Genomic DNA, 72089 nt, shown 5'->3' with positions numbered 1-72089 from the left:
ACAATTGAATGGTTCAGTGCACACTGATAGGGGGAGCTTGTTCTATATCAAGTTATCTTATTACCTATATATATATATACATTTCTCATTTTCTTTGCTTTGGTCATACAGCCCTGTTTATAGGGAGAGTTTTCGATTCTTTTCAAAACCTTCATTTTCCAAAAACTCCTTACATACCGTCCTTTTGAAACATATAGTTTGAAAACTTTAAATATTTGTTATCATCAAAAAGGGGGAGATAGTTAGCCCCAAGGTTATTCAAATTTGAATTTCTATTGATTTTGATTAGTGACAAATATTCTATTCTTCTGATTATTTGAAGTGTTCAAATTAATATATGTGCTTCATGATTCTAAATGTTTTGTGACTCTAGAATATTATGTTTCAATAACTTTTGGGATATCAAAAATATGAGCATTAGCTCTTGGTTGCAAAACTCTATCTTTGTCTAACACAGGTTTAAGGGTCGACACCAGAAGAGCAAGGGTCAACACTAGAATAATTCTCAAGAGTGATAAGTGTTCCAGAACAAAGGATCGACACCAAAAAAACAAGGGTCGACACCAGTGAGAAGCTGGAAAAATAACTAAGTGTTCCAGATGCAAGTGTCAACACCAACAGCAGCAAGGGTTGACACCAAAAAGTAGTATACACCTCAGCCGCAAGGGTCGACATCAACAGCAGCTAGGGTTGACACCAAAAAGCATTATACACTTCAGCCGCAAGGGTCGACACCAAATGAGATAAGGGTCGACACCAGGAACACCTGTAAATCAACTCAGGAAAGAAAAGACAGAGCAAAGGGTCAACACCCAATCTGCAGGGGTCGACACCTTTATGTCTGGGTTACAAAAAACCTAGCTGCCATCTTCCAACTCAAAGAGGGTCTCTGTGACATCATCATCAAACAAATGTTATTCTAATCAAAAGGAACTTTGGGACAATAATCTCTGACTTAATGGAGGAAACATTCCACACTCACACCACTCCCAAGATCATAAAAAGGAAAAGCATGGAGACAACATTATATCCATCCACCATAGTTTTGAATCCAAAGCATGGGCATCACTTCCTTTGAGAAAGCTCCATCTCCAATGGTCAGATAACAGCCTGTACCATCCATGCTTCACTTACAACAGCTGGAAACTTTTTCCTTGCCCAGCTCCAACGGCTAGTAGACCCACGTGGGTGTGTTTTTACTTCAAGAGATAAGTCGGATGGAGGCTATAAATTTGGATATTTTCCAGATCTGAAAAAGACAGAAGATACTCACTGCAAATACGCTAAGTATACCGAGCATCATTTTCAATCTCTGTGATTTCACTTGTGTTCTCCTATTTTCATATCTAAGCAAGTCCTAAACTTACTTGTGAGCTTACACATTCATATCCATCTTTTGAGAGATAGTATTGGTCAAAGAGGACAGTTGGACCTCTCTTCCTAGTTCATTAGTTTCTGAGTGAAACGCTTGTAAAGTGAGGCTTTTCGTTGAGAGATCCTCAACAGATTGAAGCAAGTCAGTTGTAAAAATCCACAAGTTGGGAAAAGATTTGGTGGTGCATTAATTCATAGTGAAGAAATTCTCAAGGAGGACTCTTGAGGAGTGGACGTAGGCCGGTGAGCCAAACCACTATAAATCCTTGCATTAAGTTCTTCTTTCCTTTTCTTTTTACTTTCTGTGAAGCTATTGATTATTTACTGCATTTAATTTTGTAAGTCTTTTGAACTTTATTTTCGAACCAAATTTTCTTTATATAACCCAATTCGCCCCCCCCCTCTTGGGTTGCTTTCCTGGTTAACAATTTCAAATCAGAAAATCGAACAAGTATGTTAATCTAACTCTCATGTTGATCAAAATTTGTTTTAGTAGAAAGCCAAAAAACAAAAAAAAAATGGTCAAAATAAGTGGGATTGTCTGTCTTTTCGCTATTTTCAACGTACTTGCCAGAAAGGGCACAATTGAAGTTAGCAGCAAGGGGCCAAGCGCTTTCTCATCCTCCAAACAGTGAGGTATCAAGCCAAGTGCGAAGCACGAACTGGAATGGAGCAAGATATTCCACTCCCTCATCTGGACAGGTCTGATCACATCCAAGTTGGCCAAGGGCATTGTCAACCGATGTCAGTGTCAGATTTGTTGCACATCCAGTCGCATTGCAACGCCTCTGTGGGAAAGTTCACGAGTTGTGAGTGAAAGAAAGAGAATCTAGCAGAATACTAGGGGCAAGAGCCCACAACTTCCTGCTTATCCATCAATCACCCAGGGGAGGGATAAAAAATAAGAGAGATTGAAGAATAGAGAGATGTGCACTGAGAGAAAAAGTGAGGAAAAGGCTTTTCAGAGAAAAAGAGATTGAGTGCCAGAGTGATGGGAGAATCACAGATGAGAAAGGGTGGGAAACAATACCCGGAGAAACAGGCTTGCCGTGAATCGAGAGCTCTCTCGCCAATGGAAAGCAAATATCCAGTGTTGTGTTTGTCATTTTGTTTGTTTTGTTTCTTGTTTTGAGTCGTTTTGATTTTGGTGAGTGTAAATAGCTGTGTTTAGGTTGTTTTACCTTCATTTTCTCTTTGTTGAGTCGTTTTGACTGTGTTCAGTCGTAGGCTCAATATTCGGTTAAGAACTCATTTCTCAATTTCAATTTCAAGAAAAAAATATCGTTTGGTGCTCAGAGTGCTCTGCCATTCCTAACATGGTGTACATAACAAGATTCTTTCATAAACTGCGGGGTTCAACCCCAATCAAGAGGAAGCAATTGAACCAGGACCTATCTGAAGCTACATAGGTTCCGGACTTCAAAGCAAGAGAGAAGAGGGAAAATCGAAGCATCTGAGTGTGTTTCAACTTCAGCAAATTTCAAGACTGCATTCCAGGTGCACCTTCTCAGGCCTCGCTATTTCTCTGGAGTATGAGCATACCTCGACCCCAAGTTTAAGCCTGCTTCAAGTCAGAATGGCAATTAAAGCAGCACATAGATGTTACTCCTCGCCAATATGAACAGGATGTATTCCTTTTGAGTTGAGCATGTTGTAAAGGCCTCCGAGAGGTAAATCGGAGGCACCAAAGTATATATTTGATTCCCTTCTATTGCATAGAATGTACACTTTCATATACATTTCTGTTGCATGCGTTGCGTATCGTTTATGATTCATGCATAGAATATGCTTTCAATGTTGCATAGAATATGCGTATCTTTTGCATAGAAAATGCTCCCATTCTTGCATAGAAAATGCTCTAATTTTGCATAGAACATGCATTACGCTATTTTGCGCACCTTACTTGCACTTGTTTGTGCATTTTATCGCGCTATTTTGTGCACCTTACTTGCACTTTGTTTGTGCATTTCATCGCACTATTTTGTGCATCTTACTTGCACTTTGTGCATTTCATCGCACTATTTTGTGCATCTTACTTGCACTTTGTTTGTGCATCTATATCGGACTATCTTGTGTACCCCGCATCGCACTATCTTGTGCACCCGCATTGCACTATCTTGTGCACCTCGCAGCGCACTATCTTGTACACCCGCATCGCACTGTCTTGTGTATCGCATTATCTTGTGCACCTGCATCGCGCTATCCTACGCATTCACCCATATCGCACTGTCTTGTGCACCTTGCATCGCACTGTCTTGTGCATTTCACTTTGTATCGTACTATCTTGTGCATTTCATCGCACTATTTTGTGCACTTACACTCGCACTATCTTGTGCACCTACATCGCACTCTCTTGTGCATTTCACTTTACAGAGCACTGTCTTGTGCATTATATAGCACTGTCTTGTGCATTTCATCGCATTATTTTGTGCATTCATTCACCCTCACTCGCACTGTCTCGTGCACCTTGTATTTCTGTATCACTCACACTCTCTTGTGCACTCTCGGTCTAGGAGACCTTAAATCCTGCATCTTGACTTGCACTCTCTTGTGGATCGCACTCTCTTGTGTACTCTCGGTCTAGGAGACCTTAAATCCTGCATCTTGATTCGCACTCTCTTGTGCATCGCACTCTCTTGTGCATTCTCGGTCTGGGAGACCTTAAATCCTCCAGTCTAGGAGACCTTAAATCCTCTAGAGGTGCAATTCCTTTGGTGTTTTTCGTGTCCGAACGAATTTCGGTGGTTTGGTATAGCCACCTGCCTATGTTTGCAATGAGTTCCTAGGAGATCAACTGAGTGGAAACTAGAGTTCGAATGGCTGATGCCTAGAATGCAAAGGTTCGGAATTTCCGAGACTAAAGTCTGGTTTAAATACCCAGAGGTGTATCATCGGCTTGAAATCTGTATGGCAGCCCCATAGGTTGAGGTAGCTTGTATGCGCCTCAATTCTGGATACTGACCCAACCTAGTCTGTCACCCTGTTAGAGAATGGGAAAAGTTGCGACCATAGCCAGGGAGAAAAGTAGTACCTGTAGAGCGGAAAATCCCCATTAGTATAAGGTGAGTCATCACCAATTGTCTCTGTAAGGTACTTTCACTTCCTAGCTGCTACATTATATTTAGTATCTATTGCATCACATCTATCACTTCTATTGCATATAGAATTTATTGCATGCATTTACTACATTGTCCATTTTATCGTCTGCATCCTTTCCATGTTAAGCTTAGTTTGGCATGTGCCCATACTTTTCACATTGAAGCATAGCTTTGCATGTGTATGCGCCTATTCCACTAAGAGAATTGTGGTCTGAGGGTTTTGGCACGTATTCTGTGTTAGACGTGGTCTGTTTTGTGTCCACACCTTTTCTAGGCAAGACATAGTTCGGCCTACGCCCTTTATTCACTTCATTCATTGCATCAATCGCATTGTACTTTGTCTTGTTATATTCAGCATTTAGGATCACGATCTTTCCACAGCAGATCATTCCTTACTTATATCATCCCACCCAATTACTTGTATTCTTTCTGCGAAATACATAGTTCTACATGTGCACACGCCTATTCCGTAGGAATTGTGGTTTGAGGGTTCCGGCACCTTTTCTGTGTTAAACATAGGTTGATTTGCATCTCCATCCCTTCATGTTATTTGTGTGGTTTTGCACTACTTGTGGTTTGATTATTTCGTTATATTGTATACTCGAGGATACGTATCCCTTTTTTGATTTGGGCCGTTCCGGCACTGTAGTCTTACGGCCTTGTCAAAATGGGTCGTTCCGGCACCTTTTCTGTGTTAAACGTAGTTTTATTATTTCGTAGTTTGATTTGCATCTCCATCCCTTCACTCACGTCATTTCATGACTCTGAGCTCTGTCAAAGAAGGGCAACTATAGACACCCCATTTTTGACCGCCCTTAAGACTTGGGGGTCATTGATTGATTACTCAAGGATGAAGGTTATGTTATGCAAAGGTTCAATTTCTTTGGCAAGAGGAGCTTCAAATCCTAACCTTACACCCTATTTTTGGACCAAAACCATTTTGATCAAAATGATTTTAGACCTTAAAACCCTTTCTTTCAAAATATTTTTGAAAATGTTTCTACAATTCCGAGGCTCGCATTTCGTTAAATATTGCACTTTTCGGTAAACCGAGCAAGGGCAAAGTGAAAATAAATGAAAGAGAGGTGGAATCTTTGAAAAATCTTTCAAAACATCTTATTTAGGGGTTTGGAGTTGAAGAAAATTAGATGAGAGAGAAGAAAACTAGTTTAGGAGAAGTTAGGCATGAATCCGATTAAGCCAAAACTGAGCAATCTTCACTAAAATAGGCATATCTTTTTTCACACTTGGAATTTTGATGTGAGGCTACCACCATTGGAAATAAGACTTCTGGGGCTTCAATTTAGACTCAAGAATGACCTGCAAAAGAGTCCGGGTGAAGGAGATATGCCCGTTTGAAATCGGATATGAAAATAAATTTTTGTGGTCGGCCACAAGTGGTGGCCTGCCAGCCAGGGGTGAGGTTTGTTGGCCATCATTGGTGGCTAATGACCGGTCATCCACTGGTGCAAAAAAGTCAATTTTTGTGCAGATATTTTCCTCTAGCTGTTTGCACAAAGTTCCAGCTGTCCATTTTGAGATATTTTCGACCAATGCTCATATATTTCTATATATAGAGGACCTTCTCTATTGTTTTCAAGGTTGGAAAAATTTTGGGAGCCTCTCTCTCTACAATTCTCTCTCTCTAGATTTCTCTCTCTCTTGAACTTTTGTCCATACAAGTAGAGATATACTTCTAGTTTGCCTATCAACCCTTAACCAAAGTCGTTTATCTTTGGGCTGAGATTACTTGAGACCCTCTTTGAGCTCTAAAATGTGGTTTTAGCTTGGATTTGTGCCAAGAATTGTCTTTTGCTTCAAGAGGTATAACACTTGTCCTTGGGCTTGTTTTGTACACTTGTTTTGCCATCTTTTCAAACTGTTTTTGGGCTGGTTTTGGCCTGTAAAAAACTCTATTTTTGTGGCCTAAAACTGGTGGTTTGAGGCCATTTTTAGTTAAGAGGTGGTTCACCCTTTTTGCTCCTTTGCTTGTTAAGCTTTTGTGCTATTATTCATCACTTTAAAACTAACTTTTTTGGGTCTTTTAACCATTGAATTTCAGTGGTTTTTCAGTGGCAAAAACTTTATTTTGAAGTCCAAAATTTGTGGGGTTAGCCTCTACTTTTTGTGTCTTGTTTGCATGCCTAGTTAGCCTTATTTATTAGCTTATTGTTTTAGCTTTTTGTGGCTCAAGTCCAGCATGTTTTAGACTATATTTAGGGCTGTTTTGCGTCTATTTTTGGTTGGTTAATTCATTTGAGCCTGGTGTGGCACGGTTGTAGTGTTAATTCCTTCACTAACTTAGTGTTTTAAGGCTTTAACCATCATTGGTGTGAGTTGGTTGCATGTTTTTAGTCCTTTTATCACTCATTTTCAGCACATATAATCTTTGCAACCTTCCTCATTTCTTCACTTTTTCATTTGTTTTGAGGGTTGTTTGAACCTTAGGGTTGTTTAAGCGTGAGGTTGAAGCTCATGCATAATGGTTTAATCCTCCTTTGAAGGTTCATTACCAACGGCATGAAGTTTCTCTCATGCCTTAAACAACTCCTTGGTTGACACTTCTTTCACTTTAGAAGACACTCGCCAATGGACTAATTGACTAAAGAATGGTTTGGTAACTAAAATGAGTAAACAAAAAATGACAAGTAAAAGAGGCAAGATAAGCATCTTTCGTGTTTTATTGCATGTGTTCGAATCGGACGTTAATTCGAACACAAGGAAAATGGGATATTTCATACTCTAAAGTGATTAAATGTGCTATTTTCCTTGGTCACCATTGCCCTTGATCATGCATGATAGGGTGGTGGTCATTTTGGTCTTATTTGTGCATTTATTGAACTTCTACAAACTTGGTTCCTTAGCCATCATGCATGAAAATTGCTTGATTCATGGTTTGAGGGCCAAGAGTTTCTCTCGTTTGAGCTTGTGTGATGATAAGGGGGGTAAACAGTACAGACAACCTGTGAGAATACAATGTTTTGCTCTGTCTTTCTCTCTGTTGCAACATGGAGGTGTGAACCAGCAGTGACCGACAGCCACCATCAGTGGCCGACCGGCCACCATTGGTAGCCGACTGGCCCCTTGTCCCTCTTGTCGGCCATTAATGATTTTTGTACAGTGTGTTCCTGAGGTGGAGCAGAGGTGTTCTGGAAGTTGGCACAATTTTCAGTGATAATATGTGCAAACAAAGGCTTGTAATAGCAAAGCAGTGGCTTTTTCGGGTGAAGGATCTAGCATGCATGCATTCCCCGTTTCTCGGGATTAGCTAGTTGGTTTAATTAGCGTTAGATGCATGTTGTAATTAATTAATTGTAGCTAATTAAGTATCGTAAATAATTACTTAGTTTAACTAGTTATTCGATTTCGTTTTGTAATAATTAATTAGCTAAAATAGTTAATTAGTTTTGGTTTGTAATAGTTAGCTTAATTAGCGTAACTAGTTGGTTAACTTATCCATTCGGACCCTCCTTCGCGAGGGCATAATGTTGTAATAAGCGTGCATGTGTGTGTGTATGTCTTCCAACCCCATGTCTTTCTCCCTTTTATTTAATCGCTTTCGATGGTTAGATTAGGGACATGTTTTAATTAGCATACCTTATGCTTGCATGTTTGCATCCATTCATTCGTATTACATGCACCGAAGCTTGGCGCATCATCCAAACTGCATTGCAATTTCAAATATCTTATCTGAATACGTGTTTAACTGCATGTTATCAAATTGTTTCATATGCCATATTAGTAGCCGAGCCTATTAATTGCATTATTGCATGTGTTGCATTAGGCATTTTATATAGTTAGGATCATGCATTTTTCTAACTAATTTTTGTTTTGGCTTGGAGTACTCAGTGAGTTTTTATGCTTTAGCATACTTGCATGAGTGTGATTGCCATGTTGCCATGTTTCGCATGCTTGCCATGAGGCTATGTGCTTAAATGCTAAATTGCATGAATGCCTATGGAAGAGGGCTTGTGGTTTGAATTGGAACGATTCAACAAATGCGCATTTTTAAGCCCACTTTGTTGAGTGGCAAATCATGTTTTTAAGCCCACTATATTTGGTGGCAAATCCGCAAACTTTAAGCCCACTTGAGGTGGCAAATTCAAACCATTTTCACAAACAAACATGAGTTAAATTGTTCCAAATTAAGCAAACTAGTCTATACTTGCATGTGCGCATCACATAGTAAAGCTAGTTTAATAATTAGAACAAGAACACATAATGTTTATAAAAGATCATATCATGATTAGTAGAGACCGATCTTTGATCAGGCGAGCGGAGGTGCTCATTTCAGGACCTTCCCCTTTCGTACCCAAGTTCTCGAGCTAAGGCAACTGTGGTGATGACGGACACATGGCATTTGGCACGAGTCAGAGTTTCCTAATTTTCTCCAAAAATAAAATATTTAGGTGGCGACTCTGTATCTGGCAAAGTAGTCCAATTTTGGCATTATTTGATTTAAAATCGATTTTTCAAAAAGGTTTGCCGGGTTTGGACTCTTTGGTGTTTATCAGTTTCACATTGCACTTATAAGACTAGATTCAAAACCGTGGGAGTCCAAACTGTGAGGCCTTCTTTTCAAACTCTTTCCGAAAGGTGGGGCGCGAAAAAAGGCGAGTCCACACTGCCTCTGTCATACTATAATGAGCCATTCAATTCTAAACTTACATGTTAAGCTTGGCAAGTGCAAAAGCTGGTTTTAGTTTTTCAAAATCTTTCAAAATGTTGCTTATTGACAATAAAATGTGCAAGGGAAATCCAGAGAAAGTCCAAAGAAATTTATGGAGAATTTCTCTAAAAAGTTGAAAGTCCAGAGAAATTTGGAAAGAATTTCTTTGGGAAGTTCAGAGAATTTCTCTAGATTGAAATTTCTTTAGAACAATGTGTGAGGGACCTTAGACATTATGAAAATATTAGATGTTCTTTATGTTATAAAATCCTAATACCAGGGACCTTAAAAAAAATCCCCTTTTTCATAATTTTGTTTAGGGTAAATTATACTAACTTCCCCTAAGATGGGGAAGGGGGGAAATAGTAAGTTTCACAGTTTTGACATAATAAAACTAATCTCTCTTTTAATAAGGCAAAATGTATTAAAACTAATTCACATGGTGCAAAAACACAAAAATAAACAACGTAAAGTATACATTTTGGTGTAATAAAAATGACAACGTCATTTTTTCATCTATATAGCTAACAAACTATTGATAAAAAATGGACTAAATATTATATGAATTAAAATTTTAATAGAGCTCAATGTAATTATATCAAAACTGTGAAATTTATTGTATTTTCTATAAATCTCAAAGGAGATCAGTGTAATTTATCTTTTTATTTTTGTATGTATGTATGTATGTATGTGTATATATATATAACTTCGGGTTTTGGATTGATTCAATTAAGCATGTTATAAACCAAAAACCAAACTATTCTTATCAGTTCATGATTTTCAAACACAAAACCAAACCTTAGTAGCAGGAATCGTTCAACTTGCTCACGATTCTTCCTCAAAAGCGCGATTCTACACTTCTGACTTAGATTCGTAGAAGAATCACGAGTTTGATGCTAGAGGAATGTGAATCAGATCGTGGATCTGTCTTCTTCTCTTCCTCTCGATCTGTCTATCCCTCTTCTCTCGATCAATCGATCTCATCTCCTATCTCCCTCGATCGATCTCATCTCCTCTCTCGATCTACTCTTCTTCTCTCTCGATCAATCGCCTCCTCCTCTTCTCTCTGTCTCCTCTCTTGCCTCTCGCTTCGTTGTTCTCTCTCGCCTCTGACTGAGCCTCTCTTCTCCCTTTCTTTTGTTTTTTTTTTATTTTTTTTTTTTGATTCTGTCTAAGTCTTTCTTTCTTTTTTTATTTGTTTGGATTATAATATAAATATTAAATGTATTTATAATTATTCTCATATATTTTCTATTTATTTATTTTACCTTTATAAATATAAATAAATGTAATGGGTTATATATATATGTTAATTTTTATATCCACAAAATAAATAGATTTTAATTCTAAGTAAAATCTAACAACACAAAATAAAATATAATTTATAAAAATTTATGATAGTTATAATATATTTCAAATATTAATTGGAGAAAAAAATATATATATCTCACAATATATTTATATATATTATTTAATATATATATATATATAAATTAAAAATATTATCAATAAAAATAATATATAAGATAAAAAAATAAAAAATATATATTTAAATAAAACATAAATGTTGTTTTATTAAATAAAATATAATAAATTTTATTCAAAGATAATGACTAGTGTTCTAAAAAATATCACTTTACTACTTTTATTTGTTATTTATTTTTAAAAAATATTTTTTATGTTGTATTTAATTAATTAAATATTACATAAAAATAAAAAATTTCTAACATATATATATGTTAATTTTTTTTTAATTGGTTATATAGATAAATTAAAAATATTTTAATAAAAATAATATATAAACGCTCCAAAATTATAACTCCTTTACATGGCCACGCTTCCCCGCTCCCGCTCTCGCTCTCGTTCCTGTTCCCGTTTCCACTTTGTGCAACTAAGAACCAAACCATTGTATTGAAAGAACCAAACCAACGCAATCCACAAAAGTTGAATTGGTTCGGTTATCAGATTTTCTGAATCTATTATACACCCTTAGGCTAGAACTGTGGCACCACCTCAATAAGTGTAAGGAAATCAAACTATGAACGCTTGAATGTGAAAAATAAATAAATAAAATTCTATGTTGCGTATGTTACCTATCCCAAGCAGCAAAGAGCTTTGATGAAGTAAGGAATTCAAACTTTCTATAAATACACATATAAAATTTTGGAGTGCTTTCTTTTAGGTTAAACTGCCTCACCCATCTTATGAAGCTGAAGCAACAATTTTTCAATTTTTTAGTTATCCAATACACGTACGAAAATAGAAAATAAGAGATTTTTTTTTTATAAAAAAAAAAACGAAAAAGAAAATGAAAAAAGAACATGAAGAAGAGAATTAAACGATTTCGCAATTCTTTGTCCTGAGCCTGTTTTACAGAGCCGAACCACGTTTACTCGTAAGCCTAGAAATGCTTGCTAATTTGGAGAAGAATATAGTTTCCAAGAAGATATTTTTCACCAGCAACTAGAATCCTTCCCACCCTCTACCACCAAATGATAAGCATAAAATAAAAAATGTATAATGGAATAAATAAATAAAGATGGTGGAGAAAATTAGGCTTAAGATCTATTAGTGATTGTGACACTAGAAAAAGTATGATCAAGCACCATGTCATTTCCCAACCAACTAAAAAAAACATGGACACGTGATACGTGACTTTGAAAAAATTAAAATATGAATACGAATATGGTAAGAATTGGAAAAAATATATATTCTTTTATATATTTATATTTGCTACATATATGAATATAAATTTAAGACACAAAGATATAATTTTAATTTTTTCTCCCACTTTCCCCTCTTTGTTTCCATATATTTTACTTTGATCGCAAATCAATTTTATAAAACAAAAATGATCAAAAAATGTCTTGAGGCATGTTTGAACATAGGACACGTACACTACAAGAAAATGCACCTACGGCGACCAAATTGGCGACTAAAAAAATTTGTGGTCATTGAAAGTATAGGTTTTGGCGACTAAAACAACATTAGTAGCCAAAAGTAAAATTTTTTGGCGACTAAAAAAATTTAGTAGCCAAAAGTATAGGTTTTGGAGACAAAAAAACAGTTTAGTCGCCAATTATCGACTTTTGGCTACTAAAATATTTAGTAGCTGAATAGAAAATAAAAAATAATTTTTTTCTCTTTGGCGACTAAACTTTGGTCGCCAAAAATGTACTTTCAGCGACAAAAAAAAAATTTAGTCGCCGAATATTGACTTTTCGCTACAAAAATATTTAGTAGCTGAATGGAAAATAAACAAATAATTTTTCTCTTTGACAACCAAACTTTTAGTCGCCAAAAACGTACTTTCAACGACAAAAAGAAAGTTTAGTCGCCAAAACTAAAAAATTTGGAGGGATTAATTTCAAAATTTGGAGAGATTTTATAAAACTAATCGGCGACTAATTGACATTTAGTCGCTACTGGTCTTTTGGCTAAATTACACTTTTGGCTACAAAAAGTTTAGTCGGTATTGATTATTATTTGGCGACCAAATATAAGTTTAGTCGCTAAAGGTAGAAACAATATTTTTGTTTTAGAGGGAACTGAATATTGGCGCCCGCGCCCCTCTTTCACACAGACACAAGATCTCTGTTCTCTCTCATACACACACACACAGCTCTCTCACATACAGAACAGTCACCACCAAACCTCACCCCCGGCTCACCACCCCACCACGGCACGTCACACCGCCACCGCCGCAAATCACCACCGACACCGCCGCAAATCACCAATGTGTACTTTCAGCGACGAATTATTTAGTAGCTAAAAGTGATACCTTCCCCGACCACAACAAGTTAGTAGCCAAAAAGCCTCATTTGGCGACAAATACTTTAGTGGCGGAAACATACCTTTTGCCGACTAAATTAAATTTAGTAGCGAAATGTAGTCACTTTCGGCGACCAAACAAATTTTAGTCGCCAGTACTATCGCCGACAGGGTAAAGGCGACGAGCTTAGCGACAAAATATTTTGGTCGCTAAAGCATTTCGGCGACTAAATTTTTGACTTTTGGCGACCAATATTTTGGTAGCCAAAAGTGACATTTCTTGTAGTGGTATGTTTGTGAAGTGTCCCCAACTTGTCTTGCAAAAAAAATTATAATTAAAAAATTGACATGCCACGTGGTATATTTGACACGTGAAAACGCGCCTGCCGCGTACCATTGCCCAGTACACCCCATTTTGAAGTGTGCTTCCTAGATCCAGAATCATTCAACAATTACAGGAATCTTATCAGCAATAATATGTCACACTTATCTTAAGATAAGAACATCGCATAGCCACCAAGTTCGTAACACCAATTTAACATTTTCATGGTTTCATCCAACATCATTAAGTTAACTTTCCTTCATCTCCTATCATAGGGAATGAACATGTTGGCAGAAGAAACATTCAAGAACATAATTGATGAGTAACTTTGCTACACAAACATGGTTCATTGAATGAAAAAATCAAAATCAAAATCAAGCATGCATGCATGATTAGCTTGGCCGTTTAAAGTGCATGAATGACCTATTTCATGGAGAGCCAATATAGGCAAAATAAATACCCAAGGATTTGTTTGCTTGTTTGTTTGTTTTTGATGGGAACCCAAGGATAAATTATAGGCAATCTAGTAATCATTTAACTTGTAAGATAAAATGAGTCACAATTTCAGAGTTCTTGAAAGAAAGCTTTCGCTTCACAGTAAATACTCCTTTGCTAGTAAGTTTTTACCTAATATGTAGTGTAGTCAATCCTGCACAAATGAACTTTTCTGTACTATAAACAACAAATTTTCTCTTTACCGGCTGTACTTGGGATCCTAAAAGTAGTTCAGCCCATACCTCTAACTGAAAAAATGTAAGCGAGAAAATTACGTTACTGACTGAGTCTTCAAGAGAGGATAGTTCAGGGATGATAATACAATCTTCTCATCACAGAATTATTTTATATACTAATATAAAATATTCTGCTAGAGGGGTGATGGTTCAATAGTTACATGCATACAGGCCATAAAAGACCTAAGCTGATTCACTAAGCACATAGCCATAGTTTTTAATTTTATAACCTGCTTCTCTGCTCTGCTCTAGGTTAGCAAGATGAATACTAACTTCGAAAAATTAAATTCAATTACGATGTAACTTGAACCAACTTAGATTGAGTAGCATTGCTAAAATTTCAAGTGTTGACAATTTTTCCACTTTCACCTTTCATATGACAAACAAACTGCTGGTCATAGTGTATCATGTCAGCCCTTCTTCTCCATGACAATGGTTCAATGCTTAAGACTTTGTTTGGTTAGAACTAAAAAATATATTTATGAGAATGTGAAAGAAAATGAAGTATAGTCAATGAAAGGAAAAATAACTTTTGAACATGCATTTTGGCTACTAGAAAGTTTTTCCAAAAAATCACAAGAAAATAAGATTTAATTATTTACATTTAAATTGAAGGGGAGTTAAAAGAAGGGCAAACTACCTTTCAGTGGTGACTTTTAAAAATTATTATAATTTCATGAAAAAGTTTATAATTTTAATGGGAAAAGTTGGGATCATGAAAATTTTGTCATGAAAATAATCATGAAAAATTTATGATCCTTGGATTACCTTGATTAGTGTGTGGTGCTTTATTTTAAGTGTAATCTAAGGGTCATAAAGCTTTCATGATTATTTTCATGAAAGATTTTTCATGATACCTAGCATTGCTGAATTTTAATTATTAATATTTTTAATATTTGTCATTTATTTGAAAATATTTTTACTAAATGCCACTGTGCTATTAATCGCCCTTAAGAGAAAATTCTTTTATTTTTTGAGAAGTTGCATTTAGATTGTGGATAAAGTGGGAATCCAATTCATAAACAATAACGTTCATCAACTCTTGATGGTGTGCTAGCAAGTGATTGGGCGGGCATATCGGTGTCAACCTGGTTGGGATTGGTATGTTTTGCTATGATGTTTTTTGTGCCCATCTCTTTTCCTTTCTTGATGCAATGCTTTGGTGTTTGCTGAAGGTGTGGGTATGCTATACCCAACTGCACTTTTGGTGGCTTCTTCAACACACTCTGGCAGCTACTCTCTATTGCTGCTATTCCAAGTCAGTTTTGGTGTTGCTTTCAGGTGTTTAAAGCTGCATGATTTGCTTGAGGTTGGGAGCTGCTCTATATGGATGGTAATTATGCTAGTAATAGGAGCTCAAGGCTCTCAAAATGACGTTGAGTCTGGGCTATGTTTCAATTCTGTTTTTTGGTCTGTTTTGGTGCTCTATGGTGTGTCCGCGTTGGTCCCTCACCAACTTTGGGGTGCTAGCAAATGATAGGATGAACTTTGTGGTGCCAACCTAGTTGTGATCATTTAGCTCATTGTGATGCTTTTGCACTACCATTTCTTTATTGATGTAATCTGTCTTATACTTTGTACTTGTTTTATTCCATCAATAAAGTATCTTTTTTGACGATCAAAAAAAATAAAGGTTTTTCTTTTGCCGATCAAGAAATAATAATAATAGTAACCTTCACAGAAAAGTTAAAAAAAAAAAAAACTTTCGTTTTTTTCCAGGAAGTAACAAGCCATATTTTCAAGAAATTTAAGTCATTATATGATTCCTACTTTCTACGACATTTTTCCATTTCTTGCACGCAAAAACTAGATTTTTTCACTTTCTTTTACGTTCCATGACTCCATCTAACCAAATGGGGCCTAAATAATCCAAGTCCTCAACCTGAAAGCTCAAACATATAATGTACCAATTGGTTGCACATTAACACTTCTAACGCAGCAACTAAATATCAGTTCCACCTCTAAACAAACATGACCAAATAAGAGATAAGAAAATCTGCACATCAAAATCATGACTTCATTTTAACGATAATTGACTCATGTATTTCCTCTTAGCATAGAGGAAATAATGCAATATGCAGAAGTCCCAGATCAATTGCTTGGCACTAAATAATCTTGAGACTAAAAGCAAAATTTCATTAATTATTCTTGTTTTGATGAAAGGTTGATTTCTCTAGGATGGATTTGGGTATTAACTTACTTTTATTCACAAAGAGATGATATAGGTTCTCATATATTTCTTAAGCTTGAATTTGATCTTGCTTTAATCTATTTAATTTGGTGATTTATTGCAAAATGTCTATTGTACATATATGTTGCATACTATTGTTGAGGATTGAGGCCCATCTACTTCCTCCTAAAGTGTTAATATGAGAGGAAGAGGTAGAAGGGATGAGCACCCCTTGGAAAATGTTCTTTATCTCTGTTTTGGACCTCCTGCATTATCTCGGAAGAAGTGTTTGGCTAATAGTCGGCCGATCCATTTTATGTCTGGTAGAATGATTTTCCCAAGAACAAAATAGACAGTTTCTGGGAAGCGCTCCACTAGGTGGTTCTGGAGCTGCTGATCAGATTTCTTTATTTATTTAATATGATTTGTTAGATTTAACAGTAATTTGGCTAAATCTATTCATTGTTGTAATAATTTCTATAACCCCACGTCTTTTCTTTCTTTATCTATTCAATTGTTGTAATAATCTCTTCTTCTCCCTCTCTTTTCATTTGAATTGTTGTAATAATCCTCCAACCACATGTCTTTCTATCCCTTTTATTTACGTGCTTTCGTATATACATAGCATGATATTTATTTATCATATTCATGACTTGCATCCATTTTACATGCATTCGGGTTTGGCTCATTTGCATTTGTGGGTATAGACACCCTATTTTTAACTGCCCTTAAGATTTGGGCACTTCATTCCAGACTCGATAATGAAATGTTATACTGTGTAATCTTTCAAATCTTCAGCAAAGAAATTCATATTCGAGCTCTAATCCCAACCTTACACCCATGTTGACCAAAATGTTTTAGACCCTTAAAAATCCTCTTTTCAAAGTTTAGGACCCGACCGTGTGTATTTTGGCCTGGCCGGATCTTAGTGGTAGCAAGACCAAAAAATGACCAGCAGGCCACTTTTTTGGGCCGGCCGTACAATTGATTGGTTGGCTGACCATGTTCAGCGAAGCAGATACTTTGCAGCAGCAGGCTGTTCCCATGCACGGGCTTTGGCTAGATGTTCTCTTTTGAAGATATTTTCGACCAAAATGTTTCAAAATCTATAAATGCAGCCCCTCCCCTTAGGTTTTAGAGGTTGAACAAAATTCCCTAAGAGCTTAGAAGGCAATTCAAAGCACCTCTCTACTATCTTGAATATAGATACACTATAGACACACCATTGAAGCTCAAACTTGAAGCTTTTTCCTGAAGCTTTGAGCCTGATTTCAGATACTTGATAGTGTTTAGATTGAAATTTGTGAATCAAGAAGCTCTTCCTCTTTTCAAGAGGTTGATCTTTGAACTCTCTTTCATCACTTTTTCTCTCTCTTTTTCTTGTCTTTACATACTGTTTTTCAGAGTATTTTGAGCCTGAAATATGTGATTTAAAGTTACAAAAAGTGAAGGTGTTAGCCACCCTTCCTTAGGCTTGTTTGCTAGATGAAACCTCTTGGCTTTCTTCCATTTTTGCTCACTTTTTCCACCTCCTAAAATTGATTTTCAGCACTGTTTTTGTGTTGTTTGTGTGCTATTTAATGTGTTAATTTATGCTTTGAATATCATATTTGTATTGTTGTAGAACCTCATGGATTTCACGTATTTAGGATATAGCGGCCAATTCGTTTAAGTTGATCGCTTTACTTTGGTTTATAGCTTTCCTTATGTATCTTGGAACCTTATGGTCATAGGAGGATTAGAGATTAGGCTTAGCCACCCTGCCACAAGTTTGCTTAACTAGATATAAATTTCTTGTTTTCATACTATTGTTGTACACCTTGAAGCTAGGTGATAGCTTCTGTGTCAAAGTGTTGAAAAACTCTCTTTCCGACCATTTCGAAACATGGAAATGGATGCCACATCCTTATTCCATGAACAAAAGAGAAGTTGTCAATAGTTTTGGCGAGTCGTGTGTTTAAGTTTTTTTGATAATCATGTGCTTTTTGTTATTATTTTTCATTTTAGTTGCTCTATAATCGTCACATACTATCTTGTGATGTTTAATGAATTGTGAAGCATGTCTATCTCTTCCCTGAAGTAACTTCATGATAAGAAATAGGTAAATAGAATAGTCTTGTTTTTCGTTGTATTTAGTAAAGCCTTTTCCTATTGCTTCTAAGATCATCATGCAACAAATTTGCAATAGTTGATGATTTGAGAAGCCAATCTATCCCTCCCTTGAATATTTTCATGATAGGGAATGACATAAAGGATGAACATCCTTTGGAAACTCTCTGTTTTTGCTCTGTTTCAGTTCTGTTGCAACAGGTCTTTCACCAGCAACAGTGGCCGGCCGACCAAAATCTTGTACGACAGACCAGTTCAGTAGGCCAGCCGACCACTTTGTTTGTACGGTAGTGGTGGTTTTTCAGCAAAACAAAACAGGTTTTTTGGGCCAAACTTAGGCACGGCCGTATTTCATTGGACTCAATCAGGCCTCATTATGGTTCGGCTGGGCTTCAGAGTGTACACATAGAGGACTGTTGTTGGCAAAACAAAACAGTGGTTGAGGGTAAAACAGGACAGTTCTTCAGAGAGCAGATAGAGCAGTTTCTGAAGGATGTTCTTAGTCGCGTGCATGTTGTCCATGTTTTTGTTTGTTGTAATATTTGCAAATGTAATAATTAGTTAATTCATTTGGTGTTATAATAATTAGTTGATTAGGCCATTTAGACTCTCTTGTAAAGAGGGCAAATTTGTAACATTTGATGTATGTCTTTCAACCCCTATTTCTTTTTCCCTTTTACTTACATGCTTACCATAGTTGCACAAAGCATCACATTTTTGTTTCCATCATTCTCATGCCTCGCATCTATTTTAGCACACATTAAAATTTGGCTTATCATATATAGTGTTTTTACTACTTCCTAAATGATTGTGTGTGCTACGTCATGCTTTGAGTTGCTTCACATGTCATATTAGTAGCCGAAGTTAATAGTTTCATTGTGTATTTATTGCATTAGTCATGTGCATTTTTAGGATGCATACATTTTGCTAACTATCTTCTTTTCCTTTGGGCTTGCCTCGAACGAGTTTTGGGTAAGCATTTTTGCTTTACTATATTGCATGTGTGTCTTCGTTGCCATGCCGAGCATACTACTATGAGCCTACTCGCTTACTTGAAATATCTCTATAAATGTCTGTGGATGGAAGCTATTTTGCTTAGATTGGAATGACTTTGATTATGGTACATATGACTCGTTTTTCCTTTGAGTTACACATATTCAAAAACTCTTTCAAACAACATAAAATCAAAGCATTCCAAAGTAAGTGACATGGTCTATACTTGTTTTGCTTCACATAGTAATGTCAGCGTTATTAATAATCAGAATATAAGCATATAATGTCCATAAAATTCACATCATGGCATAGTAGAGGCCGATCTTTGATCGGGTGAGTGGGGTGCTCCGTTCATGACCTTCTCCTTTCATACCTAAGTTCCCCAACCGAAACAACTTTAGTTATGATAGACAAGTGGCCTTTAGCACGAGTCACGGGTTTCCTAAATTTCTCAAAAATATTTGGGTGACGACTCTGAAATCTGATAATGTAGTCCATTTTTGGCATCTCTGATGATTAATGGATTTTCTAAGATTTGCCGGATTTGGACTCTCATTTGTTTTCTATTTCACATTGCACTTATGGAACCAGATTCATAACCACAAGAGTCCGAACTGTAGGGCAATCGCATCCGAGGTGACTAAATCCCTCCGAGGAGCACGAGAAACCAGCTACAGTGGGTTTATTCCTTCCAACTTGATTATATGCGCTACCTCATGACTTGAGATGATACATATGTCATTTGTTAGTAAGTTGGACCCCTAGAGTCATTCCGTATGTATTGCTTTAGTTATTTGCATATAGGATCATGCATACTCTAATACATTCTTTTGGCTCTCCTGAAGTACAAGGTGAGCATTTCCTTACTTTAGCACATTGTGTGTATATGTCCTTTATGATATCCATTGTTATACCATGAGGCTAAATGCTTAAATAAGATATCTGTATGAATGCTAGTGGATGGAGGTTGTGTTGCTTGTATTGGAATGTGATTGATTCTTACACCGCCGAGTTTATACACAAAGACTTTTTAAAATGCATGAAATCAAAACATAACTAAAATTGGCAATACAATCTATACTAGATTGCCTCATATAGTAATGCTAGCATTAATAATAATCAGGATATGAACATATATTGACTATAAAAACCACATCATGACTTAATAGAGGCCGATCTTTTGATCGGGTGAGTGGGGGTGCTCAATTAATGACTTTCCCCTTCTCATACCTAAGTTCTCAAGCCAAGACACTCTGATTATGATGGACAGCGGCCTTTAACATAAGTCACGGGTTTCTTAATTTCCTTAAAAAATTAGATTATGACTCTGAGATTTGATGATGTAGTCCATTTTTAGCAAATGTTTGCAGTAAAATGAATTTTCTACAGAAGCTGCTAGATTTGGACTCTCATTTTCTATTTCACACTGTACTGGTAAGACTAGATCAAGAGATTGGGAGTCTAAACTGTCGGGCGCACTTGGCAACCCCCCAAAGGCATCCCACCCAAGGAGACATACTTGAGGACATATTATTTCATGACAAAGTTTGTGTCGAGGGAACATGATTGGATTCAGACTGAATATGAAACCATAGCCCCTCCTTACAATAGAAAACCAGCAAGAAGTCCTAGAAAAAAGAGGAAGAAAGCTACTGATGAGCCCAAGAATCTGCATAAGGTGTTAAGGAAGAACAAAATCGTCCAATGTGTAAAGTGTATGAGTTTTGGACACAACAAAAGATCATGCAAAGGTCCAGTACATAAAAAAATCCAAACTTTACAAGAGAAGGGGTGGACAAAGCACCATTTCTAGGAAATTTGCAAGTCAACCAAGTAAGGTACATTTCAATTTATTTTAATGCACTATTTCTATACAAATTAAATTCATATCAATATCAATTGTTTAATTTTGTGCATTTTAATTTGTATGAAATATAGTTGTCAAATGGTTCATCCCAACAAGCTGCCACATACTCATCTTCATTTAATCAGCTACCATGCATCCATTTTTATCCCAACAAGCAGCCACTACTCATCCAACTATATACCATCTAGGTATAGCTCAAACACAACCAGCAATGCCTTATGGAGCAAGTGCAAGTGGAAGTGCATCAGCTAGAGGGCTTGCTAGTTCTACTTCCCAGCCAAATATGCCTTCAGTCCCTCAAGCATAAGCCTTGACATATTATTTGTAATATTGCATAAACATAACACATTATTTGTAATATTGTTGACATTTCCCTGCAGTTATATCCAATCTGTTTACACCATTTGGTGGACAAGTGCCCCAATTTTGAAAGGGATTTGCAGCACTTGGGAGGAGTGAAAAGGACAAAGGAAAATGGGTTGATGGATTAGAGACAAAGCAATTTTCTGGTGATTGAAATGTTGATTTTGGTGATTTTTGGATAGCTAAAACAATATTTTCAACAGGTTTAAATGTTGTTAGTGAACATGTTTGTAATTGAAGTGTTAATGGTGATTTTTGTAAGGCCTATTACTTGGGGTTGCTAAAACAATATTTTTGGATAACTAAAACAATAGTTTCAACAAGTTGAAGTGTTGTTAGCGAACATGTTTTGTAATTGAAATATTGATAAAATGTTGGTGAATATGCTTAGTGAACAAGTTTTCAAATGTTGTTAGTCAACAGGTTTTATAATGCTTCAAATATATTTCATTTATATCTCAAAAGAATCTTCCATATTACATATATTCCTTCCTCATATCAAGTTAGATAACGCATTTTTTTTTTCTTTTTTTCTTTTTAGAGTATATGCAATATAGCATAAAACTAGTATCCAGCGTCCTAGAAAAAAAAATCTTCAATACAACTTCTCTTTTTTTCGAGTTTTTTCAACCTCTAACTCTATATGATTTACTTGTTGCACAACTCTTGGTAGTAGATCACACGAGCGGTGGCACAATGGTGGGTGAACCCACTTAAAGTACTCACAAGTAGCATGAATTTGAAAATTTTAATAAATAAATTCAGATTTGTAATTAAATATTATAGAACATAAAAAAATAAATATGTTAATTACTTAATTATATATATATATATTAAAAGTAGTGTTTTTCTCATGCTCAGCATTTATTTTCTTAATTACATATAAAATTCTGCACAAACACAAATCTAATTTAAATTATACTATTTTTACCTATTTTATATGGACTTTATTGGACAAATATTTATTTTTTATATATTTTTCATCGTAAATTGAGATCATCTACAAATTCAATACCAATTTTGTGTTTCACGTTTTTCTTCTTAATTCTTTTCAAGGGTATTAGGATTTTTTTTAATGCTAAATTGCTTCTTTTTTTTTTCCTTCTTATTTTCACCTGCATTATTCTATACTCAATACTAATTCTATATTATTCTATATTATTTATTTGTCATTTAAATTTTATAGTGATTCTATATATTAAATTATACATTATTTCCAACATTATTTCATATAATCACAATTCATAGGATGAAAAATCTGCATAACAATGATACTGTCGAGAAACCTCTAAAGTTTGAATTTACTGTTAGAGTTACTTTTTCAATTGTTGAACAGTAAGTTCTTTTATGTTTTGACATTATATTTCAGATAATTAATCACTTCACATACTGAGATGTATCTATCATTTGGATGTTTTCATTATTTTTTCTTTTTGGGTTTAAATGTTATTATGTGATTCTTTCATAGTTAGTCACTGTTGAATATCTTTTATATAGTTGATATTTTAATTTAATTAAGAGTATTTATTTTACAATCTTATAATTTTATATATATATATATATATATCATATAAAATCATTATATGATAATCCAACTACAACATATTTATATTTAACTTTTTAAATAAATTTTATATAATTTCTATTTCTACATATTTTTATTTTCCAAATGAATATAAAATAAAATAAAATAGTTAGAATTACTTTTAATTTTAATTTTATGTTACTAATTTCTCTTCTAATTTAACTTATTTTTTAATATCAAAATGAGTATTTATTTTACTATTTTATAATTTAATATATATCATACAAAACTATTATATGATAATTACAATTTTATAATACGATGGAACTAATTTTGTCAAAATACACGAATAATTTAACTAAAATTAATATATATAAGAATTCAAATAACAATTTTATAGAACGATAGAGCCAATATTATCAAAATAATTAATTAAAATTATTCTTTTATAACACACATTGTACTATCAAAATATTTTTGGAAAAAAAATAATATGTGCATTGCACGGGTCAACTGCTAGTTAATAAATAATGGAAGTGCACATCCTATAACTCTTCTTTCCATGTTTGCATCTGTCCACGCTGTTTTTACCGGAGATCTTTGACCACAGTAGCATGTACAAGCTAAGCTTTGTCCACTATAGTGGGAGCCTTGAGAGGATGATATCCTCAAAAATGGAAGTGATTTTATATTTTTGGGTGAGGAATTGTGGGTTTGGTGGTGTAATGGTTTTATAAGAGATTGAAAGGGCAAATTGGTCAATTTACGCGCCAAATTTGGCGCCAAAACACTTAATCCCAGTACATACACGCTTCTCTAACGCGTTTGGCCCACGCGTTGTTAAGTCTAGCGGATGTGTCAATTTTGCACATCACTTCAAATTACAGGGGGTTTATGAGTACATTTATAAATCCCAGAGGGTAATGTGTTACCACGTGAAATCAGAGGGGGGTAAAGTGTAATTAACCTTTTAATATATGGGTTAGCTACGCTTTATAGTCCATGGGCCTTTTTGTGGACTTGGCTTTGTTTAAATTAATTGGGCCTTTCTTTTATGGGCTTTTTTTTCTCGATGGATTTATTTCATGTGGGTCTTTTACTAACTTGCCACCACTTCTTGTGAGGACATACTTTGGGTTGTCCATATGGCCTAAGTCGTTAGTTGATGTGCCATGTGGGTGGTCTTGGATTGCTAAGATATGGTGCGATCATATCGGAGTCTGAGATATTTAGATAAGGGACAAGAGTCCTAGTGATGTTAGACTGCATGTTTGGGTAAGGATGGACTTTTAAAGGAGTTTGTTCTAATCTAAATAGAAAGGTCTTGATAAGTGATGTCATTGAGTCTTGATAAGTGATGTCATTGCAAGGGATAGAGTCTTATGAAGTAAGACTTCTTAGGGACGAGGGCATTGTTTATTATAAAAAGAAGGCACCCTAATAGGTCTAAGGTATGTTTTACTTTGTGAGCTTTGTGATTGAGTTGTTATCTTTGAGAGATAAGTTGACTGACTTGATCGTCGAAGTGCCCCCGGATAGACAAGCCACTATGGTTTGTTGTCTTCTTGTGCATAGGTGTTAGGCTTCTCTATCCCAACACGTTCCTTTCGACTTTGTTCACTGAATCTCGAAGATGAGATGAGATTTGGTTGTGAGGTTAGATTTCAACACCCACAATTTGGTATCATCTGTGGGAACTTAGTCGAAATGGATGGCCAACGTTGTATACAATGGGCAGAAGCCGCAAGTTAGGGACAACTTGTAGAGTGAGAATGAGAAACACATCAATCTTCACTACAACAAAAACAGTTTAAGATCACACTTTGACAAATGAAAATATCTCATTTTTGTTGGAAGTGTGATAAAAAAAAATAGATTGATATTTTAATCACACTTGATTTGAGTGAGTGTGATAATATTTATTTTTAATCTCACTTTTTAAATAAATGTGATTATATCTTCTTTTTTTTAATCACATTTTCTAAATAAGTGTGATTGTATGTATTTTTTTAAATTTAATTTTGTATAAAATAATTTCATATTCTTTGATCTGTAAAAATTCAAACTGCCCATAACTTCTTCTTTTTCCTCCTATGGCGGAGTAGAGCAGCCCACACACAGAGCACAACACAATTCAATTCATTTTTTTGTAGATTCCCAAACCTATCTCTCACTCTTCTCTCTCCAAACCCAAACCCTACATCCTTTGATCGATGGCAACTATGAGCAGCAGTGAGTGGCGAGCAGCAGCGCCCTGCAACGACAATGAGCGGCTGAGGTATTCACCCAAAAAAAAAAAAAAATGAGCAACTGAGGTATGTCCTATTAGGAAATTCTCGAAATGGGTTTTCAAATTTATAGTTTATTTTTGGGTGTTTTCAAAACCTTCCATGTTTTTCTTTGGGAAGCATGAACTAAGCTTGGGGCTTTGTCCCACATCAGAAAGAAAGGAAAATAGAGCACTTAATAAAGTTCTACATGGAATATTCCTTTAAATATGAAATTGTGAGGTGAAAGCTAGTGTACATGCATCCATGCCGCAAGGATAGTGTTTCGCACCATCCGCACACGTGCGCGCGTAGCGTGAGCAGTGGGCTGTGTGGCGTTTGATGACGCATTTTGCATGGGTGCAAGGCGCCATGAGGGCGCTTTCCTATTTGCATCAGACAAGTTGGAGCAATGACATGGGTGACGTGGAATACAGTCAGCTCCACGTGGCAGTGATGTGTCGTCTGTTGGCAATGAGTCAACCAACCGATCAAACGGTTGTGTGTCCGATCTAAAGCGAGTTGATCATAGCTGTTGATTGAAGATGCACGCAATCGTACGGATGAGATGGCACTCGATCATGATTAGGTGTGATAGTCAAAGCGTCTATTTGGTGTAAGAATTATCTACACCATAGATTGTCGATCCAACGATCAGATCTAATCGGATGCGATCAAGGGACATGACCATTAGATCTGGTGCGTCAAGGCCTATAAATAGGCTACGAAATCAGCCATTTCATTCCATCTAAAAATTCAAAATTCATTCCTGCAATTCTCTCTCTCACTCTTTCCCTCTTGATTTTGAGTTTTCGATTAAGAGTTTCTTAAGCAAAGTTCTGCTTTTCTTACTGGTAATCAAGTTCTGCAGATTTGATTATTAGTGTCTTGGTTTTCTTGATTATATCAAGAGTATTCTGATCTACTGTCGTCAATGCAGACACCAGTAGACTTGATCCTTTAGATCAGGATTCATTGTATCCTGGAGGCAAATTTGTTGTAACCCCCTGTACACCTTTTTTGAGTGCAAATACTGTCTTTAGGAAAGCGATTAAGTAACGCAACTTGAAGCATTAAATTTCTATTCTACATAGACACAATCATCGTCAAATTTTGAAAACTTGAAGACCACAAACTGAAGAATTCAAGACGAATTATTCTAACAATCTAAAGACAATATTTAGATATGGCGATGTCTATTCAGAAAATGACTCAAGATTTCATGAAGCTTGACTGGTTTGATGGCAATAATTTCTGTCGCTGGCAAAAGAAGATGCATTTTTTGCTCACCACTCTCAAAGTGGTCTATGTGCTGACTACCCCCTATCCGGTGGAGCAAGAAGATGAAACTATGGAGCAAACCCATACCAGAACCAAATGGGAGAATGACGACTACATTTGCCGAGGACACATTCTAAATGCGCTGTCAGACTCTCTGTTCGATGTGTATCAACATCTGGAAACAGCAAAGCAACTCGGGGACATACTACAGTCAAAGTACCTCACCGAGGATGCTACTAGTAAGAAATTTCTTGTTAGTAATTTTAAGCATTTTACTGTGATTGATACAAAGCCCATTGTGGAACAATTCCATGAGATCCAACATATTCTGAGTAAGTTTCGACAAATGAATATGAACATGGATGAATCTATTATAGTTTTATCTATAATAGAGAAATTGCCATCTTCTTGGAAGGATTTTAAAAAAACTCTGAAACACAAAATGGAAGATCTAACTTTAGAGGAATTAGCTCAACACCTCCAAGTTGAGGAAGAGTCAAGACTTCATGAAAGTAAAGAAAACCAATTGGCTCAGACTTCCAAGGTTCACATGGTGGATGATGGCAAGAGGTTCAATAAAAAGAAGCATAAGCGTGAACCCCAACCCGAGAAAAATGCTAAGAAGCCGAAAGGTGCTTGCTAGCACTGTGGCAAGCTAGGGCACTTCAGAAATGAATGCCGGTGATACAAGAAGAAGCTAGAAGCATCAAATGCCAAGAACAAGTTCGTGGTTGTTGTATCCGAGGTGAATATGCTCGAAGATGCTGGTGACTGGTGGATTAACTCGGGAGCAACAAGGCACGTCTGTAATGACAAGAGTTGTTTCACTACTTATGAACAAGTGAGTGATGGAACAGTTCTCTACATGGGCAACTCTTCAACTGCTGCTATCAAAGGCAAATGGACGGTGGATCTAGAGTTTACATTTGGAAAAGTCTTAAGTCTTAATAATGTTTATCATGTATCTGATGTCAGGAAAAACCTTGTATCTGGAAGCCTACTTAATAAGCATGGTTTCAAGTTAGTATCTGAGTCGGACAAATTTGTCCTGTCTAAGGGTGGAATTTTTGTTGGGAAGGGCTACATGTATCAGGGAATGTTCAAACTTAACATTATCAATAATACATCTATTTCTGCTTATATTGTTGATTCTCTTTCTTTATGGCATGCTCGTTTAGGTCATGTTAATACTAAAAAATGCATGATATGGTTAATTTAGATTTAATTCCTAAGTATGACACTGATATGTTTGAAAAATGTAAACTTTGCTTGAACTTGTGCATAATGATGTTTGTGACATGCATAGTACCTCCACTAGAGATGGTAAGAAATATTTTGCAACATTCATTGATGATTTTTCTAAGTACTGTCATATCTATCTTTTGCATTCAAAAGATGAGGTGCTTGATAAATTCAAGATTTTTAAGACATAAGTAAAAAATCAGTGTAATATCAAAATAAAGAGACTTAGGTCTGATAGAGGCGGTGAATATCATTTTCCAAAATATTGTGAAAATGTTGGTATTATTTATAAGAACTCTGCACCCTACACACCACAACAGAATAGAGTAGCTGAAAGAAAGAATAGGACATTAACAGAAATGATTAATGCTATGATTTCTTACTCCAGTTTAAGTTTTGATTTTTTGGGTGAAGCCTTGCTCACTGTCTGTTTCATACTTAATAGAATTCCTCTAAGGGAAAGAGATGTTACTCCTTATAAGCTTTGGAAAAACAAGAAACCTAATCTTGGTTACTTGAAAACATGGGGCTGTATAGCAATAGTCAGATTGAATGAACCTAAAAGGAAGAAATTAGGTGAAAAGGGAATTGAATGCATATTCCTTGGCTATGCTATACATAGCAAAGCATATAGGTTTTTGGTAGTAGAGCCCAATGGTTCAGTGGAAACAAATACCATCATTGAATCACATGATGCGGTATTTTATAAGAATCGTTTCACAACTATTCCAAGGTTGGATTCTAATCAAGAAAATGAATCAACTCCTTTGATGTCTACAAAGGAAAGTGAACAACATGAACCTATTGAGACTAATGAACCAAATGAGCCTATTGAGCTAAGGAGGAGTAAGAGGGCTAGGACTGAGAAGTCATTTGGCCCTGATTTCATTATTTACCTTGTAGAAGGAACTAGGAAAGCTTATTGTAAGCAAACAATGATTTCTTTGAATATGGATTTAGATCTATTAACCTTTGAGGAGGCTATGAAGTTTCAAGATGTTGCTTTCTGGAAAGAAGCAATAAACGATGAGATGGATTCTATCATGGGTAACAATATTTGGATACTTGCTGATTTGCCACCTGGATCTAAACCAATTGGTTGTAAATGGATTTTCAAAAGGAAAATGAAAGTTGATGGCACAATTGACAAGTTCAAAGCAAGATTAGTTGCGAAGGGTTTTACTCAAAATGAGGGTATCAATTACTTTGATACATATGCTCCGGTCGCTAGAATCGTCACCATTTGAGTGTTGATTGCCTTAACATCAATCTATAAGCTTGAAATCCATCAAATGGATGTTAAGACCGCTTTCCTAAATGGAGAGTTAGATGAGGAAATCTACATGCAACAACCGGAAGGATTTGTTGTACAGGGTCAAGAGCACAAAGTGTGTAAACTCGTGAAGTCGCTATATGGACTAAAACAAGCTCCAAAATAGTGGTATGAGAAATTTGAAAAAGTAATAATGTCAAATGGTTTTAGAATACATGAATCTGAAAAGTGTGTGTACAGTAAGTTTACTGGAAATAGAGGTATAATCATATGCCTATATGTAAATGACATGCTTATTTTTGTTACTGACAATAATGTCATTGAAAGTACTAAAAGTTTCTTGTCGTCTAGCTTTAGTATGAAAGACATGTGCTTAGCTGATGTAATTCTGGGTATTAAGATCAAACGAGAGAACAATAATTTGATTCTATCCCAATCGCACTATTAAGGAATTTAATTAATATAATTGTACACCCATGTTGTAGACACCCCATTTTTGACCGACCCTAAGACTCAGACGTCATCGTTTATACACGCGATGATTGCGCATGTTTGTGCTTGTTTTGAGTGCCCGAAGGTCTCGGCTGAGCGCCTTGTCTTTGAGCCTCTAAGCCCTCTGTGTTTTGGCCTTGTTTTTAGGCCAAACCTTGGTACTTCTTGGCTGAAGAAGAGTGGGGCCTTGCCGGCCACTTTTGGCAGTTGCCAGCCACTTTTTCTCCTTGCCAGCTAGTTGGAGTGGTTGGCCAGCTAGTTGAAGTGGCCGGCCGGCCACTTAACTGGCTGGCAGCCAATTTTTCTTCTTTTTAGATATTTTTAGATCTTTTGAGCCAGCTGTGGCTCACTGAACTCATCCTCCATACACGTGTATGGAGGAATTGAGCAAGCCTTTTGGCTTGCATTGCCTATATAAGGAGAGCTTCCTCCCCCTATTTGAGGGTTCAGATTTTTCAGAGCTAAAATCTCCCTCCCTCTCTAGAATTCTCACTCTCTCTCTCCCTCTCTCTCTCTCTCTATATATATATATATATAGTGCTATTGAGCCTTAAAGTGTTGTCTCTTCACACTTTTGCACACAAACACCTACTTAAACACCTTCACTTTGAAGCTGAGGTCCCTTAGAGCTTGTTTTGAGGTCTTAGACTTGGTTTTGGCTCAGAATTGTTACTGAAGTTGCTGTCTTATTGTTGTTCTTCAAGGGTGAGACACTTGTCCCTTTTAAGCTTTGTTTTGATTAAGAGCTTTGTCACCTTTGCATGCTACTTTAAGGCTGGTTTTAGCCTCTTAATAACTCTATTTTTAAGGCTTTAAAATATTGGTTTGAGCCTTGTGTGGTTAGGGGGGTGGTTCCCCTCTTTTGCTCTTTGGCTTGTTAAGCCTTTTGAGCCACCTCTTTAAGCTTTTGAATCACTCTTTGCTTGGCCTTTTAACCACTGAAACTCAGAGGAATTTCAATGGTAAAAAGTTGTTCTTGTGGCCCCAAATAGGAGAGGGTGATCTCCTCTTCTTGTATTCTTGTTTGCTTGTGTTGGTGGCCTAATACATGAGCATGTATTTCTCCCTTTTTGAAGCTTAGTCCAAGCATGTTTTTGTGGCTTTTTGGACCTTCCATAACTCTGTTTTTGATTGGTTTGGTCATTGGTTTCTTGCATCTTACACTTGTAGTGCAATCCTACTTATTGGCCTAACATGCTTCATGCTTCATGCTTCTCATTCTAGCATGTGTATGCTCCACTCCAGCATGTTTTTGGCATTGTTTTGACATGCTTTAGGACTGTTTTGAGTGGCCTTGGCCTCTTGGGGCTTGCTTTGTACAGCTATGGCATAGTTGGCTTTGCTAGTCTAGTGTTTTGAGACCCCTAGCATACCTTATTTGTGATGTTTGCATGATTTGGCATCATTTAATATGTAATTTCAGAGCTTATATGTTTTCCATACTTCCACTTAAATTACTCTTTCAATACTTTTGAGAAGTTGGGCATTATGCCTTGTTTGTGAGCCAATACTTGAGCATATTGTTCTTGCCATCTATGCTACAAGTCCAGCATGTTTTTGTTGCTATTTCGACCTGCCTTAGGTCTGTTTTGAATGGTTAAGGTCATTTGAGCATTGCTTAGTATGGTTGTAGTGTAAAAGGCTTTGACTAGCTTTGAGTTTTGGGGCCTTTAACATGTTGTGCATGCGATGTTTGCATGTTTTGGCATCATTTTATACATGATTTCAGAGCATATAGTGTAGTCACACTCTCACATATTTCACTTCTTTATGGCTTTGAGAGTTGTGCCTTTATGCCTTGTTTATGGACCAATACATGAGTATGCACTTCTTGCTATTTGAGCTTCAATTTCAACATGTTGTAACCTTTGTTTTGACATGATTGAGCTCTGTCCAGAGCTGGTTTGGTTGTTTAGGCTATGTATTGCATGGCTCTTGTATAAAGCCCTTGACTAGCTTTGAGTTCTAAGGACCCTAACATGCTATACTTGTGTTGTTTGCATGATATGTCATCATTTGGCATATGATTTCAGTGCTTGTACATCTGTCATGCCCTCATATATATCACTCTTTCAATGTGTTTGAAAGTTAAGCTTTGTGCCTTGCTTGCAAGCAAATGAATGAGCATGCATTTCTTGCTTTTTGTGCTTAAGTTTTAGTGTGTTTTGGCCACTATTTTGGAGCATCTTAGGTCTGTCCATAGCTGGTTTGACCATTTGAGATCTATAGTGCATGCCTCACGTGTAATGTTCTTCACTTGCTTTAGTGCTCTTGACCCCTTAACATGTCTTGCATGCATTACATGATAGAGTCTTGTGCATGCCACTTTAACATTGAAAGATAAGTATATGTGTGTTGCATTGCATGTGTTTGGATCAGACATTAATCCAAACACAAGGAATGTGGCATGTTTCATACTCAAAGTGATGAAACGTGATGCATTTCTTGGTTGCTAACACTCTTGATCAAGCATGATAGGGTGGAGCCTCTCTTGTGTGTTGTTTGTGCATTCATCAACATGGTGTAAGCTTGGTCCCCGGCCATCATGCATTGAGGTGCTTGGTTGGTGGCTTGAAAGCCGAGCGCCACGCTCCTTTGAGCTTGAGACATGATAAAGAGTGTGGTAATACATACATTGTCTTAGAAATACATTGATGTGCCTCTATTGTTCTCTGTTGCAGCAAAACTAGCAACCTGCAAAAGCAACTAGCCGACCAGTCAGTTTAACTAGCCGACAGCCAGATTTACCAGCCGACCGACCAGTTTTAGTGGCTGGCAGCCACTTTTTCTGGCTGGCAGCTCACCAGCAGATCCCTGTGTTGAAGTAAGGGCAGTCTGGAGGTTGGCACAATTTTCAAAGACCAAGGCAAGTACAAACAAAGGCAATTGACAGCATGGTAATGGATTTCCGAGCGAACGCTAACCGAGTATGCATCTTCAACCTCTTGGAACTGAGCTGAGGCAGTTTGATTTGTAGTTAGCTTTACTTGTTAGTCATCTTAAATTTGTAATTTAATTAATTAGTTTGTTAAATAATTAAGTGTTGTAATAATTAGTAAGTAGTTTACTAGTTATTCATTTTATTGTGTAATAATTAATCTAATTAGCTTAATTAGATTGGTTAGTTAGCTTAAATTAGCTTAGCTAATTCATTCGGACCCTCTGTCGAGAGGGCAAATGTTGTAATAAGGGTGCGTGTGTGTGTGCGTGTCTTCCAACCCCCACTTCTTTCTCCATTTTACTTATCAGTTTTTAATGGTTAGTTTAGGGGATATTTCGATTAGCATATCTTATGCTATGCATGTTTACATCATTCATTTGTATTGCATGCATCGGGCTTGGCGCATCATACAAACTGCATTGTATTTCAATACACTTACTTGAATACGTGTTTCAAAGCATGTTATCAAGTGTTGCATTCATATGCCATCTTAGGTAGCCGAGCCTGTCTCCTTGCATTTTGCATGCATTGCATTAGGCATCTTACATAGTTAGGATCATGTATTGATTTCTAACTAGTTTTCTGTTTTGGCTCGGAGTACACTGTAAGTGTTTTCGCTTTAGCATCCTTGCATGTGTGTAAGTGACTGCCATGATAGCATGCTTGCCATGAGGCTATCTGCTTAATTGCTATAACTGCGTGAATGCTTGTGGATGAAGGCTTTATTGCTTAAATTAGAACAATTCATCAAAATGTGCGTTTTAAGCCCACTTTGCGAAGTAGCAAAATCACGTTGTTTTAAAGCCCACTTGAGAGTGGCAAATCCGTGCTTTAGCCTACTTGCGAATAGCACTTTCAAACCATTTTCACAAACAAACATGAGATGTTTTGTTCCAAATCGAGTGATTTAGTCTATACTTGTATGTTGTGCGCATCACATAGTAAGTTAGCTAACAAATTAGAATAAGAACACATGTGTTTTCAAAAACAATATATCATGATTAGTAGAGGCCGATCCTTTGATCGGGCGAGCATGGGTGCTCATTTCAGGACCTTCCCCTCTAGTACCCAAGTTCCCGAGCCGAGGTAACTTTGGTGATGACGGACACATGGCCTTTGGCACGAGTCAGGGTTTCCTAAATTTCTTAAAATAAAATATTTAGGTGGCGACTCTGTAATCTAGCAAAGAAGTCCATGTTTGGCGCTTTTTCATTCAAAATTGATTTTTCAAAACCAATTGCCAGATTTGGACTTTTTGGTGATTTATCAGTCTTACATTGCACTTTGTGAGATTAGATTCAGAACCGTGACAAGAGTCCGAACTATAGTAGCTGTGAACCCCAATTCGCGCCCTCTCCAAAAATGAGGGAGCGCGGTGGAAGTTCGGACGGTCTACACATGTCTACACCTTTTGATTCAAATTTAAAATTGTATCCTAATACTGGAAAAGCTGTTGATAAGCTAGAATACTCAAAAGTAATAAGTAGCCTAATGTATGTCATGACTTGCACTAGACCTAATATTGCTTTTGCAGTGGGAAAACTTAGTAGATACACTAGTAATCCCAGTAGTATGCATTGGCATGCTGTTAACCGAGTACTTAGGTACTTGAGAAAAACAATAGACTATGAAATAGTCTATAATGGCTATCCAGCAGTGCTGGAAGGATTCACGAATGCTAGTTGGATAACTGACCGTGAAGATCACTCGCTCACGAGTGGTTGGATTTTTAGTCTTGGAGGAGGAGCTATCTCTTGGGGTTTTAGGAAGTAAGCATGCATAACAGACTCAACCATGGCGTCAGAGTTTGTAGCATTGGCTTCTTGTAGCAAAGAGGCATAATGGCTAAGGAATCTCTTGTTAGAGATTAAGATATGGCCAAAACTTATGCCACCAATATCTTTGCATTGTGATAGTGAAACAACTCTATCACAAACCTATAGCCATGTCTATAATGGAAAGTCCAGGCATATAGGACTGAGACATAACTATGTTAGGCAGTTAATCACAGAAGGTGTGATTACCATTAGTTATGTAAAGTCAAGTGAAAACTTGGTTGACCCCTTAACAAAGGGACTTGCAAGGGATTTGGTGTGGAAAACATCAAAGGGGATGGGTCTTTAGCCCACTTAACATAATCACTCCTGGTGAAAACTCGACTCAACGCTTGAAGAAACATCAAGTCTTGAGTTCAATAAGCCCAAGTACACCATATGTCGTGATTGTAAGCACTTAGTTTTATTTCATTTTCATCCCAAGGTTGAAGTGCTTGGTACCTGTAATGTGAAAAGAAGAGGATGAGTTAGCAAACTCTTAATAAGCTTACAACTGAGTTGTTAGGGTACTGTAAATTACAGGAGTACTCTCAATAAGCTTACCTATGTGAGTGTAAGAGGTGGTGCCGCTTCCTATGAGTCCAAGGGCTTGACTCTAGAGCGCTCATGAAACAGGATATAGACACAAGGCCAATCCATGTGTCGATTTGTTTGAATACTTGAGGTAACCTGTACTGTGCATGAGACATGTCTGGTTAGTCGAATAAGATCGCTAGTTCAAAGACAAAGTCTACTATGCCATCTTGACTAACTTTGAGATGTCTTCACTAAGTGAATTATTCAAATCGTAAGACATCTTCACCTATGTATAAGGCTGCCAAGTGAACCAAGAATCATCATCTGATATTTTGAAAATAGTGAATGAATATTGGGGAATTTTCAAAATGGGGTTTCAAATTTATAGTTTATTTTTGGGTGTTTTAAAAACCTTCCATGTTTTTCTTTAGAAAGCATGAAATAAACTTGGGGCTTTGTCTCACATCGAAAAGAGAGGAATACATGGAGCACTTAATAAAGTGCTACATGGAATATTCCTTTGAATATGGAATTGTGAAGTGAAAGCTAGTATGCATGCATCCACACCGCAAGGATGGTGCTTCGCACCATCCGCACAAGCACACGCGCGTATGGCTTAAACAGTGGGCTATGTGGCGTTTGATAGCGCACTGTGCACTTGGCACGGACACATCGGCACAAGGCGCCATGAGGGTGCTTTCCTATTTCCATCAGACAGGTTTGGAGTAATGACGTGGATCCAACGTGGCATGGGTGACATGAAATACAATCAGCTCCACTTGGTAATGACGTGTCGTCCGTTGGCGATGAGTCAACCAACTGATCAAACGGTTGTGTATCCGATCTGGAGCGGGTTGATCATAGTCGTTGATTGGAGATACACATGATCGTATGGATGAGATGGCACCCGATCGTGATTAGGTGTGATTAGTCAAAGCGTCTATTCGGTGTGAGAATTATCTGCACTGTAGATTGTCGATCCAACGGTCAGATCTGATCGGATATGATCAAGGGACATGACCATTCGATCAAGTGCATCAAGGCCTATAAATAGGCTACGAAATCAGCCATTTCATTCCATCCAAAAATTCAGAATTCATTCCTGTAATTCTCTCTCTCTCTCTCTCTCCCTTTTGATTTTGAGTTTTCAATTAAGAGTTTCTTAAGCAAATTTCTACTTTTCTTACTGGTAATCAAGTTCTGCAGATTTGATTATCAGTATTTTGATTTTCTTGATTATATCAAAAGTATTCTGATTTACTGTCGTCAGTGCAGACGTCAGTAGACTTGATCCTTTAGATCAAACCTTATTGTATCTTGGAGGCAAAATTGTGGTAACCCCCTGCACACCTTTTTGTGGGTGCAAATATTGTCTTTAGGAAAGTGACTAAGTAACGCGACTTGAAGCATTAAATTTCTGTTCTACATAGACACAATCATCGCCAAATTTTGAAGACTCAAAGACCACCAACTGAAGAATTCAAGACGAATTTTCCAACATATCCTTTCTTTTTTCTTCTCTTCTTCTATTCTAATATTCTTCATTTTGTTGAAATCAGCCCTTCTAAATCGAATTTTGTTCATTTCATTTCAGATCCTAATCTGCTCATTGATTTAGGATTTTATTAGTCAAAATGAGGTAATATTTATTCCATCATTTCATATGTATTTTGTTTGTTTGACTGGTTTTTATTGTAGATTTTATTTTTGTGTTTTTATATGTATCTGGTTATGAATGGTGTTTTTATCTTTGTTGTTTGATCATGCTAGACACAAGATTTTTCAAAATCCATACAAGCTGTTAGCTTCTCTGGTTTTGTTTCTAATGGCATTGGCTAGTATCTTTGGCAAGTTGTATAATGATATTGGTTTCATTCATTAAAAAAATGAGAAGAAAACGAATAGGAATTTCTAAAAAAATTCAATTTTTTTGTGTAGTTAACAAATGAAAAATATTCAAGTAATTTTATTTCCCTTTCCTTTTTCTCACCCTCAGCAATAGAAACATGGCTTGAGGGAAAATGACAAGAATCATCATATCTACATTTTCTCTTATGTGAAATCTTTCTTAATTATTATTGGATTTTTGTGTTTGCTTAGTCCATATGACATATGTTCCAGTGGCCAATTCTTTTGTGTTGCAAAATGACTGGCTCGGTTGACTTCCGTAAAGATATGAATTGTTGGTACCAAGATAAGTGGAGTGGAAGCTTCCCTATGAAGTTGTACATTATAAAAGATGTACCAAACACCAACTTTGGGCACATCATTTTAGAGAATAACAAGAATAAGGCAGTTAGTAAAGGCAAAAATGCACAAGAGGTTTGTGTAGCTTTTTATACTTAATTAATTGTTCACATTTTGATCATGTACCTATAACCTAGTCATTACTGCATAAATTTTTGCCTTGAATACAAATTGAAATTCTTGAGGTGGTTTGTGTGGTATGATTGATTTATTTGCTTGATTCTGGTGAAAAGTGTTTGATTGAATGCATAGTGGCTTGTTTGGTTTGATTGATTTGTTTGCTTGATTTTGGTGGAAGGTATTTGATTGAAGGATAAACTATCAATAGGTCCTAATAATTGGACTTAATTCCCATCATGTCCTATTGAAAATAAGTCTTGGTAAAATTGTCGCTAAAAATAATTTTTTTATGACAATTTCTTATATATATCGCTAAAAGTTGACAATTAGTGACTTTTTTGTCATGATTTTTATAAATTGTCGCTAAAACATACAATTAGTTACGTTTTTTTATGACAAATTTTTCCCATAGGACCTATTAGACAATAAGTTCACTTATTAGGACCTACACGTAAGTACCCCTCGATTGAAAGTACCATTGGTCATTGGGATGATCCTAAAAGATTGCCAGGGTTGGAAAACTAAATAACATTTAACCATGTAATAACCAAGAATAGCTTAAATAGTCTTCATCTTTTAGAATAATTTTCAAATTTGTTGTTTGAAAAAAAAAAATGTACTCTAATGATGTAGTACATCATCTAACTAGATAATACTCTTTAATTTTCCATCTGTTGTATAATTTAAAATGGATTCTAATAGCACATCCTCAAAAAAAGTTGAAAAGGAAAAAAAATGGCTGTTAAAGGGGCTTGTAATTTTCATTTAGTTAGAGTATTTTCTAAGCATTTTCTGAGCAAATAATTGAAGGATTGACTCTATAGATGCAACCCATCTTGCATAAATTGTGAATCTGCAAAGGAAGTTAATAGTTTTTCATTATTTTAGCCCCAAGGATAAACATAATGGTTATGCCTAGGCTAAATTTTTACACTACTTGTCATTGATAAATATAAATTCATCATTTTTGTACGAGCACGAAATAACTTTTCTCGTATGATCCTGTTGATCAAGCTTGTGCTCCTCGAAACGTCGTCGCTTTGCCACCTGATAACACAAACGTGAGCTAGCCGGTGGGTGTGTGTCGGAAACCCCTCCGATGCCTAAGTCAGCACAATAGACAATAGACACAAAAGCTCTGTGAATTCAGGAATCAAAGTTGTATTACCTCTCCATAGGTGATGTTATGAGCTTTTATAGGTTTTGCGTGGCATAATCCTAGTAGGACTCTTATTCCTCCATGCAGAGTCCTCCTAGGAATCACACTCCTGAAAGATAATGCTTATCCTTCAACACCCCCCTCACTGCTTAAACCAAGTGAGATGGTTTTACCCCGGTTGGATGGTAGTACGACCGAGCTAACCCAGCTCAGATCTTCCCTTCAGTGCCTGTACCCTGGTTATGCATACTCCAACCTGGGTGTTAACTTAAGATCGAGCTAACCAAGCTTGGTGCTCCAATGCAAAACGCCAAGCTAGCTTGGCTCTCGTTCAGTTGTACCTCGGTAGCCTGTCGAAACCGGGCTAATCTACGGCCTGCTACGACCGTGCTAACCAGAGCGAGGTCCACCGTGTGAAGCCATCATACCTTGGCTTCAAACACTATGACTGGGCTAACTCCACTCCGACCGTGGTAACTGTCATTCCACTTGGACCGCGCTACTACTACAGTCCACTTGCCAAGCCCTTTTCTACCATGGCCCATCGAACGGCCCATTACTCAGCTCGGCCCAATTTACTTATCAATTACCCTCTCAATTTTCATTTCTACAATGTTCGTATCTTATTTTGTTTATATATTTTCTTCATTGTTCTCATTTCTTTGATTAAAGAACATATCTACAGATTAGGAGATTTTACTAATTATTTTCTACAAATTAGGCTTGTCTTAAACAGTGTAATTTCTTATATAGGCTTCCCTAAGATGGTTTTTATGATTGGAATGAATTTAGAAATGTGTACTGTTTACATTTATTAGTGTACAGATGTCCTACTCTTATTGGTATTTTTTAAATTATTTTGGGTTTCTTTTATAGGTGTGGTATTCATTGCTTTAACATTTCACTTTAGAATTTCTTAATGTAATATTTTTCCCCTTCTTCTCTTAATTTTCACTTTGATTCCAAACAAAAATTAATAAATAAAACAATGAACAACAATTAAGGAAACTTCTACCACTTATAGCAGACACTTATAATGGGCACTAGGTTGCGTGCCTTGCACGCATCCACTCTCACTAGTATAAATTAATATTCTAATATTCCCACATCCTTACACTATTAGAAAATTGACTTCTTGCGATTATTTTTTTTGCGACTGCCTGTTTGGTCGTCGCCAAAGAAAAGAAAAGAAAAAGCTTCAGTTTATATTTAACATTTATTTCTCCTATTTTCTTTTATTTATTTGCTCCATTTCCTTAGTTTTGCCCTAGCTTGGCTCGCTCAACCTCTCTCTCTCTCTCTCTCTCTCTCTCTCTCAATCGATTGATCTCTCTATTTCTCTATCTCGATCTTTTAATCTCTCGCTCGCATCATCTCACTCTCTCTATATTTGCGTACACATTATCTACTCTCTCTCTCTCAGCAATTTGCGCGATTCATCGCAGAGAAACCCTAACTCTACCACGAAAAAGGTCTCTCGGAGCTCTCAAATGCAGCAGAGTAAGCTCACCTCTCATGCGTTTCACCCATCTCATGCGCACACACACAGAGACTATCTTTGATCTTCATTGTGTACATATCGTCCTATCAATGCATAATTACATGAATGCTTATATACATATGTTTAGGTATTTAGCATCACAATGCAGATCTGTCATCGACTCTGTTTTTGTTTATACATATGTATATGTGTTCATGTGAATTTTCATGTTTGTAGATGTCACTAGTTGGGTTAAGGTTTGCATGTCCTATTGGGTTGACACAACTAAAAACGTATTAGTAGTCTATGTTAATGAGTTGCTATTTAATATTCATCAAGAAATTAATTTATTTTATGTGAATATGGGGATAGAGCAATCAATTTATTAATTTTTCATTTTGAAGCAGGTGCACCTTGAGGTTGAAAGCACTCGATGAAAGATCAAGCTCTATGACTATATTGTAGATGGGTGGTCATTCTCTTCTCTCAAGTAGGTAATTTTTAAGATTTTTGGCTTATACACTTAAATTAATGAATTTTATAGCATGTTTCGCTTGAGGCTTAGGTAGCCTCTGTTTTTTGTGTGCTTGTTTATATCTTGTTTGGTTGGAGGCTTGTCTGTTATTGAATTGGAACCTCGCCAATTTTCTGCTGTCATTTTGGATTATGCATATGATTGGTCTTGCCATGGGTGCCAACATAGTTGGGACGTATGGCTTTGACAATGATGCAATTTAAATCCAAAATTTTATCTTGTGTATCTTTTTCTCATCAATAAATTCTCTTTTGCTGATAATTAAAATAAAATAAAAAAGTAGCAAAAAAATACGTTGACTATCCAATTTTTATTCTTCTTTCACATGTGTCACTATCCAGAAATTATTTTTTAGTCAAAATGCATAATAATCACATTATCTCAATTATTTTGATCCAACACACATCTTTGTGAATTTATTGCCTTTATTTTGCCTTTAGCCCAAAATTATTTCTAAAGAAGAGACAAATTTTACCTCTGAATTAATTTGTGTTTTCATTTTTCAAGTCAAAAATTGTATTAGAGAGATACAAAATATGGTCAAAGAATTATAGGACTTTGTGTTTCAAATTTTTTTGTTTTTTATTTTTTTGATATATGTAATCACAGTTATTTTTTTATTATTATTAATTCCTATGTATATACTTTTGAACATTCAACTTTTATTTATGAAATATATGACGTTATTCCATTCAATATGTGGTTGTGATTTAAAGGATAGTACATAGCGTGTATTACATTCTTCAAATGCATACAAAAATAATATTGATTATTTTCAAATATGTCAAACCTTTTTTTTATCACATGCATTAACTATAATGAGAAATGCATAAAACGTGTGATCTTATCTCATTATTAATCACATGTTTTATTAGATATTAATCACGCTTAAAATATGTGATCTAAATATTTATTATCACAGATTTTATTAGTTATGCATCACACATAAAAAGTGTGATCTAAATGTTTATTATCACACGTAAAAAGTGTGTTCTAGATATTTATTATCACACACATAACTTGTGATGGAATCATCTTTTAATGACACTCAAAATGTATGATTAAAAATAACCCTTTTTAATCACATTCCCAAATATCACACTTTGACAAAATTTAAAACATGTGATTAAATAACATGCATCACACATAAAAAGTATGATCTATTTATGATTTTGTAGTAGTGCTTGGCATAGGAGCTGGTCAGGACAGTGAAGAAAAGAATAATACTGGGGATCATGAAAAAATTATCATGAAATGTATCATGAAAATTTTCATCCTTTGATTAGTGTATGGTGTTTTATTGTATATGTTATCCAAAGGTGAAAAACCTTTCATGATCATCTTCATGATATTTTTTTCATGATCCCTAGTGTCACGCCCCACTTTTTATTACTCGAAGTATTACTAATTTCATTTACTTAATTCCATTTCAGAGATAACATGCGGAAATAAACTCGTATATTCAACTTGTAGAAGTGAATAACATTGCTCTCATTCGTATGCAAGTAAATACAACATGAGAACACTAAATAAATTGCACTTGGGCTTACATCATTAAAAGGCAAGAAGAAGGGTATAACCCTTTTACATAAATGGCATTCCGCCAACACAAAAGAGGCCCTGTGGCCAACAAATAAGAAGATCCAAAACCTTGTAGAACATCCTGGCTATCACCTGAAAAAGATTCAACAACGTGGGATGAACATATAGTCCAGTAGGGATCTCAACATGATCTCCAACAATAACAACTTACAGATAGCTATGATCATGAATGTTCATTCTCATACTAGAATAGTAATGTGGCAGTTTATACAAAATATACATAAGTATGAACTTTTCTTGAAAACAGCCATTTCATTCGACGCTATAAGCGGTTCACCTTTTTTCCTTTCCTTTTTATTACCCATTTTTCCAAAATTTCATGACTATAACAATTTTAGAAAAACAATTTCACCAAGCCCATTACTCTTCCCCCATTTTCCGTACTTACAACAAAATGACCTTTTTTGAAAACATGTTCACAAATACCCCATTTTCCTTCACACTTTCCAAAATCTCAAAATGGCATTTTGGTTTGTTCCCAATACATTCATATCAATACATGCATGCCTTAAATAAAAGGGAAATAACAAATCATCAACATGTATATAATCCACAAATGAGGCAGCTCGGCCTTTCAAAACTGTAACCACCGCAACCCATAACATACTTAGATACACTGACGATAACAATTAAAACTCTGCTTTGCCGGCTATATGCACAGTAAGCTAAGGATATGCCAAGGCGATAAGCGAGATAATAACTCATTTCAAACATTTCATACCTCATAATAGATACACATTTTAGTCCTGTATCAATCTCAGACAAAAACACTTCCATACTTCACAAATAATACACATTTTGGTGTTGTATCAATATCAAACAAAAACACTTCTATACTTCACAAATGATACACATTGTAGTGCTGTATCAATGTCAAACAGTTTCCGGTTTAGAGGTCCATCCCCTATCTTCCCCTAAACCGTGGAGTACATCCCCTATCTCCTCCCACACAAAACAATGTATGTAAACAATTATCATATACAAATTCCTCAATACAACAAAGCATCAATAACAAGTGTAATACATACACATAAACTATTCAATAATATTTAACCAACACAAGTGTAACGCATACATCACAATTCAACACACCAATGTCATCCTCCACCGATGACCAAGGACAAAACCTCTAGATGCATGTATTCAGTACACCTAATAAAAGAGACTCAACTCTCAAGCAAACCTTAAACCCAACAACGACACTAGTACGATGGGTAAGGATAAAACCCCCAAATGTGTGTATTCGACACTCATGATACAATAGTTTAATTCTCAAATTTATTTTCCGAGACTCACATAGAGTTAACATTTCATTTACCATTTTCAAGATCAACTTCATAATTTTCTTAAGTCAACATGTTCCATCACTTATTCCAAAAACACTTTTCCCTTTTCACAAAACCGATTACATTCTCTTCATTTTACAAAATCATTTCCATGGATAATAAGCCATAACCCAACTTGATTCAATATGTTCATTTCAAAATAACCCCAATACCATAATTAATCCCTTAACTGTTAACACCTCCTACACAACTCATATTAACAATAGAAATTTACTAACATTGTTTAACCGTAAATCCTTTTTACTTTATCAAATCAAAATATAATTTAGGGCTTTCTCTTCTTTCAAGAATAACATACTAATTTTACTCTCTAATTAGTCCAAACCACAGTCAGTGATAACAAAACCATTCTCAAACAACCAACCCTAGGTTCCCCTCATGATTTTCAAACAAATCCAACATGGATCTGATTTTCATGCAATACAAAATTACCACATGTCTATCTATAGACGGAGTATTGAAAAAGAACAAAGAAATCCCTACCTCAAATGGAGAAGATGAAGGCCAAAAACCAAAGTGCTCTAAATCGCCAAACTTCAAGAAGCCCTCAACCCACTCTACCTTTCTTACAAAGGACTTAGTCTAGATTTACACTAGAGGGAGATGAAAACCTAGAGAGAAGGTGTGTAGGGAGAGAGAGAAGATGGTTCTAGGGTTTTGAAATCAAAAGGGAGATGAACAAGTGATATTGAAAGGTTGTTATTAAAGCCCATTAATTGGAAAATGAAAGGACAAGTTAGAATTAAATGAACACTAACTAGCATTAAGTGAACACTAACTAGAATTAAATGAACACTAGTTAGAAATATGAATGGACAAGTTTGAATATGAATGGACCACTAATAAGGGTAGTAACTGAACTACTAATAAGGATATTAAATGAACAAGTTTGTAACCACTAATAAGGATATTAAATGAACCACTAATAAGGATATTAAATGAACCATTATGAAAATTTAATGGACACTAACCCTTGGTTTCCAAACACAACCAACGTGTTTTAAACCTACCCAACACGACCCAAGACTCATATACAAAGAGTAAAGGATGGAAACTAGAAAAAGACAACAACACATCCACGGAACCGAGTCTGAAATACAATTAAACAATGAAGGGAAAACTGGGATCGCTATACCTAGCATTACTCTGAAGAAAATCAAGAAGGAGATTCACAAGCAAACGATGCCACCAACGGCCAAAATTCAAAGGTGGAGGACGGCAGGAGGAGGGGCAATGGAAGGGCACAAGATCAGGGCTAATATAAGTATTACAACATGAGCGATATCAAAGTTTGAAAGGACCGATGTCTACGCTGCAATGCGGAGGTAAAAGATCTATTTAACAAAGTAGCAGAGTTACTGATCATGATGAAGTTCGTGGTACAAACCCAATTTTTGCATCCAACACCTCCATCATCACCCATGATCATCGATGTTGGTGCCCAGAATAGGGGACAGGTATCGGCAAGGCACAATGGAAGGCACCCAAGGGGCTCACCACAGCGATCAGTACAAGTCGGCAGAGGTAAATCCCGAAGCAAGTCAACAGGGGCGAACGGGACCCCAAGAAGATGTTGGATGTTAATAGTGTGCTCAACCATTAGTGTATATATATATATATATATGTAAGTTCTATAATTAGTTGCATACAATGTGAGGCTTCAAGCAGAGAAAAAATAGAAAGTAGAGAGCTAAGTGATCTGTGAAGGTTAAGATATATATATTGTGATTGGGTCAAAATAAGATGAGATAGCGATATAGTGCTGCTAACAGCACCCAAGACTTTCTTTGGACCTTTTTTTTTTTTAACAATTTTATCCTAACACAAAATTTCATTTTTGTCCCTAATCTTAACCTCTAAAAACCCTAACCTTTAGCCACCACAACTGCGCCCGATGCATTCTAACAATTCTCCTCATTCTCATCGCCATTCACTATTGCCCACCCCTCTTCAACTTTCCTATGTCCCTCCTCCACCACCTTGTCACTTATTAGCCCATCCACACCAACCATCGTCATAGCCAAGCTCCATCATCTCTCTCTCAACTGATTGATAATCAATTGTGATCTAGATTCTCTATTTCTTTCTCTTTGCAACTAGGGTTTCACATGGCATGGATTGTTAGCACTTGGCTCGAAAAGGGATACAATAGAGAGAGATTGAAGTTGTAAAGCCTGGTTCAAAAAACCAGTGTCGAACAAAAGGTATTAATTCAGGCATACAACACCAAACAAATATTGGTGGTTTGATCATAGATTGTCAAACCAAATCTATGCAATGTAGACCACTGAACAAATAGCAATAGTTCGGACATATGCTACCGAACAAATGATAGTTGTTCGGTCACAAACTGCTGAACCAAACCTGGGTAAATTGCAAAAAGGGTGGTGGTTACAAATAAATGGTTCAAGAAAGCCACTAGAAATGCGACTTCATCGGCAATGAAGTACAAAAAATGTGGCAGAAAGAGCTTGGAATGGTAGTGTGGCAGAAGAGAGTAGTAAAAGGTTGCAAAGGGTCGTCAAGAGTGGTGCCGGTGGCAAAGAAGGAAAGTTGCCAATAAGCTTGTGGTAATTGGTGGGGTTCAAATTGAGGGGTACTTTTGGAGTTATGGCGGGGATCCAAAGAAAAAGAATCCAGGGAGGAATTTTGGTAATGAAGATTCAAAGAAGTGAGGGTCTAAAGTAAATAATAGAATGTTATTAGTAAACTCATGGCAATATATATAAAGTAAGGGATTAAGTTGTTCATGGTTGTCTCGTAAAGAAGTGATGTATGGACAACCACTGATTCAGCAACACATTAGCTATTTTTGGGACCCATATAAAAAATTTACTACACCTCTATCCCATCTGATTTTCTATTCTCTTCTTTTTTGTCTCCGTTATCGTCAATCTCTATCTAGAATCTACAATTATAGAACTTTCTGATAATAGATTTGTAAATCCTATAATCTTAATTGAAAAAAGAATGCTACAATGGGTAGTTAGAGAAACAAAGGATTCTCAGAGTCAATCTCTATTATCAATTGCAGTATTTGAGCAAATCAAGCATGACATTGAAGCTTTGTCTTTGAAATCGCCATCACCAAGAAGAGATTAGAATCCTACAAACCCACTTTCGGAATCTTCAATTTAAATATATAAATACTGATAACTCATCATTATCATATATGAATTTCCTTCCATTTTCTTCGATGAAGCTTTGAATATTTGGGGATTGGGTTTAGATTATCGAAGAACCGAAAGTCAATACTCTAATGATGTATTTGGTTGGGGGATTTGAGTAGGAATTTGGAAAGGGAAATGGAAAAAGAAGGTGAAATGTGAATAAAACATACCTATATTTCACATAGTTTCACACGCCTTTTCCCTTTCCCTTTCCATTTCCAAATCCCTCCCCAAATCCCCCAACCAAATACAGCATAAATATCTATGGAAGAGTTGTGGATAAACTTTTGTAATGGAATTGCTCTGCACAAAGAGAGAGAGAGAGAGAGAGAGAGAGAGGGAGAGAGAGAAGAGCAACAACAGCTACTAAAATGGCATATATCTATGGTTTACGAGAGGCAAAAAAAAAAAAAAAAAAAAAAGAGGTGAGCAATGTTGGGGATTGTAGGTGAGCAATGGTCGGAAGGTAACTGTGGTTACAGGTGGGCTGTTGGTGGTGGACAGAGCAAGAGGAAGGGAAGCAGAAAGCAAAGTCATGAGAGAGAGAGAGAGAGAGAGGTGGTGGTAATCATGTAAGGTAGATGAGCGAAATTTTGATGTGAGATGATGATGTGGCAATTTATTATTGGTTGCATGTAAACTTAAATTTTACGAGACAATCGAAAGTAATTTGATACCGTAAAGTAAATATACAAGGGGTTGTTTGGGATGACTTAAATAAGTGTACTTTTTGTCTTTTTATTAAAAAATGTGCAGAAAAATAGAGAGGTGATGTAATGATAAAAAGATAAAAAGATGAATTATTTGAGCCATGCCAAACTTGGCCTTAAACTAATACCTCCATCCAAGCCTAGCACAAAATTAATATGTGAAGCTTTTAATCCAAATACAAATTTGTATGTTAATATATATTTATCAAGTTTTAAAATTTTACAGACAATAATTATGGAGTTATTTGAATTAAACCCATGTAAACTACACTAAAATTGGCAACATGCAATGTTATCATTACCGTATCATACTGGCTAGTATCGTTCGATACGTACTATTTCAGAAGAAAAACGAAACCTACATAGTTTAATTTCCTTCTGCTTAAAATACCGGTTAATACCGAACAGAACCAGCCTACCAACCAGTACCGGACGAAATATATAATACTGGGTAAATATCGAAAAATACCTACCAATTTTTTTTTCTTGGGTAGTGGTTTGTAATATTAAAATGGTATAAATTTGTGTTTCATACTCTCTTTGAAGTATCTTAATTTTCATTATTTAGCATACATAGTATGTTTTTAAATCTCTTTTACATATAAATTTATGATTCATGATATATATTGTTAAATTATTTGTTATTAAACAATATTTTTAATACATATATAATATTTTTACAATAAATCCGAAACGAAATCCCATAACATATGATACCGATAGATACCATGCCAATAAAAAAAACGACAATGCTACGTAGCTCAAATTTTGTGGCTCAAAAGTGGCTCAAATGGCCAAAACGACGTCGTTTTGAGTACAGAACAATATAAAAATGACCAAAACGACGTCGTTTTGGCCATTTGAGCCACTTTTGAGCCACAAAATTTGAGCTACGAGACATTTTCCTAAAAAAAATGAACCTATTCCGGTACAATATTAACAACTTTGGCACCACGTAACATTTGTCCGTAAACAACAATCGCAACATCAAAATTCTAGACTCAAATTATCTGAGTTAGTTCCATTCAAATTGATATTTTCTCAAAAAGAAAATTGAGTCATAACCAAATATAATATAAGGTATAGCCAACGACTTTTCATAATGAAAATAATATCATAATAAATCATAACTAATATTACAATATATATTATCAAGCCATAACTAATACTACAATAAGTCATAATTAAATATCACAAACATTGTAACTGGTGCATATGGTATATGCCTCAATAGGAGTGTATTTAGGGCTGGTTTGGAATGTTCTAGAAAAGACAAAAAATCAAAAAATTATTAAAAAGTCAAAAAGTTATCATTATTTTTTTAAAAAAAACAAATTTGTTACAAAAAAAAGTACAAGCCATGAATGTATGACTAGTGATGGTACAATCTATTTTCACGGTACAAATTACACATGGGTGCACAAAAAATTTACACAGGACAGTGCTGTTTGGCCCGTGGGAACCCATCACGGGTCCCATTTTATCCATCTGAACAATTTAATGTGTAAAACTTGTTGAGTACTATATGCCTGTAAAAAATCACGTTGATCGAATATCGATAACTATATGATCAAATCAGTTTTGTAAAAAAAATAGACAGTGAACAAATTAACGGTTGACAAAAAACTAATCCGATGAGATATCTATGGATATCCAATCAATGTGATTTCTTACAAGTATATAGTGCTCGACGATTTCTACACACTGAACGGTTCCGATTATCAAAGAGGAACCCGTGGTGGGTCCCTACGAGTCGAACAGTACCGTCCAATCCGATTTCGGAATGGAGACAAGCTTTTCCTATACATCTTCTGAAGAGATGCTGCCCACCGTACTGGCTATAAGTCCCAATCACTATCAGTTCTACTTTAGAGCTATTAGGGGTAATATGGTAATTTTTTTATTCTATACAACATTTTTTCGTAAAAAATCAAAAAAGTTATCCCAAATAATCATATTTTTTTCCTCTACTTTTTTATCGAAAAAATGCACTTATTTAAAACACCCAAAACAATTCCTTAGTTGAATTTTCGATCTACCCCAATTTGCAGTCGTTATAAAAAAGGTTAATTACTCACTGGTCATGTTATAAGGACATGAACACCATTAAGTCTAACAAGTGTTTGTATAAATCAAAAAGTTCAGGCTTAAAGACTTTTTGTGACGATTTTATAGACTTGTCATTAAAAATTCATAATTAATGATGATTCTCTAAATATGTCGCTAAAGAATAACAATTAATAACGTTTTCTGTGATATTTTTTAAATTTATGGCTAAAAAAATGGCAATTGACAAATTTTTTATAACGAATTTTCAAGCTACATACTATTTATGAAAACCCTGCTAAAAACATAAAACATAAAATTTTATTGGATCAATTAAAAGTGAACACAACTTTTTCATCTGGTCCAAAGAACTCGCGGATGCACTCATCGTCCTAATAATACTTTTCAATCAGTTCCCCAACAGATTTTTTGTCCATGGGCTTAGCCTCATATTTCCGGATGGGTGGTCCATAGTTCATCGAACACTCCGCGCTGGACCTTCCTCTTTTAGAACCCGAATCCAACTACTCGAGCAAGGGCTTCTCTCTGAAAACGTAAATAGAAATTCTAGGGTTTTGCTTTCTTTCTCTTTCTCTTTCTCTTTCCTCTGGTGCCTCTCTCTCTACATTTTGGCGACTGCCACTGTGTATTGCTCCGTCTGTAGCCAATTAACATAGCAGCCATGGCGGACAAGGCAGTGACTATCCGTACTAGGAAGTTCATGACCAACAGGCTTCTCTCTAGGAAGCAATTCGTACTCTCTCTCTCTCTCTCTCTCTCTTCATCTATAATAATATATTTTGACGAAAAACTTGAAGATCTTGAACCCTTACTTATACAGTTTGAATATTTTTTCACTGCCCTCAGATAATTGATGTTCTTCATCCTGGAAGACCCAATGTTTCCAAGGTAGATCCTGTTTTTTTTTAGTACAAGTTAGTATATACTTTTGTTGGTTTTGGATTTGAATTGTTGATCTGGGTTCGTTTACTATTATGAAGGCGGAGCTGAAGGAGAAGCTGTCGAGAATGTATGAGGTGAAGGACCCAAATGCAATTTTTGTTTTCAAGTTCCGTACCCATTTTGGTGGAGGAAAGTCAACTGGGTTTGGTTTGATTTATGATTCTGTTGAGAACGCCAAGAAGTATGAGCCCAAGTACAGGCTTATCAGGGTAAATTTATTATCATGCTCTTCATTCTATGCGTTTACATATGCAGTTGTCTAAGATTGCTTGGATTCATTCTGTTAGAAAACTGGTTGTTACATCTTAATCTCTAAGCCGATGGTCTTTCTCCTAAATTTTTTACTTGCTTCGTATATGTTTTTTTTTTTTTTTTTTTTTGGGGGGGGGGGGGGGGGGCTGAATTACTTTTGATTGCTTTCCATGGTAGACATTTTACAGCCGTTTGGATTGAGTGATTTGGTTAGCAATGATAAGAAATGAAGAGAAAATTTGTTTTATAATTTAGGGCATAAATGAGGAGAAAGAGAAGTTTCTTGTTTTATAGGCTTCATTTCTTACACAAAAAAAAAAAAAAAAAATGGTGAGGTTTGGTGAGTATCAAGCTACTTGGTTGTGTGTGTGTGTTTTTTTTTTTTTTTTATAATACCGAGATTGCCTATTAAAATATAAAGAAAGAAAAGAAATCCCACCCATATCCCTATGTCATGTACTCTGTGTTCTTACTTGTCCAAACATAATAATGAGAAAACACATTCATTTCTTTTCTCTTATTTTCTCAACCCACGATGCAAAAGGATCCTAACATTTTGGGGGGAAATGTTCCTTGTCAAACATAGGTTTAAAGTGTTTTGTTTCTTTCTATGGAGGCAAGTGTGGTACCTATTAGGTCATTCCATCACTTTCAGTCTTATTTTATTAGAAGTTCAAATTCTTCATTTCTGTGATGCATTTTTATTGAATATGTTTTAAAAATTTTCATGTTATGCCTTCTATGGGGCCATAAATCAGCCACTTATTTGGGCACCATGGTGCTATTACTTGTCCATTTTATGTAATGACAGAATTCTCATTGAATAACTTTAGGAATGAATAAGAACTTTCCAGTGAAATTAGGATCATAACACAAACATTAGGCAAGTGTACTGAAATTTACTTTTGTGTTGGTTTATTTTGAGCCAATCATAATGGACAAGTGTTTTCTAGGGAAATTTTGGATCAGAAAGTTGTTAGCTTTTGGTAGATGGACTAAGATTCTTTGTCTACTGGTTTATTTTGAGCTACTGAACACTAATGCACATTTAAGTTTGCATTGATCACTGGTTTTGAAAAATATCATGGAATATTACATCCCAAATAGCTAATCCCTCTGCTGAAGTGATTAGTTTGTATGTTGTGGCTTTTGGAATATGATGAAATTTGACTTCTTGATTATTAAACCCCTTGTTAATGGTAAGTTGCAGTGAAGTTTTTAACTGAGCCTAATATCCACATTCTACCCTTCTTCATCCTCTTCATTATATGTGTTCTAATTGTGGTTCTTTATGTTGGAATAGGCAAAGCTGACCTGATTTTGTTTGCATTTGATGGGCTAACTCAAGTTATATCTTTGCCTGATCATTTTGCATGGCCATGGCCCATATTTGTTTTGCAGATAAGGTTGGGTGGGATTATGTATTGGGATTATTAGTGGGGTGATATTAGGTTGGAGATGTAAAATAAAAGTGCGTTTATTTGCACACTAGTGTGGTGATATTACTTAATTTGGATTAAATCTACAAAATTACATAAAAGTAAGGTAACTTTGTTATTTTTGTAAAGTGGGGATCAACATTTTCTTTTAACCACCAATCTATGGCATTGGATTTGCAATCCAAACCCCCCATGGAAATGCTAATCCCACCATTTGGGGGGAATAATAGTCGCCTGGGATTGCTAGCAAACATGGTCTTGGTGGGGGCCCATGGATTACTAATCCAATTACTATTCCCTAGTTTCCTACTGTTGTTTTTTTTTCCCCCCCCCCCCCCTTTCTTACAGTGTGTGTGTGTGTGTGTGTGTGTACACGTTTGTGTGGAATTTAATATGCATCTTTTAGAATTTCATTTAACATTTATTAGACATTGGCCCAAGGGATGTGTTGATGTGCATGGTATAGATCAAATGATATTTTGCAGATGCATGATTTGTAGTTGGTGAAGTCTTTGTAATTGTGAATGTCAGGTCCTTCGGGATATTTTTTCTCCACTTGATTACTAAAGTGAACATGGTCTTTTGGACTTATAACTTCGTGACCGTGTTACTGGGTGCAACAGAGCATTGTTGTATCAAATGAATACTTCCTAAATGATTGATTCAATAAGGGGGGTTTTCACAAGCTGAGTTGGTTTCTAGGATTTTAGGGGTTGGCAGCGTTAAACTTTGATTCTGTTTAAGGCTAACCATAGTGAGGTGAGGTTAAAGCACATTCAAAATTGGCTTGATAATTTTTTGGGTTGCTCAGCTTTGGATCCAGTGGTCCTCAGATCCTCTAATGGCACATAGAAAGCCTCAATGAGAAGAATGTGTTGTCACTCAAAAAAGAAAAGAAAAGATGAGAGTGAGATAGAGTTGCAAAAATGCCATGTCTTATTTTTTAATGTCCTGTACTTCTTCCTTGCTTGGCATGCAAGAGTCAAAATAACTTGCTTAACATGTACTAGGAGCCCCTTGCCTGTTATACTGAACAGTGCCTGTGTCATTACTTATTGCTAAAATTAACCAAAAAGTTAGAATTGTTTTGCCTGCTGCATTGAGGTAATAGGTTTCCAAAATCAGTTGGATATCGACCTTTTTTCGTTAATCACAAGCTTGAATAAGAATAACTTTGAGAAACGGAGCCTGGGTTGCTAGCTACTTGCTCTGTTAATTTGTTCCTCATTGGCTATGTTTTCTTTAGAAGAGTTTCCATGCTCTGCTATGGTATTAAAGATGTTATAAATTATTAGATGGTTACTCATTTAGTAAAGAGAGGTTATAAATTTCTCAGGATATTCTCTCAAAGTTGCATGTCTTCCAATCTCCCATTGATCATACAGTTGCCATTTTCCCAGAACCATAAAATAAGCATTTTGATCACCTGGTGGGAAAATTATTAGAGTTGTGATTTGCTATATTCCTAAAAGCAGCAAATGCTTTTTGACATTGATCAACTTGGCTCAAGAGTAAGGCCTTTTTCCTTTCTTTTTAACTTAAGGTCATTTACTGTTTGTTCTTTTTATGGTCTACTCTCTGTCTCTCTCTCACGTGGCAGAAAACTCCATTGATATTGACTATGTTTTCATGTTGATGTATCCTTCACTTTTATGTATTCATATTACAACACGAACACATGTTTAATATGAGGTGTGCAATGGCAGAATGGACTTGATACCAAGGTGGAGAAATCAAGGAAGCAGCTCAAGGAGAGGAAGAACCGAACAAAGAAAATCCGTGGAGTGAAGAAGGTACTAGTATATTTTCTACAGTAACTTCTTTTTTCTTTTTTTTTTTAAATATTTAACAACCCCCATTTCTTACTTGCTATTATTCGTGTTCCATGCAGACAAAGGCTGGTGATGCTGCCAAGGCTGGAAAGAAGAAATGAGTTTTCTGGTGTTATGAGATAATCATATGTAGGGATTGGGGATTTTTAAGTAGTGGGGGAGTTTTCTCTTTGTAGTTCGTAGCTCCCTATTTCAGACCATGTTATTCGATTTTGAGTTAATTTCATCTTATCTTTAAATTTTTGTTACGAGTGAAATTTTTGAAATGTTTAGGGAATGGTATCAGGTTCTGTGATTGTAGCGGAAACTTTTTGAGCAATATTATTAAAAGCTTGTGTGCCTGCTTTTTGAATAGAAATGATATGCCTTTTGTATCTCATTTGACATAGGGACCAAGATAAGGAACTTGACATTTGTTCACGAACCCTAGCGGTATAAGGGACTGAGCTGGACCAGTTGAGCTCGGGATTGGATTCTGCCAGTTCTCGTTGTTGAATGGACTGCCTGGGTCTGGGTTTGGAGGCAGTGGTATTGCCATTGCAGACGGCAATGCTGGTGCTGAACTGCCTGGAGGCAGTGGTATCGCCACTTCTGATGGCAATGCTGGTGCTGATGCTTCGGCAACTTGTTGCTCCAGAGAGAAATGCGAAGGTTGTGATGGATTTGATTGAGTCGTGGTTTATGGATTTGGGAAACGTTTGTGATCTTGTTATAGTATGGCCATTGACGCCATTATAGGTCTGTATAGCCCACAGATTTCAAGGAGAGAGACAGAGAGTTGAGTGAAGTAAGTGTGATCATGGATCTGTCCAATCTAATTGATTTTGGACGGATGCGTGTCTTCCGACAGATAGATGAGGATGAAATATTTTAAAATTTACGAATGTAATTCGTATGGCGGATCAATCATTTTGCACCCGTATAAATTTGATCCATCCATAGATGAAGTTCAAAAAAAAAATGTTAAAATGTAGCAACATAGAGTAGAAATAATAAAAAATATATTTTTGTAAAAGTGGAAAATAATACCTTAAAAATATGCAGTGTGATGTCATGGTCTATCATAGACAAATAATATGCAGTATAGCTTTTTTAGTAAATCCATTATCTCAGAGTGGAGTTCCAGGAAACCCATACTGTTTTATAATATTCCATTAGGTCTATTTTATACAAAAAGACCAAAAAAACCCTAAAAAAACACGCGCCCCTCTCTCTCTCTCTTTGAATCTAATAACCGTTTCTCTTCCCCTCTCTATTCTTGCGCAAGAAATCACGCACAGTACCTCTACAGTCCAGAAATCCAAACCATATTCCACATCGCCTCGACGCCCCGAAGACTGTATTCCTTCCATCGTTGCATCGTCGCATCGTCTCATCGTCTTCTCCCCATCCATACGCCGAGAAGCCTGTCTTCGTTCGATCGTCACATCGTCTCATCATCTTCTTCGCCGTTCGTACGCCCAGAAAACTGTATACGTTTCTTCGTCGAATCGTCCCTTCGTCTCAACATCTTTGTCGTCGAAATGGGCAAAAAACGTAAGCATTCATTTATTCTGAACCCCTCAATCGTAATCCCTAAATTTTTTCATTTTTGCACTCAAAAACATTACACTTGCCATTACATTGTGTTCACAACTGTCAACAATCGACAATGTTCTAGTTGTAGTTGTTGTTATTGAAAAATGTGAACATTCACATTGTTTGGAAATGGTTTGATGATCAAATTATTCCAGATGTTACCCCGTTGTTGTTCAATGCTGTGACCATTCACATGGTTTCAAAAAAATTTTGGCCAGTTCTTTTTCTGTTGCTGTTGGTAACAGATATGAACATTCACATAGAGTTAAAATGTTTGCGTAATCAGGTATTAATGGTGTTGTTGTTGTATGCTGTGAAAATTCACAGGCATTGACACAGTTTGGCCAATTCTGTTGTTGTTCTTGTTGTTGGAAACTGTGCACATTCACATTGCCTGAACATTGTAGGACAATCAGATATTATTGGTTTATCTTGTTATAGCCTGTGAACATTCGCATTGCCTGGAAATTTTAGGAGAGTCAGATGTCGGTGGTGTTAATGTTCTTCGATGTGAACATTCACATTGCCTGAAGGTTTCAGTTCGATCAGATATTAGTGGTGCTTTTGGGCTAGTCTGTGAACTTTCACATTGTCTGGAAAATTTGCCTGAAAATTTAGGACATTTAGATATTATTGAACTTTCACATTGCCTGAAAGTTTTAGTTCAATCAGGTATTATTGGTGCTTTTGGGGTAGGTTGTGAACATTCACATTGTCTGAAAATTTGCATGAAAAATTTAGGACATTCAGTTAGTATTTGTGTTGTTGTTCTATGCTGTCAACATTCACATTTCCTTCAAATTTTAGGAGAGTCAGATGTCGGTGGGGTTAATGATATACGATGTGAACATTCACATTGCCTGAAGGTTTAAATTCGATCAGATATTATTTGTGCTTTTGTTCTACTGTGAACATTTACATTGTCTGTAAAATTTGCCTGGAAATTTACACAATACAAATATTGTTGGTGTTGTTGTTCTATGCTATCAACATTCACATTTGCTGGAAATTTTTGGAGAGTCAGATGTCGGCGGTGTTAATGTTCTACCATGCCAACATTCACATTGCCTGAAATTTTTAGTTCAATCAGATATTATTGGTGCTTTTGGGCTAGGCTGTGAACATTCACATTGTCTGAAAAATTTGCCTGAAAATGTAGGACAGTCATATGTTATTGGTGTTCTTGTTCTACGCTGTCAACATTCACATTTCCTGGAAATTTTAGGAGAGTCAGATGTTGGTGGTGTTAATGTTTTACTATGTGAACATTCACATTGCATGAATTTGTTACTTCAATCATATTATTGGTGCTGTTGTTCTATGCTGTGAACATTCAAATTGCTTGAAAATTTTAAGAGACTCAGATTTTATTTGTGCTGTTGGTATATGCTGTGAACATTCACATTCCCTGACGATTTTAGGACAATCAGATATTATTGGTCCTGCTCCTATATGCTGTGAACATCCACATTGCCTGAAAATTTTATACATGCTCTTCAACGGTGTTCATGGTTGTATAAAAATGCATTGTTTACCACACACTGACACGATATGTTCATTGTGTTTGTCGTGACACAGTCGAAATACACATTCATGTACGTATGTGAATGTTCACAACCACACACAAACTCTGGTGATTCACACCAACGCACACAACTGTGAACATGCACACCAGTGGAAATGCTGTGAATGTTCACATCTGTTCGACTATGCTAATCACATGAGCCTTCACTTAATTTTTTTTAAATGCTCCATTTTGCAGACGTCGCACACAAGAAAACCGGAAAGAGAAAAAGAGATGAGTCCCATGCGAAGGAAGAAACCCCAAAAACAAATACTTGCACCAATGTCGACAAGCGCCATGTGAACTACAGATCTAATATGACAGGACTGGTCAAATTAATGAAAACCACCAAGTTCACAGAAGCACAGCTTCGCTGCCTTCGGCAAACCCCTTTTTGGAATTTGTTTGATGCATTGAGAAACAATCAAATCGACCTGGATAAATGCATGAAGTATGATGATGTTGTTGTGCATGTACTACAAATGTACCAAGCTTCAGAAGATGCCTTCTACATTGGGCAGAAGAAGATGAAAATACACAACAGCGACATCAAGCTGATTTTCGGTGTGGACTGTGGCAGCAAGCCAATGGACATAACATACGGTGCGAAACCAAAGACTGGCATTGTAAACAGAAGATGCAAAAACGTAAGCCGGTTGACTTCAAAATGGATACAAACCCTTTTGACCGAGGCATTGAAAGGAAAAAAGAAAGATGACAACGAAGAAATTGCCCGACTAGTGTGCATGTATGCTTGCCAGAAGCTTTTTTTCTCAACAAGCGGAGAGACAATAGGATGGGGCTACTACGCACATATGGTCCCACTAGAAAGCATGCAACAATATGATTGGGCCAAGCAAATTAGGACAATGTTGACATCGTCTATTTCCCAAAATGACAAAAATCCAGCAAAAGTCACCGGCTGTGTCATGTTATTGATGGTAAGTACCCATGTTTTCCAATAATAAGATTGAAATGTCCTCCAGTGTTTTTCATCTAAGCCAACTGTCAACATTGGCATCTGCACCTCTGATGTGAATGTCCATATGCAATTGTATTTCACATATGTGAATGTTCACATCTGACCAACTGATGTGACCGATCACATCCACTCATAACATACTACTGTGCATGTTCACAACAGTGCCAAAGCACTTATGTTTCTGTCATCATTCACATCAGTGATTCAAATGTGAACAGTGTGAATGTTCACATTCAATGACAATGTACCACTCTGAATGTTTACCACACTGCTCTGTAGGCAATTATGTTTTCACTACTGTGAATGTTCACATCTGAAGCAGTTAATGTCACTGATCACATTGACTCATAACATAACTCTGTGAATGTTCACAGCAGTGCCACATCGTTCACGATTCGCAGATGTGAATGTTCACATTCAATGATAATGTACTACTGGGATGTTCACAACAATGCCACTGTGATTAATGTTCACATAGGTTACCATTACTCTGCAAATGCTAAATAACAATATGCGTTTCTTGTTTTATTGAAGTACTGGTTGTGTGAGCACACAACCATCCTCCAACCTCACAGACCCAATGCTTTTCCTCGCTGTGTGAAGTGGGATCTGACTGCTTTGCAGAAGAAGATGAAAACCATCTCCTTAGCAGATTTGGGTTTTAATGAGGTAGGGCCTTCAACTAGTGATCCAAACATTCACATTATAACACCACCCAAATATATGCGTTAATTAACATAATTTTTTCATTTCCAGGTTAATGCCGGTGAACTCTTTGCAATCCCAACAGAATTACAGAAGTTCAAGCGTAAAACATTGAAGGTGGAGCCTGAAATTTATGAACCAGGCAGAAAATGTCCCAACATTTCTGACATCAAGGGAGAACAACACAGTGGCAGCAGCTCCCACTTTTCTGGGGATGGAGTAGACCTGAAGGACAGTGATGAGGACATTCACATTCCATTTAGCAGCCAACATTATGACAGAGCTATTGTAATACCAGACACAAACCAACCTGATATCATTGATGTCCTTATCCAAGAAAATCGGAAGGCTTGGGGCGTCATCAGGCAATGGGAAGCAAAGTACAAACACCTTCAATTTTCATGGGAGTTGAGGGCAAGAGTCATAGCTGATCTTGAACATAGATTGTTTAACCAGTCCAACCCGCCCAACGTGAATATCGAAATGAAGAAGTCCATGGAGCAGAAGGATCAAGAAATCAAACGCTTAACGCAGCTGGTCATCGACTTAGAATGCGATAAAACAATTCTTCAGGATCTTTACGATGACCAGTCAGTCCACATTGTCACACAAGCTATGTCAGAAAGGCAACCCCCTAGCCCAATGCAACACAATATCAGCCCACCTTCTAGGGTCAAGCGTATAAAGGAAAAAGATCGCAAAGAACATCGCCTGCCTGACTTCCAATACCCAGACTTACCTGGACAAAAGCAGCCCCATCCAGTCGAAATGGTTGAAGATGAGGAGGAACACCCAGCAGCGAAGCAGCCAAAAAAATTATCCTTCACCAAGAAGTTCAAAGTCTGGGCCAAGATGTCCAAACATGACAAACAAAAGGTCCAAGCTTTACAAAAAAATGGAGGCGATGAGTAAGTGACTGTGCAAACATCCAATGTTAACATTCACATTCCGTAGTAGTCTATATTCCTAACTGTGTTCAGTTTTTTTGGGTTGTTGAGATATATGCAATGTGAATATTTACATTGGTTTGTTAATAATGCACAGGCTGCTGGTGTGGAAAGGAGATTCGAAGGCTACACATGTGTATTTTGATGACATTGTCAACCTTATCAAGGAGGAATCAATACACAGCAATGTATGCCATTACAAATATAATTCAGTCTTCATGCATATGCACACACAGCCACACACACACTGATGTTGTATCACATGTGTGAACATTCACATTTGTGGTTGCTCATAGCAATTGTAAACACTGATGTGAATGTTCACACTCACGTACGATATTCATAATATGACCCCATGTTTGTGCAGCTCATAGATGCATATGCTGAACTGTTGCATGAACAACAAGAGGTGGTCAACCCAACTTCAGATGAAGCCTCATTGATCTTCACGAGCATGTGTTTGGTAAAATCCATCATTCCTTTACTTGTAATGTGACTGTGAAATTTCACAGTCCATTAATTATTTGTCAAATGTGTACAGAAAGTGATACGAGAGTACCATCCTCGCAAAAGGAGTAAACACATTGACGCACATGTCAGAAACTACCAAGGAGAGAGATACCTACTATTCCCATTGCATCATGAGTACCACTGGACGATAGTTGTGTATGATGCTAAAGAAAATTTGTGGAAGCATTACAACTCGTTGCGCCCAAGACCAGGCATACATGACCCGCATATCGACCAAGCACAGGAAATTGTAAGTGGCTATTTTTCAACACAAACATGACTTGTTCTCGTGCATTAAATGACTGTACACACACATATGTTTGTTGGTCCCTAATGTGAAATTCCATACACAGAGGAACTACATTGAGCATGTTGTGACCGTTATTGGCGAGTCATCACCGCTACACACTAAGTTAGCAGGCCAAAATCCAGCACAACCAACCAAAAGTGTTGATGTCTGTCCTCAACAAGGCGACGACTCGTAAGCCTCACTAAATTTTTTTTCAAATCCTCCACAACCATTATGCAAATATTCCTGTCAACTGCTAATCAAAACCATTTCACATTTACAGAGTGGACTGCGGACCTGCAGTATGTTACATCATGCGGGCGCACGTATATCATGAAGAAATTGTGGGCAGCCTCAGTAGTGCAGAATGGTGTGGACTACGAGATTTGTTAGTGCATAGTTTTTTGAATCATAAGAAATCAGAGCTTCCTTAAAACCTATAGGTGGGGGGTGTCCACCTACGAACTAACCAACAGTCGATTTGAATGTTAATATGGAAAGCGTTGATATTTTGACACAGCAACTGATTGTAAAACAGTGATACAACATCTGTTAATAGGGAAAAGGCAGCTGCGAATTTTGAACTACTTTTGGTGTTGTTATGTTTTACATATGTGAATGTCCACAATTGTACCACTAATGTGAATGTTCACAGTCACGTACGATATACATACTGATGTGTTGTTGTGAGAAAAATTTCTGCAAGTGTTTGAACCTGACTGTTGTTTAGTACACATACCTTGTGCAGGAATGTACACTTGGTCTACGTGACATCAGTATAGGTCACATACACATGTGTGAACATTCACATTTGTGGTTGCTCATAGCAATTGTAAACACTGATGTGAATGTTCACACTCACGTACGATATTCATAATGCCGTGTTGTGATGAGCATTCACTTATGATATTCAAATGCATATGCACTAATGTTTACATTCACTTACGATATTCATATGCACTAATGTTTACAGCTATGACTGTTCACAGTTTCAACACTGATGTGAATGTTCATAATCACTTATGATATTCATAATGACGTGTTTTGATGAGCATATTTGATGCGATTTGTGGAACCAGTTTTCAATGTAACACACATACCTTGTGCAGGAATGTACACTTGGTCTACGTGACATCAGTATGGATCACATACACATGTGTGAACATTCACATTTGTGGTTGCTCATAGCAATTGTAAACACTGATGTGAATGTTCACACTCACGTACGATATTCATAATGCCGTGTTGTGATGAGCATTCACTTATGATATTCAAATGCATATACACTAATGTTTACATTCACTTACGATATTCATATGCACTAACGTTTACAGCTATGACTGTTCACAGTTTCAACACTGATGTGAATGTTCATAATCACTTATGATATTCATAATGCCGTGTTTTGATGAGCATATTTGATGCGACTTGTGGAACTAGTTTTCAATATAACACACATACCTTGTGCAGGAATGTACACATTGTTTGCATGACATCATTACGGGTAACATGAACAGGTGTGAATATTCACATTTCTTTACATTCATAACAGTTGTACATGTTCACACCATGTCAATCTTCATGAATGTGAATGTTCACATCACATCTTGTATTCATGTCAACATTGACAACAATAAGGTAAAAACGTCCAACCCATGTGCAAGTTTTCACATAATATGATTCGTTTACGTAAGTGTGAATGTCCACATCATGTATTTATCATTACAACTTTAACAAAAAATCAGTTTCGTACAGAAAAAGAAAATGAAAAGGCACAAATGAATATAAGAATCCAATGTAAAACACAACGTTAAAATGAAAAATGTACATCCTATATCGGCTCCTTGCATGACTTCCGATTATGGCTCCCCAGCTTATCACATCTCCCGCACCTTATTTACTTAAGTTTCTCACCCCTTGATGGGATCCTATTCTTTTTCGGCCTTCCGGGTGGTCTTTTCACAGTTGGCGGGTATATAGTGAAGTCCATGGGATCAAAAGACGGCTTCTCCACCGATGGTATAGGGAATATGGCACCCGAATACGCTCCACGATATGTCTGTACATGAAAGTAATGTTCCACACAATCATTGAGATTGTAGCGGCTCTTCTGAATGGCAACAACAGCATGGTCACATGGGAATCCGTTAATTTGCCATTTGAAGCACGAACATGTACGCCTCGCAACATCAACAGTGACAGATGGTATCGAATGAACTTCAAACACATTCTCATTGGCTTTGCTAACTTGCCAAGACCTGCTGTGATTGAACGAATCCATAAGCCTTGCTTCAAATGTAGGACAAATAAGCTCATTCCATTTGTTTGCTTGGTCACGCCGTGCAGACATTTGCCGCATCAACTGAGTACGAATTGTGTCCACCATTTGAGTGATAGGAAGATTACGCGCTTCTTTAATCCAATTATTAAATGACTCCGCCGCATTGGAAGTCATCTCCCCATAACGCATGCCCCTGCACAATATCACAAACATTTTACACCCCGAAAGTTAACAGGTTTGAACACTCACGTTGACTGATGTGAACATTAACACCAATCGCAGTGGACATTAACATCAACTTACACGATGCACAGATGTGAACACTAACATCAACTTAAATGACAGAATGATGTGAATGTTAACAACAGCAAAATATGACAACTTGTTTGAACATTCACATCATTCAAATGAGTCATTGCTATCAGATGTGAACATTCACATCGCTGACATTGAACGTGAAACACAATTGGAAGATTTTACAAATCGTAACTGATAATTCACATCGCTACCATTTTGGCTTGCCCAATGGAACACTTTATGAAACTGTTATTACCTGAAGTATGAATTTGCCCAGTGCTCAGGTGCCAAGTCCTTGAAGAAATCATGTGCTCGTTGTTTACCCTCCTCTTTTAATTTTGCAAGCTTTTCATGGAACCCTACCACAGTTGGCTCATAAGCACAATCACCCAAACTACTTACTAGGTGATCCCTGAAGCCATTATCAATTCCTTTCATCCGGTCTCTTAAATTGCTCTTCAAGTGTTGTAAGCAATAACCGTGATGAGCCGATGGGAACACCTTCGGCATAGCTTCTAACAGGCCAAGATTACGATCCGAAATAAAAGTAATCTGCCGGTTACCATCAACAACCTTCCCAAGTTCATGCAAGAACCACGACCAATTCGCCGTGGTCTCCGAATCAACAACCGCAAATGCAACAGGAAACAGACCTACAACACAACACCCATCAATAATTCAGCAATTGATAATGTGAACATTCACATTAACGCCCATCAATAATTCATTTTTGATTGTTCAGCAACTGATAATATGACCAATCACAGTAATGCTCATTAACAGATCAACTGACAGTAGTATACACTGATGTGAATGTGAATGTTCACATAACTATCATTAGCAGGCACAGATGTACAATACTGTGAATGGATCAATGTAAAATAATGTGAATGTTCACATTACAGGCATCAGCAGACACAGATGTGAACATTCACATCACTGCATACTAATGTCAATGTTCACAGTGCTTATAATTTCTCCATCACTCATTTGTCCATACTATGCATGTCAATGTGAATATTGACATGAATATAGAGGTAAAAAAATTACTAACCATTGTTTCCGTCTTTTGCCGTTGCCGCCAGTAGCTGACCTTTGTACTTTCCTTTGAGGAATGTTCCATCCAAGAATAATAAAGGCCGACAAGAATTGAACCCAGAAATACACGCAGCGAATGACACAAAGAAACGACGAAACTGTTGACTACTCGCATCATAGTCAATATTGACATAACTCCCCGGATTGTACCGCATCACCGCATCCGAATACCACCGCAGCTGGTCAAACGATAATGAGTGATCTCCATGAATACTAGCCTTTGCTTTCTCCACAGCCAACCATACGACGTGGTGACTCACATCTAGCCCATAATCCCTCTTCAAAATAGTAACAACATCACACGGCCGAGTCAACGGCATGTCCCTCACAATTTCAGATATGGTACTCGACACCAAATCCGAACTAACTCGTGGATTCTTCGATGTTCGGACATCCGTACCACACGTATGCACATCACTAAAACTCTTGATGTAGAAAAAATCATTTGCTCGTTGTGCTCTACAATGTATAGCCCACAAGCAGCCCCTCTCCTCCCGCATCGCACACACAGCAGTAACTCTTGTTGTCTCGTTCTTCACATATGTAAACTGAAACCCACATTGGATGGCGTACTTACATAAAACGTCACGAAATTCTTGTGCACCTCCAACAAACCGTTGTCCCACATGCGTAATACCATTTGCCCAAGAGGCTGACAACAACACCTTCTCGTTATGGTGGCAAAATCTTCGTAATGCATCAATTTCTTCCTCAACCCCCACTCGCACCAATCCCAAACTAGTCGACTGAACAATACCACTTTTCAACTCAACCACAACTTCTACATGTTGTACCCCCATTGATTTAGCAAGCAGTAACATGTTCTGAAATTCTTCCTCATTGTCCAAATCACACTTCCTAATCCCAGGTAGTTTACAGAACAGTGAAATAGAACCAGCAGACAACTCATCCCATTTCTCACACAAACACTCCACCAAACGAGAATAACACATTGCGCGGGCAACATTTATTACAGTTGTACTGCAACCATATGTACACACCAACAGCATAAAGGTATCCATCTCCTATAAAAACACAAAAACGACAACAATGAACATTAATATAAATCAATATGAAAATTCACTTTGTGCAGAAAATGGATGAGAACGCGTACAGCCGAAGTGCTAAATCCATGCTTCAGAATACGAAGATGTGAACATTCACATTGTTGTTAACAACATGTCAACATTAAGGAAACATCAAAGTAAAATGACAAAATCAACAATCTTCACATCATATTCGCGCGATGTGAACATTTACATTGAAACAGACACTCTAAATTATATGACACACACAGAGCCTCATTCAGCAAGCATCAATTTCAAATGAGAACATCCACATTCTTTACATAATCCACATTAACAAATTGTTAACATCCACATTGACCTATATACTGATAATCAAATCATCTACAGAGATCCTCATTACGCATGCGTCCAAGTAAAATGAGAACTACACATTTAATCAAAATCGACATCAAAAATCACATTGTGCAAATAATCAAAAATTACTACGTGTACAGTTCAGGTGCTAAATCCATAATTCACAAATACAAAGATGTGAACATTCACATTTATATTAACAAGATACCAAAATTGCAAACATCAAAGTAAAAATGAGAACACCAACAAACTTCACATAATATTAACAAAATCTGAACATTTACATTGAAACATACACTCTGAATTATATCACACACACAGAGCCTCATTAAGTAAACATCAATTTAAAATGAGAACATCCACATTCTTCACATAATCCACATTAGCAAAATGTCAACATTCACATTGCCATATATACTGATAATCAAATCATATACACAGATCCTCATGACGCATACAACTAACTAAAATGAGAACTAACACTGTTCTTCACATAATATGAATGTACTCCCCTCCACAGGACGACGTAAGAAGCATATAATTGAAAAGCCAGCGCATCCAATTCACATCAATCCAAAAACAGAGCATCTGCTTCATCATACAAATGAACTGAACATTTATTCACAATCAAATTGATACTAACCTCAACCATGCAATCCTACAATCCTCCAGAAAGTCGAACACAACTGATTCGAACTACTTAAAGCTCGGAAAATGTGACAGCCGAACAGCTACCTCTTCGTCATCTTCAGTCGCAAACCACAGAACCAGAACCAGACTAGAACACCAACAATGAAACCCTAGCACCACCAATCCTTCGAACGAGTATGCAAAACATAAACGTATCTCTTGGAATTGGATTGATGAAGAGAAACGTAAAATGGAAACTGCCAAACTGAATCACCGAGGAAACAACCACGTAAACAGGCACATAATATGTAAATGCGTATAACACTGTACACATACATATATATATATGGGGGCAAAATAGTCCAGTAAAATATGTTAAATTAGGAAAATGGACCTTATGGAATAAAAAGAAAAGTTTATGGGACTAATCAGGTTATCATATTCTTTTGTGGACCTAATAGGTTATAACAACTCTAGAATGGATTTATCAATAAAAATCTCTTTTTTCAAATTACTAGTTGTTGAAGATAATTATAATTCAATTCAAAAAATGTTCAAAATTTATAAAATCCAAACCGCTAAATCGATTGTATTCCTCGGCCAATTTATACAGTCCGCTCAATCCGTATCTGCTAAATCAGTAAACAGATGATGGATGGAATGTCACTCAACCGAATCTGATCCGTGATTACACCTATAGTGAACTAAATAGTCTCCATCACTGCTTGAAGAAAGACGGGCTGCTAGGCACACTTTTTGTACAAATAATGCGTTGACGCTTGTATTTGTGGATCCAAACAAAAAGACCCTTTTATATATGCCTTTAAGAGTCTATAAAATGAATTTATGGCCTAAGCATCCTAATTATTATATAAATATAATGAGATTAACACCTAAAATAATATGCATTACACAAAATTTTGGATCATTTTAATATTATTAGTTATTTATTTATTTATTTATTGCGTAAATTATATTCACACCTTTGAAATTTACATTTTAATACAACTTCCTCACCAAGGTATTAAAAATTATATTTTTCTCCCTAAGGAGGATATTCATATTACAAATTACACCTTTTCTTAGTAAACCGTTAGAGCAAGTAACAGTTTATTGCTTAAGTCATCAATTAATTAATTTAAAATACCAACTTTACCCCTACTTCTCTCCCTCTCTAAGTGTGATACACTATATCATTTCCATTTGCAGAAACCCAGAAAAATAAAAGCAAAAGCTAGTTGTAGAAACCAAAATAAATAAAACTTGAACAAAAATTATTCTACATACATTTCTATAAAGCCATTTCTATAAAGCCATTTCATTAAGTCATTGAATTTTGCACAGATTTCAGTTAAAGAGTTACACCAAGGGTGTATAAATCGGAGAAAAAAACAATTTCCAATGCATGATCATGAAACCAGGCCTACCCATTGGATAAGAGGACTATTGAGGAATTTGCTCAAGAAGACAAAAAGCGATCGGAGAGTCCCATCTCTTACTTTTCTTTTCTCTACATCTCTCTTAACATCCAGCACACAATCCCTATTACATAAACCCAACACCTATTGATCGCCCCCTCATCTCCAATATCCAAGGCCGAATCCGAGCACTCTCATGTCTGCGCGAGGATTCAAGGTCGAAACCGAGCTCTCCCATGTTGTACTCTACCGTCAAATGTGAAGAGGTGTTCATTTATGATCAATCCATTGCTTTTCTACACCGTTTGGATCCACTATTCGCAACTGGGATCCACTACCACGATTTACCCCCTCCACTGTGATCGTTTTCTCTCATTTTTTTCCTTTATTCTCTTTCCTTGTTATTTTTTCAGATATGGATTATGGCTTAAATTTCTCTATTTCTTAAGGTTATTTTTTTAGATCTTTTGTTTAATTTATTTAAGCTATTTTGTTTAGATGTTTCTTTTGATTTGGAGATGTAGACCAATTGTTTGATTTGTGTTGGGTATACCTCCTTATTGGAGTTTGAGACCCAATTAGTTTTGAAAAAAAAAATTTAATTTGACTTGGTTTAGGTATAATATATTTTAATATATTATACCTAATTTTGTAGAAATCTAATTCAATTTGGATACAACTAGGGTTTTGATTAAAAAGCTCATTAATCAACAATATATATATATATATATATTGTTTATGTTTTTGCCCGGTGTGAGAAAAAAAAAGAAGAAAAAAGCGGCACTAGCAAAGTTTTTCGGCAACAGTGTTTCAATTTGTGTTGTTTGTTATTCTCGAGTTGACTTGGTCAATCAAAAATTGGTGCTTTGATTTGTGAAGCGGATTAGTTCAATTTCAGTTTTTTGAAGCTCAGTTTGGGGGCATCTTCGGTTAGTGTTGGTTTGTTATTTTGGATCTTCTTCAACTCTGTTTCTGAAGATTTTGGTTCTTCTATTTGGTGAGGTCTTTCCTCTTGTTTATTTATGATTATTTAGAATTCACCGAAGGGTGACTTTGTGAGACCATTGATGTCTCGTTTGTAATCGTTTGGAAACTTATTTGGTTGATAGTGGAATCGGATTTCGATCCCGTAGACGTACCTCACATTGAAGAAACCACGTAAAAATTCTTGTTGTTTTTTTATTTAATTTTTTCGCATTAGTTTTTATTTCCATTGATTGATTTACTTGTGGGGAATCACATATTTTCCCTAACAACTGGTATCAGAGCTTACGGTTTATTTAGGTTTATTTATTTGTGTAAATCAATAGAAGGGAATATGGGTCGCATGTCTAGCTTCAATGGAAGTAATTGGGTAACTTGGAAAATTAAAATGGATGACCTATTATTTTGTAAAGATTTGTATGGACTCATTGAGGGGGATAGTGGCAAACCCGATGGTATGAAAGATGATAAATGGAATAGGCATAATCGAAAAGCCGTTGGTGTTATCCGACAATAGATTGATGACAGTGTTTTTCATCATGTTGCTACTGAAACTTCGATACCTGATTTATGAAAAAAAGTTAGAGAGTCTTTATGATAGAAAATCAGCCACAAATAAAGTCTTTCTGTTTCATAAGTTGGTTAATTTAAAATATAAAGATAGTAGCCCTATTCCGGAACATCTGAATGAAATAAAAAGTATTGTTAACCAACTTGCTTCTATGAAAATTATTTTCAATGATGAGTTGCAGGCTTTGATGCTACTTAGTTCTTTGCCCGAAAGTTGGGAGACTTTGGTTGTGACCATTAGTAATTCAGCGCCCGATGGAGTTGTCACAATGGGCCAAGTCACTAGTAGCCTGTTGAATGAAGAAACTAGAAGAAAATCAGCGGGTCCCTTTCATTCAAAAGCATTTGTTGTGGGAGGCCGAAGTAAAACAAGGGGGAGGAGTAAGACTCCTCATGGTCGTGATCAAAGCCGTGACAAATCAAAAGATGGTGTTTTTTCAAAGAAAGACATTGAGTATTATTATTGCCATGAAAAATGGGACATGAAGCGTGAATGCTGAAAGCTCAAGAATAAGGAGAAAATGCATAACAAAAGTGTGGATAAGAAACAAGAAGACACAACGGCAGTTACTACCGATGATCTCATGGTCGTTTGTGAAGATGATTGTATCAATTTTGTGAGCCAAGAGAGCAATTGAGTGATTGATTCCGGTGCTTCTTTTCATGTGACATCTTGAGTTGATTTCTTCACTACCTACACCAAAGGAGATTATGGTTCTGTTCGAATGGGTAATGAAAGTTTGTCCAAGATTATTGGCATGGGTGATGTTTGCTTGGAAACAAATTTGGGTTGCAAGTTGTTGCTTAAAGATGTGAGGCATGTTCTCGACATTCGCCTCAATTTGATCTCTACTAGGAAGCTAGATGATGAAGGCTTCAACAACAAATTTGGTGATGGAATATGGAAGCTCATAAAGGGTTCTTTGGTGGTGGCTAAGTGCAAGAAGACTCATACACTTTATTCGATGCAAGGAAAAATTTGTAAAGGTATTGTCAATGCACTTGAAGATGATACTGCTACCGAATTGTGGCACAAGCGGCTTGGCCACATGAGTGAAAAGGGGCTGCAAGTTTTGTTCAAGAAAGAGCTTCTACCTAATTTGAAAAGTACGCATCTTAAAACTTGTGTTCATTGTTTGCCGGGTAAACAACATAGAGTTTCTTTTCAGAAAAATGTTGCTTCTAGAAAAGAAAATGTTTTGAAGTCGATTCATTCAAATGTTTGTGGTCCTTTAAAAGTTAGAACACATAGTGGTGCACTTTATTTTGTTACTTTCATTGATGATTATTCAAGGAAAGTTTGGACTTTTTTACTAAAAACTAAAGATCAAGTTCTAGAAGTATTTAAGCATTTTCAGGCTATGGTTGAAAGAGAAACATGGCAGAAATTGAAGTGCATCCGATCAAACAATGGTGGTAAATACATTGGGCCATTTGATGAGTATTGTCGCAGCCAAGGTATTCGGCATCAAAAGACAGTTAAGAAGACTCCTCAACAAAATGGAGTTGCCGAGAGGATGAACCGCACCATTGTGGAAAGAACAAGGTGTTTGCTTTCACAAGCTAAATTGCCAAGATCCTTTTGGGGTAAGGTAATGAAGACAGCGGTTGACATGATCAATTTGTCTCCTTCCTATCCTTTGAATGGTGATACTCCTGAAAGAGTTTGGACTAGCAAAGATGTATCTTATGAGCACTTGAAAGTGTTTGGTTATCGAGCCTTTATTCACATTCCAAAGGATGAGAGACCCAAACTTGATAGTAAGTCAAGACAATGTATTTTTCTTGGCTATTGGCGTGATGAATTCGGGTATAGATTATGGGATCCGGTCGACAAGAAAATCATTCGAAGCCGTGATATTGTGTTTCTTGAAAACCAAACAATTGAAGACTTTGACAAAGGTGATCAACCGGAGCCAAAAATTAGTGATCTCATTGACATGGATCCATCTCCATCTTCGGTGGATGATGAAAATGGGGGAGATATGCAGCCACCTATTGAAGATGTAGAGGATGATGCTAATCCTAATGAAGTTGAGCTAGAAATTGAGGAAGAGCATCCAACTAAAGAACCGCTATCACAACTTGAGTTGAGGAAATCTACAAGGGACCGACAACCTTCAAGAAAGTATCATTCCAATGAATTTGTGTTAATTTCCTATCAAGGAGAGCCTGAGAGCTACCAAAAAGCAATTGAGCATGCAAAGAAAGGTGATTGGAAAAAGGTCATGGACGAGGAGATGAATCCCTTACTTAAAAACGAGACTTATGATTTAGTGAAGTTGCCTAAAGGGAGGAAAATTCTGAAAAATAAGTGGGTTTTCAAATTAAAGAATGATGGCAAGAATCTGAGGTACAAGGCACATCTTGTTGTGAAAGGCTTTGGGCAAAAGAAAGGTATTGACTTTGACGAGATTTTCTTAACGGTTGTAAATATGTCTTCTATTCGGGTTGTACTTGGCATGGCTGCAAGTATGAACCTTGAAGATGAGCAACTTGATGTGAAGACCACATTTCTTCATGATGATCTTGAAAAAGAAATTTACATGGAGCAACCGGAAGGTTTTGTGGAAAAAGGGAAAGAGAAATTTGTTTGCAAATTGAAGAAAAGTTTATATGGTCTCAAGCAAGCCCCGCGGCAATGGTACAAAAAAATTGACTCTTTCATGATGAATAATGGTTTTTCTAAAACCACTTCGGACCATTATGTATTTGTGAAAAATTTTCCGGATGGAAAATTTATTATTCTTTTGTTTTATGTTGATGACATGTTAATTGTGGGTCAAGATTCTTCCATGATAAACAGGTTGAAATTAGAGTTGAGCAAGTCTTTTGCTATGAAAGATTTGGGACTGGCAAAGCAAATACTTGGTATGAAAATTGTTCGTGATCGCAAAGAATGACTGATTTGGTTGTCTCAAGAAAGCTACATTGAGAAAGTTCTTGAAATGTTCAACATGAATAAAGCAAAACCGGTTGGTTGTCCACTTGCGGGTCACTTCAAGCTTAGTTCAAATCAATGTCCTACAAGTGAGAAAGACAAGGAAGAGATGTTGAAAGTTCCTTATGCTTCAGCAGTTGGTTCTTTGATGTACGCCATGGTTTGTACAAGGC

General features: G+C 36.4%; 4 protein-coding genes across 4 annotated transcripts; 3 read left to right on the top strand and 1 right to left on the bottom strand.

The window, feature by feature from the left end:
• The first annotated feature begins 26445 nt into the window (after window positions 1-26445).
• LOC145818003 (uncharacterized) lies at window positions 26446-27183 on the top strand. The gene has a single exon (XM_082912773.1). The coding sequence runs from the start codon at window positions 26446-26448 to the stop codon at window positions 27181-27183; it is 738 nt and encodes a 245-aa protein (XP_082768899.1).
• A 22416-nt stretch (window positions 27184-49599) lies between these two features.
• Window positions 49600-54098, top strand: LOC114288058 (small ribosomal subunit protein eS24z). Its single transcript, XM_028231543.2, has 5 exons — window positions 49600-50008; window positions 50122-50163; window positions 50256-50426; window positions 53615-53701; window positions 53800-54098. The coding sequence occupies exons 1-5, from the start codon at window positions 49937-49939 to the stop codon at window positions 53839-53841; spliced, it is 414 nt and encodes a 137-aa protein (XP_028087344.1). The 5' UTR covers window positions 49600-49936; the 3' UTR covers window positions 53842-54098.
• A 5282-nt stretch (window positions 54099-59380) lies between these two features.
• LOC145819644 (uncharacterized) lies at window positions 59381-60833 on the top strand. The gene is made up of 6 exons (XM_082913571.1): window positions 59381-59477; window positions 59614-59704; window positions 59884-59979; window positions 60058-60276; window positions 60380-60507; window positions 60599-60833. Exons 1-6 carry the CDS (start codon window positions 59422-59424, stop codon window positions 60747-60749), a joined length of 741 nt encoding a protein of 246 aa, XP_082769697.1. The 5' UTR covers window positions 59381-59421; the 3' UTR covers window positions 60750-60833.
• A 1379-nt stretch (window positions 60834-62212) lies between these two features.
• Window positions 62213-65125, bottom strand: LOC145817972 (uncharacterized). Its single transcript, XM_082912772.1, has 6 exons — window positions 65106-65125; window positions 64966-65016; window positions 64569-64849; window positions 63948-64253; window positions 63150-63546; window positions 62213-62789 (listed from the first exon to the last, which is right to left on the bottom strand). The coding sequence occupies exons 1-6, from the start codon at window positions 65123-65125 to the stop codon at window positions 62213-62215; spliced, it is 1632 nt and encodes a 543-aa protein (XP_082768898.1).
• Between the last annotated feature and the right edge of the window lie 6964 nt (window positions 65126-72089).

This window comes from Camellia sinensis, chromosome 2 (genome assembly GCF_055761805.1).
Source record: "Camellia sinensis isolate YWXY chromosome 2, ASM5576180v1, whole genome shotgun sequence".
NCBI lineage: Eukaryota > Viridiplantae > Streptophyta > Magnoliopsida > Ericales > Theaceae > Camellia > Camellia sinensis.
This window is presented reverse-complemented; position numbering and strand designations above follow the sequence as displayed.

What these genes read in the sequence shown, in the direction of transcription:
- LOC145817972 (XM_082912772.1), bottom strand. Translation starts at nt 65,125, where the DNA reads ATGGATTTAGCACTTCGGCT. An exon ending in ATGGATTTAGCACTTCGGCT is followed by an intron (nt 65,017 to 65,105) that starts GTACGCGTTCTC and finishes GTGTTTTTATAG; the next exon opens with GAGATGGATACCTTTATGCT. An exon ending in CATATGGTTGCAGTACAACT is followed by an intron (nt 64,850 to 64,965) that starts GTAATAAATGTT and finishes ACCTGGGATTAG; the next exon opens with GAAGTGTGATTTGGACAATG.
- LOC145819644 (XM_082913571.1), top strand. Translation starts at nt 59,422, where the DNA reads ATGTCCAAACATGACAAACAAAAGGTCCAAGCTTTACAAAAAAATGGA. An exon ending in AGGAATCAATACACAGCAAT is followed by an intron (nt 59,705 to 59,883) that starts GTATGCCATTAC and finishes ATGTTTGTGCAG; the next exon opens with CTCATAGATGCATATGCTGA. An exon ending in TCTTCACGAGCATGTGTTTG is followed by an intron (nt 59,980 to 60,057) that starts GTAAAATCCATC and finishes AAATGTGTACAG; the next exon opens with AAAGTGATACGAGAGTACCA.
- LOC145818003 (XM_082912773.1), top strand. Translation starts at nt 26,446, where the DNA reads ATGGCGATGTCTATTCAGAAAATGACTCAAGATTTCATGAAGCTTGAC.
- LOC114288058 (XM_028231543.2), top strand. Translation starts at nt 49,937, where the DNA reads ATGGCGGACAAGGCAGTGACTATCCGTACTAGGAAGTTCATGACCAAC. An exon ending in CCAAGTACAGGCTTATCAGG is followed by an intron (nt 50,427 to 53,614) that starts GTAAATTTATTA and finishes GTGCAATGGCAG; the next exon opens with AATGGACTTGATACCAAGGT. An exon ending in AAATCCGTGGAGTGAAGAAG is followed by an intron (nt 53,702 to 53,799) that starts GTACTAGTATAT and finishes TGTTCCATGCAG; the next exon opens with ACAAAGGCTGGTGATGCTGC.